Source organism: Mercurialis annua, linkage group LG7, assembly GCF_937616625.2.
Source record: "Mercurialis annua linkage group LG7, ddMerAnnu1.2, whole genome shotgun sequence".
NCBI classification, from domain to species: Eukaryota; Viridiplantae; Streptophyta; class Magnoliopsida; order Malpighiales; family Euphorbiaceae; genus Mercurialis; species Mercurialis annua.
In genome coordinates, this window is record NC_065576.1 from 18,400,490 (window position 1) to 18,472,578 (window position 72,089).

Sequence of the window (72,089 nt, forward strand, 5' to 3'; positions counted from 1 at the left end):
GTGGAATAAATTGCTGAAAAGGTGAAATGTTAGGATTTGTTTTGTTATGTTTTAAACGTTTGGATTAGTTTCGTAACGTTTTAAACGTTTGGCTTAAATTGTTAAAAAGGTTAAAAGTTTGGATTTATTTCGTAACGTTTGAAACGTTTGGCTTAAATCCCTAAAAAGGGGAAACATTTGGATATGTTTCGTAATGTTTTAGTCGTTTGGATTTGTTTTGTAAGGTTCTAAACGTTTGTATTTGTTTTCGCAACGTTTTAAACTTTTGGCTTTGATGGCTAAAAAGGTGAAACGTTAGGATTTTTTTGTAATGTTTTAAATGTTTGGATTTGTTTCATTACATTTTAATCGTTTTGTTTAAATCGCTAAAAAGGTAAAACGTTAGGATTTGTTTTGTAACGTTTTAAACGTTTGGCTTAAATCTCTAAAAAGGTAAAACGTTAGGATTTTTTCCGTAACGTTTTAAACGTTTGGCTTAAATTGCTAATAAGGTGAAACATTAGGACTTGTTTCGTAAACTTTTATACATTTTGGATTTGTTTCGTAACATTTTAAACGTTTGGATTTGTTTCGTAACGTTTTAAATGTTTGGCTTGTATCGCGAAAAAGGTGAAATGAGAGGATTTGTTTCGTAACATTTTAAACGTTTGCCTTGAATCGCTAATATGGTGAAACGTTGCGATTTGTTTCTTAAGGTTTTAAACATTTGGCTTAAATCGCTAAAAAGGTGAAACGTTTGGATTTGTTTCGTAATATTTTAAACATTTGGAGTTCTTTTGTAACGTTTTAAACATTTGGATTTCTTAACTAACGTTTGAAACGTTCGGATTTGTTTCGTAAGGTTTTAAATGTTTGGATTTGTTAGGTAACGTTATAAACGTTTGGCTTAAATCGCTAAAAAAGTGAAACGTTAGGATTTGTTTCGTAACGTTTTAAACGTTTGGCTTAAATTGCTAAAAAGGTGAAACGCTATGATTTATTTCGTAACATTTTCAAAGTTTGGATTTTGTTTCGTAAAGCTTTGATCATTTGGCTTAAATAGCTAAAAAGGTGAAACTTTAAGATTAGTTTCGTAACGTATTAAAGGTTTGGCTTAAATCGTTTGGATTTTTTTCGTAAAGTTTTAAATGTTTGGCTTAAATATCTAAAAAGGTGAAACGTTAGGATTTGTTTCGTAACATTCTAAACGTTCGGATTAGTTTCGAAATGTTTTAAAAGTTTGGCTTAAATAGCTAAAGAGGTGGAAAGTTTGGATTTGTTTCATAACTTTTAAAACATTTGGCTTAAATCGCCGAAAAGGGGAAACATTTGGATTTCTTCGTAACATTTTAAACGTTTGGATTTGTTTCGTAACATTTTAAACGTGTGGATTAAATCGCTGAAAAGGTGAAATGTTAGGATTTGTTTTGTAACGTTTTAAACGTTTGGATTAGTTTCGTAACGTCTTAAACGTTTGGCTTAAATTGTTAAAAAGGTTAAAAGTTTGGATTTATTTCGTAACGTTTGAAACGTTTGGCTTAAATCCCTAAAAAGCGGAAATAGTTGGATATGTTTCGTAACATTTTAGTCGTTTGGATTTGTTTCGTAAGGTTCTAAACGTTTGGATTTTTTTTCGCAATGTTTTAAACTTTTGGCTTAGATGGCTAAAAAGGTGAAACGTTAGGATTTTTTGTAACGTTTTAAATGTTTGGATTTGTTTCATTACATTTTAATCGTTTTGCTTAAATCGCTAAAAAGGTGAAACGTTAGGATTTGTTTCGTAACGTTTTAAACGTTTGGCTTAAATCTCTAAAAAGGTAAAACGTTAGGATTTTTTCCGTAACGTTTTAAACGTTTGGCTTAAATTGCTAATAATGTGAAACGTTAGGATTTGTTTCGAAAACTTTTATAAATTTTGGATTTGTTTCGTAACGTTTAAAACGTTTGGATTTGTTTCGTAACGTTTTAAATGTTTGGCTTGTATCGCGAAAAAGGTGAAATGAGAGGATTTGTTTCGTAACATTTTAAACGTTTGCCTTGAATCGCTAATATGGTGAAACGTTGGGATTTGTTTCTTAACGTTTTATACATTTGGCTTAAATCGCTAAAAAGGTGAAACGTTTGGATTTGTTTCGTAATATTTTAAACATTTGGAGTTCTTTCTTAAAGTTTTAAAAATTTGGATTTCTTAAGTAATGTTTGAAACGTTCGGATTTGTTTCGTAAGGTTTTAAATGTTTAGATTTGTTAGGTAACGTTTTAAGCGTTTGGCTTAAATCTCTAAAAAAGTGAAACGTTAGGATTTGTTTCGTAACGTTTTAAACGTTTGGCTTAAATTGCTAAAAAGGTGAAACGTTATGATTTGTTTCGTAACATTTTCAACGTTTGGATTTGTTTCGTAAGGCTTTGATTATTTGGCTTAAATAGCTAAAAAGGTGAAACTTTAAGATTAGTTTCGTAACGTTTTAAACGTTTGGATTTGTTTCGTGACGTTTTAAACGTTTGGCTTAAATCTCTAAAAAGGTGAAACCTTAGGATTTGTATCATAACGTTTTAAACGTTAAGATTTGTTTCGTAGCGTTTTAAACGTTTGGATTTGTTACGTAACATTTTAAACGTTTGGATTTGTTACGTAACATTTTAAACGTTTGGCTTACATCGCTAAAAAGGTTAAACGTTATGATTTGTTTCGTAACATGTTAGACGTTTGGATTAGTTTCGTAACATATTAAAGGTTTGGCTTAAATCGTTTGGATTTGTTTCGTAACGTTTAAAACGTTTTGCTTAAATCACTAAAAAGATGAAAAGTTAGGATTTTTTTCGTAACGTTTTAAATGTTTGGCTTAAATAGCTAAAAAGGTGAAACGTTAGGATTTGTTTCGTAAAATTCTAAACGTTCGGATTAGTTTCGAAACGTTTTAAAAGTTTGGCTTAAATAGCTAAAGAGGTGGAAAGTTTGGATTTGTTTCAAAACGTTTTAAACGTTTGGCTTAAATCGCCGAAAAGGGGAAACATTTGGATTTGTTCGTAACATTTTAAACGTTTGGATTTGTTTCGCAACATTTTAAACGTGTGGATTAAATCGCTGAAAAGGTGAAATGTTAGGATATGTTTTGTAACGTTTTAAACGTTTGGATTAGTTTCGTAACGTTTTAAACGTTTGGCTTAAATTGTTAAAAAGGTTAAAAGTTTGGATTTATTTCGTAACGTTTGAAACGTTTTGGATATGTTTCGTAACGTTTTAGTCGTTTGGATTTGTTTCGTAAGGTTCTAAACGTTTGGATTTGTTTTCACAACGTTTTAAACTTTTGGCTTAGATGGCTAAAAAGGTGAAACGTTAGGATTTTTTTGTAACGTTTTAAATGTTTGAATTTGTTTCATTACATTTTAATCGTTTTGCTTAAATCGCTAAAAAGGTGAAACGTTAGGATTTGTTTTGTAACGTTTTAAATCTTTGGCTTAAATCTCTAAAAAGGTAAAACGTTAGGATTTTTTCCGTAACGTTTTAAACGTTTGGCTTAAATTGCTAATAAGGTGAAACGTTAGGATTTGTTTCGTAAACTTTTATAAATTTTGGATTTGTTTCGTAACGTTTTAAACGTTTGGATTTGTTTCGTAACGTTTTAAATGTTTGGCTTGTATCGCGAAAAAGGTTAAATGAGAGGATTTGTTTCGTAACATTTTAAACGTTTGCCTTGAATCGCTAATACAGTGAAACGTTGGGATTTGTTTCTTAACGTTTTAAAAATTTGGCTTAAACTGCTAAAAAGGTGAAACGTTTGGATTTGTTTCGTAATATTTTAAACATTTGGAGTTCTTTCGTAACGTTTTAAACATTTGGATTTCTTAACTAATGTTTGAAACGTTCGGATTTATTTCGTAAGGTTTTAAATGTTTGGATTTGTTAGGTAACGTTTTAAACGTTTGGCTTAAATTGCTAAAAAAGTGAAACGTTAGGATTTGTTTCGTAACGTTTTAAACATTTGGCTTAAATTGCTAAAAAGGTGAAACGTTATGATTTGTTTCGTTACATTTTCAACGTTTGGATTTGTTTCGTAAGACTTTGATCATTTGGCTTAAATAGCTAAAAAGGTGAAACTTTAAGATTAGTTTCGTAACGTTTTAAACATTTGGATTTGTTTCGTGACATTTTAAACGTTTGGCATAAATCTCTAAAAAGGTGAAACCTTAGGATTTGTATCATAACGTTTTAAACGTTAAGATTTGTTTCGTAGCGTTTTAAACGTTTGGATTTGTTACGTAACATTTTAAACGTTTGGCTTACATTGCTAAAAAGGTTAAACGTTGTGATTTGATTCGTAACATGTTAAACGTTTGGATTAGTTTCGTAACATATTATATGTTTGGCTTAAATCGTTAAAAAGGTAAAACATTTGGATTTGTTTCGTAACGTTTGAAACGTTTTGCTTAAATCACTAAAAACATGAAAAGTTAGGATTTTTTTCGTAACGTTTTAAATATTTGGCTTAAATAGCTAAAAAGGTGAAACGTTAGGATTTGTTTCGTAACATTCTAAACGTTCGGATTAGTTTCAAAACATTTTAAGAGTTTGGCTTAAATAGCTAAACAGGTGGAAAATTTGGATTTGTTTCATAACTTTTTAAACGTTTGGCTTAAATCGCCGAAAAGGGGAAACATTTGGATTTGTTCGTAACGTTTTAAACGTTTGGATTTGTTTCGTAACATTTTAAACGTGTGGATTAAATCGCTGAAAAGGTGAAATGCTTGGATTTGTTTTGTAACGTTTTAAACGTTTGGATTAGTTTCGTAACGTTTTAAACGTTTGGCTTAAATTGTTAAAAAGGTTAAAAGTTTGGATTTATTTCGTAACGTTTGAAACGTTTGGCTTAAATCCCTAAAAAGGGGAAACATTTGGATATGTTTCGTAACGTTTTAGTCGTTTGGATTTGTTTCGTAAGGTTCTAAACGTTTGGATTTGTTTTCGCAACGTTTTAAACTTTTGGCTTAGATGGCTAAAAAGGTGAAACGTTAGGATTTTTTGTAACGTTTTAAATGTTTGGATTTGTTTCATTACATTTTATTCGTTTTGCTTAAATCGCTAAAAAGGTGAAACGTTAGGATTTGTTTCGTAACGTTTTAAACGTTTGGCTTAAATCTCGAAAAAGGTAAAACGTTAGGATTTTTTCCGTAACGTTTTAAACGTTTGGCTTAAATTGCTAATAAGGTGAAACGTTAGGATTTGTTTCGTAAACTTTTATAAATTTTGGATTTGTTTCGTAACGTTTTAAACGTTTGGATTTGTTTCGTAACGTTTTAAATGTTTGGCTTGTATCGCGAAAAAGGTTAAATGAGAGGATTTGTTTCGTAACATTTTAAACGTTTGCCTTGAATCGCTAATACGGTGAAACGTTGGGATTTGTTTCTTAACGTTTTAAAAATTTGGCTTAAACCGCTAAAAAGGTGAAACGTTTGGATTTGTTTCGTAATATTTTAAACATTTGGAGTTCTTTCGTAACGTTTTAAACATTTGGATTTCTTAACTAATGTTTGAAACGTTCGGATTTATTTCGTAAGGTTTTAAATGTTTGAATTTGTTAGGTAACGTTTTAAACGTTTGGCTTAAATCGCTAAAAAAGTGAAACGTTAGGATTTGTTTCGTAACGTTTTAAACATTTGGCTTAAATTGCTAAAAAGGTGAAACGTTATCATTTGTTTCGTTACATTTTCAACGTTTGGATTTGTTTCGTAAGACTTTGATCATTTGGCTTAAATAGCTAAAAAGGTGAAACTTTAAGATTAGTTTCGTAACGTTTTAAACATTTGGATTTGTTTCGTGACATTTTAAACGTTTGACATAAATCTCTAAAAAGGTGAAACCTTAGGATTTGTATCATAACGTTTTAAACGTTAAGATTTGTTTCGTAGCGTTTTAAACGTTTGGATTTGTTACGTAACATTTTAAACGTTTGGCTTACATTGCTAAAAAGGTTAAACGTTGTGATTTGATTCGTAACATGTTAAACGTTTGGATTAGTTTCGTAACATGTTATATGTTTGGCTTAAATCGTTAAAAAGGTAAAACGTTTGGATTTGTTTCGTAACGTTTGAAACGTTTTGCTTAAATCACTAAAAAGATGAAAAGTTAGGATTTTTTTCGTAACGTTTTAAATATTTGGCTTAAATAGCTAAAAAGGTGAAACGTTAGGATTTGATTCGTAACATTCTAAACGTTCGGATTAGTTTCAAAACATTTTAAAAGTTTGGCTTAAATAGCTAAACAGGTGGAAAATTTGGATTTGTTTCATAACTTTTTAAACGTTTGGCTTAAATCGCCGAAAAGGGGAAACATTTGGATTTGTTCGTAACGTTTTAAACGTTTGGATTTGTTTCGTAACATTTTAAACGTGTGGATTAAATCGCTGAAAAGGTGAAATGCTTGGATTTGTTTTGTAACGTTTTAAACGTTTGGATTAGTTTCGTAACGTTTTAAACGTTTGGCTTAAATTGTTAAAAAGGTTAAAAGTTTGGATTTATTTCGTAAAGTTTGAAACGTTTGGCTTAAATCCCTAAAAAGGGGAAACATTTGGATATGTTTCGTAACGTTTTAGTCGTTTGGGATTTGTTTCGTAAGGTTCTAAACGTTTGGATTTGTTTTCGCAACGTTTTAAACTTTTGGCTTAGATGGCTAAAAAGGTGAAACGTTAGGATTTTTTATAACGTTTTAAATGTTTGGATTTGTTTCATTACATTTTAATCGTTTTGCTTAAATCGCTAAAAAGGTGAAACGTTAGGATTTGTTTCGTAACGTTTTAAACGTTTGGCTTAAATCTCTAAAAAGGTAAAACGTTAGGATTTTTTCCGTAACGTTTTAAACGTTTGGCTTAAATTGCTAATAAGGTGAAACGTTAGGATTTGTTTCGTAAACTTTTATAAATTTTGGATTTGTTTCGTAACGTTTTAAACGTTTGGATTTGTTTCGTAACGTTTTAAATGTTTGGCTTGTATCGCGAAAAAGTTGAAATGAGAGGATTTGTTTCGTAACATTTTAAACGTTTGCCTTGAATCGCTAATATGGTGAAACGTTGCGATTTGTTTCTTAACGTTTTAAACATTTGCCTTAAATCGCTAAAAAGGTGAAACGTTTGGATTTGTTTCGTAATATTTTAAACATTTGGAGTTCTTTCGTAACGTTTTAAACATTTGGATTTCTTAACTAACGTTTGAAACGTTCGGATTTGTTTCGTAAGGTTTTAAATGTTTAGATTTGTTAGGTAACGTTTTAAACGTTTGGCTTAAATTGCTAAAAAAGTGAAACGTTAGGATTTGTTTCGTAACGTTTTAAATGTTTTGCTTAAATTGCTAAAAAGGTGAAACGTTATGATTTGTTTCCTAACATTTTCAAAGTTTGGATTTGTTTCGTAAGGCTTTGATCATTTGGCTTAAATAGCTAAAAAGGTGAAACTTTAAGATTAGTTTCGTAACGTTTTAAACGTTTGGATTTGTTTCGTGACGTTTTAAACGTTTGGCTTAAATCTCTAAAAAGGTGAAACCTTAGGATTTGTATCATAACGTTTTAAACGTTAAGATATGTTTCGTAGCGTTTTAAAAGTTTGGATTTGTTACGTAACATTTTAAACGTTTGGCTTACATTGCTAAAACGGTTAAACGTTATGATTTGTTTCGTAACATGTTAAACGTTTGGATTAGTTTCGTAACATATTAAAGGATTGACTTAAATCGTTAAAAAGGTAAAACGTTTGGATTTGTTTCGTAACGTTTAAAACGTTTTGCTTAAATCACTAAAAAGATGAAAAGTTAGAATTTTTTTTCGTAACATTTTAAATATTTGGCTTAAATAGCTAAAAAGGTGAAACGTTAGGATTTGATTCGTAACATTCTAAAAGTTCGGATTAGTTTCAAAACATTTTAAAAGTTTGGCTTAAATAGCTAAACAGGTGGAAAATTTGGATTTGTTTCATAACTTTTTAAACGTTTGGCTTAAATCGCCGAAAAGGGGAAACATTTGGATTTGTTCGTAACGTTTTAAACGTTTGGATTTGTTTCGTAACATTTTAAACGTGTGGATTAAATCGCTGAAAAGGTGAAATGCTTGGATTTGTTTTGTAACGTTTTAAACGTTTGGATTAGTTTCGTAACGTTTTAAACGTTTGGCTTAAATTGTTAAAAAGGTTAAAAGTTTGGATTTATTTCGAAATGTTTGAAACGTTTGGCTTAAATCCCTAAAAAGGGGAAACATTTGGATATGTTTCGTAACATTTTAGTCGTTTGGATTTGTTTCGTAAGGTTCTAAACGTTTGGATTTGTTTTCGCAACGTTTTAAACTTTTGGCTTAGATGGCTAAAAAGGTGAAACGTTAGGATTTTTTGTAACGTTTTAAATGTTTGGATTTATTTCATTACATTTTAATCGTTTTGCTTAAATCGCTAAAAAGGTGAAACGTTAGGATTTGTTTCGTAACGTTTTAAACGTTTGGCTTAAATCTCTAAAAAGGTAAAACGTTAGGATTTTTTCCGTAACGTTTTAAACGTTTGGCTTAAATTGCTAATAAGGTGAAACGTTAGGATTTGTTTCGTAAACTTTTATAAATTTTGGATTTGTTTCGTAACGTTTTAAACGTTTGGATTTGTTTCGTAACGTTTTAAATGTTTGGCTTGTATCGCGAAAAAGTTGAAATGAGAGGATTTGTTTCGTAACATTTTAAACGTTTGCCTTGAATCGCTAATATGGTGAAACGTTGCGATTTGTTTCTTAACGTTTTAAACATTTGCCTTAAATCGCTAAAAAGGTGAAACGTTTGGATTTGTTTCGTAATATTTTAAACATTTGGAGTTCTTTCGTAACGTTTTAAACATTTGGATTTCTTAACTAACGTTTGAAACGTTCGGATTTGTTTCGTAAGGTTTTAAATGTTTGGATTTGTTAGGTAACGTTATAAACGTTTGGCTTAAATCGCTAAAAAGTGAAACGTTAGGATTTGTTTCGTAACGTTTTAAACGTTTGGCTTAAATTGCTAAAAAGGTGAAACGTTATGATTTGTTTCGTAACATTTTCAAAGTTTGGATTTGTTTCGTAAGGCTTTGATCATTTGGCTTAAATAGCTAAAACGGTGAAACTTTAAGATTAGTTTCGTAACGTTTTAAACGTTTGGATTTGTTTCGTGACGTTTTAAACGTTTGGCTTAAATCTCTAAAAAGGTGAAACCTTAGGATTTGTATCATAACGTTTTAAACGTTAAGATTTGTTTCGTAGCGTTTTAAACGTTTGGATTTGTTACGTAACATTTTAAACGTTTGGCTTACATCGCTAAAAAGGTTAAACGTTATGATTTGTTTCGTAACATGTTAAACGTTTGGATTAGTTTCGTAACATATTAAAGGTTTGGCTTAAATCGTTTGGATTTGTTTCGTAACGTTTAAAACGTTTTGCTTAAATCACTTAAAAGATGAAAAGTTAGGATTTTTTTCGTAACGTTTTAAATGTTTGGCTTAAATAGCTAAAAAGGTGAAACGTTAGGATTTGTTTCGTAACATTCTAAACGTTCGGATTAGTTTCGAAACGTTTTACAAGTTTGGCTTAAATAGCTAAAGAGGTGGAAAGTTTGGATTTGTTTCATAACTTTTAAAACATTTGGCTTAAATCGCCGAAAAGGGGAAACATTTGGATTTGTTCGTAACGTTTTAAACGTTTGGATTTGTTTCGTAACATTTTAAACGTGTGGATTAAATCGCTGAAAAGGTGAAATGCTAGGATTTGTTTTGTAACGTTTTAAACGTTTTGATTAGTTTCGTAACGTTTTAAACGTTTGGTTTAAATTGTTAAAAAGGTTAAAAGTTTGGATTTATTTCGTAACGTTTGAAACGTTTGGCTTAAATCCCTAAAAAGGGGAAACATTTGGATATGTTTCGTAACGTTTTAGTCGTTTGGATTTGTTTCGTAAGGTTCTAAACGTTTGGATTTGTTTTCGCAACGTTTTAAACTTTTGGCTTAGATGGCTAAAAAGGTGAAACGTTAGGATTTTTTGTAACGTTTTAAATGTTTGGATTTGTTTCATTACATTTTAATCGTTTTGCTTAAATCGCTAAAAAGGTGAAACGTTAGGATTTGTTTCGTAACGTTTTAAACGTTTGGCTTAAATCTCTAAAAAGGTAAAACGTTAGGATTTTTTCCGTAACGTTTTAAACGTTTGGCTTAAATTGCTAATAAGGTGAAACGTTAGGATTTGTTTCGTAAACTTTTGTAAATTTTTGATTTGTTTCGTAACGTTTTAAACGTTTGGATTTGTTTCGTAACGTTTTTAATGTTTGGCTTGTATCGCGAAAAAGGTGAAATGAGAGGATTTGTTTCGTAACATTTTAAACGTTTGCCTTGAATCGCTAATATGGTGAAACGTTGCGATTTGTTTCTTAACGTTTTAAACATTTGCCTTAAATCGCTAAAAAGGTGAAACGTTTGGATTTGTTTCGTAATATTTTAAACATTTGGAGTTCTTTCGTAACGTTTTAAACATTTGGATTTCTTAACTAACGTTTGAAACGTTCGAATTTGTTTCGTAAGGTTTTAAATGTTTGGATTTGTTAGGTAACGTTATAAACGTTTGGCTTAAATCGCTAAAAAGTGAAACGTTAGGATTTGTTTCGTAACGTTTTAAACGTTTGGCTTAAATTGCTAAAAAGGTGAAACGTTATGATTTGTTTCGTAACATTTTCAAAGTTTGGATTTGTTGCGTAAGGCTTTGATCATTTGGCTTAATTAGCTAAAAAGGTGAAACTTTAAGATTAGTTTCGTAACGTTTTAAACGTTTGGATTTGTTTCGTGACGTTTTAAACGTTTGGCTTAAATCTCTAAAAAGGTGAAACCTTACGATTTGTATCATAACGTTTTAAACGTTAAGATTTGTTTCGTAGCGTTTTAAACGTTTGGATTTGTTACGTAACATTTTACACGTTTGGCTTACATCGCTAAAAAGGTTAAAAGTTATGATTTGTTTCATAACATGTTAAACGTTTGGATTAGTTTCGTAACATATTAAAGGTTAGTCTTAAATCGTTTGGATTTGTTTCGTAACGTTTAAAACGTTTTGCTTAAATCACTAAAAAGATGAAAATTTAGGATTTTTTTCGTAACGTTTTAAATGTTTGGCTTAAATAGCTAAAAAGGTGAAACTTTAGGATTTGTTTCGTAACATTCTAAACGTTCGTATTAGTTTCGAAATGTTTTAAAAGTTTGGCTTAAATAGCTAAAGAGGTGGAAAGTTTGGATTTGTTTCATAACTTTTTAAACATTTGGCTTAAATCGCCGAAAAGGGGAAACATTTGGATTTGTTCGTAACATTTTAAACGTTTGGATTTGTTTCGTAACATTTTAAACGTGTGGATTAAATCGCTGAAAAGGTGAAATGTTAGGATTTGTTTTGTAACGTTTTAAACGTTTGGATTAGTTTCGTAACGTTTTAAACGTTTGGCTTAAATTGTTAAAAAGGTTAAAAGTTTGGATTTATTTCGTAACGTTTGAAACGTTTGGCTTAAATCCCTAAAAAGGGAAAACAGTTGGATATGTTTCGTAACGTTTTAGTCGTTTGGATTTGTTTCGTAAGGTTCTAAACATTTGGATTTGTTTTCGCAACGTTTTAAACTTTTGGCTTAGATGGCTAAAAAGGTGAAACGTTAGGGTTTTTTTGTAACGTTTTAAATTTTTGGATTTGTTTCATTACATTTTAATCGTTTTGCTTAAATCGCTACAAAGGTGAAACGTTAGGATTTGTTTCGTAACGTTTTAAACGTTTGGCTTAAATCTCTAAAAAGGTAAAACGTTAGGATTTTTTCCGTAACGTTTTAAACGTTTGGCTTAAATTGCTAATAAGGTGAAACGTTAGGATTTGTTTCGTAAACTTTTATAAATTTTGGATTTGTTTCGTAACGTTTTAAACGTTTGGATTTGTTTCGTAACGTTTTAAATGTTTGGCTTGTATCGCGAAAAAGTTGAAATGAGAGGATTTGTTTCGTAACATTTTAAACGTTTGCCTTGAATCGCTAATATGGTGAAACGTTGCGATTTGTTTCTTAACGTTTTAAACATTTGCCTTAAATCGCTAAAAAGGTGAAACGTTTGGATTTGTTTCATAATATTTTAAACATTTGGAGTTCTTTCGTAACGTTTTAAACATTTGGATTTCTTAACTAACGTTTGAAACGTTCGAATTTGTTTCGTAAGGTTTTAAATGTTTAGATTTGTTAGGTAACGTTTTAAACGTTTGGCTTAAATTGCTAAAAAAGTGAAACGTTAGGATTTGTTTCGTAACGTTTTAAATGTTTTGCTTAAATTGCTAAAAAGGTGAAACGTTATGATTTGTTTCCTAACATTTTCAAAGTTTGGATTTGTTTCGTAAGGCTTTGATCATTTGGCTTAAATAGCTAAAAAGGTGAAACTTTAAGATTAGTTTCGTAACGTTTTAAACGTTTGGATTTGTTTCATGACGTTTTAAACGTTTGGCTTAAATCTCTAAAAAGGTGAAACCTTAGGATTTGTATCATAACGTTTTAAACGTTAAGATTTGTTTCGTAGCGTTTTAAACGTTTGGATTTGTTACGTAACATTTTAAACGTTTGGCTTACATTGCTAAAACGGTTAAACGTTATGATTTGTTTCGTAACATGTTAAACGTTTGGATTAGTTTCGTAACATATTAAAGGATTGACTTAAATCGTTAAAAAGGTAAAACGTTTGGATTTGTTTCGTAACGTTTAAAACGTTTTGCTTAAATCACTAAAAAGATGAAAAGTTAGAATTTTTTTTCGTAACATTTTAAATGTTTGGCTTAAATAGCTAAAAAGGTGAAACGTTAGGATTTGTTTCGTAACATTCTAAACGTTCGGATTAGTTTCGAAACGTTTTAAAAGTTTGGCTTAAATAGCTAAAGAGGTGGAAAGTTTGGATTTGTTTCATAACGTTTTAAACGTTTGGCTTAAATCGCTGAAAAGGGGAAACATTTGGATTTGTTCGTAACGTTTTAAACGATTGGATTTATTTCGTAATATTTTAAACGTGTGGATTAAATCGCTGAAAAGGTGAAATGTTAGGATTTGTTTTGTAACGTTTTAAATGTTTGGATTAGTTTCGTAACGTTTTAAACGTTTGGCTTAAATTGTTAAAAAGGTTAAAAGTTTGGATTTATTTCGTAACGTTTGAAACGTTTGGCTTAAATCCCTAAAAAGGGGAAACATTTGGATATGTTTCGTAACGTTTTAGTCGTTTGGATTTGTTTTCGCAACGTTTTAAACTTTTGGCTAAGATGGCTAAAAAGGTGAAACGTTAGGATTTTTATCACGACCCATTTTCATGAATCGCGACCGGCGCTAGGGTATGGGTATGGTTGTACCAAAACCCGTAGCTAGCTTTGCGGATAATCAATTTATAACATTTAATCAATGTACCTGCATCAAACCACATGCTCGGGGCAACCGAGACTTCAGCCTAGTCTAGCAGTACATAAAGCAATATATATTTAAAGTACGCTTATCTCAGAAAAATCTCCAACAGTATGGCAATATAATATAAATACCATAAACACTGTAGTCATGTCAAAGCTGATAAAATAATAGTTGGACCAATCCAACAAACAATAGTCTAAAATATAAATAAAAGACTAAGACAAGAATAACTGATACTACTACTGCGGTCTAAGAGTTTAAAACAGTTCGACTCTTTTATTCTGAAAATAAAATAAAAACCTCCGAGAATGAAGAAACGGAGATCGACCAACGCTCAAATCATAAACCTGGAAAATTTGGGAAAACAACGGGGTCAGATTTACTGAGTAGAGTTTATATAACCATTTACATTTATTAAGTTAAAAACCTTTAAAACGTTTAATAAAACATTTTCATTATGGATTATCAATGAAACCCTAAACCACAATTCTAAATCCATTGTCGTGTCGGTGAGACGTATCTCAATAACCGATCCCCGACTATCACTTAATAAATAGTGAGCCCAGGAGACGTATCTTCCACCGGTGCCCTCACTAAGGTGAGACGTATCTCGAACCTACCTCAATACCATAATCATTACCGGTGCGCACGCAGTCTCGATGATGCCCATCGAGTAGCACGTTCCAAATCAAATCCACAATGCCGAAAAACAGTTCGAAAGCTGTTTATACATATACATATACAAAAATATAACATTTTCTTAATAAAGAGGTAAATAGAGATATAAACTCACTGCTTGCTAAATCCACGTGATCCTGACAAGCAATCTAACTCTGGTTCGCCTCTGAAGTACGAACAGTCGACGGGTCTAAATAAAATATTAAAATCATAATTAAAATCAGACCCTAACTCTAAAGAGTACTAGAAACCACGTAGGACTAGCACAACGCAAAACCAAGTCACATTTAATAAACACTTATATTAAATGCATTCCAAATATAACCCAAGTTATAAAATACAAATCATATAAACATATTTAAAATGGTACACAAAATAATTAAATAAATCCGAGTTAAAATCCATATTAGTGAGTCAGCCGAGTTATTAAAAACTACCAAGCTTCTTCCCACTTGTTGGGCGACCACAGTCTAACCCAAATCAAAACTTTATTAAATTTATAAACCCGAGTTTATAATTTAGATACTTGATATATAATTATCTAGATTAAAATAGAATTTAATATCTTATAATTCAAGTAACCCAAGTTACAACCAAAACTTAATTATTTTAAGTCTATAAACGTTTAGGGACTAAACTGTACTTTATCCAAATAGGGACTAAACTGTACTTTAGCCAACTAAGGACTAAAAGGTACTTTAGTCAAATATAAAATCAAATAAATTTCCCATTCTTAATTTATTAATTAGAAAATCAAATTAGAAGTCCAAGAGTTATAACTTTGCTAAAAAGAATAGCTTTAGAAACTTTTAGGGACTAAATCGCCAATTAGCCAAAATAGACATTTCAACTAAAATTACCTATAATTACCCGAGTAATTATATTAATCTAAGTTATAACAATTACGTATATAAATTTTCTAATTAAAATCAAGTTATTGTCGAAACCAAAAGAAATTAACTTAAGGGATTCATTTGATTTAGGCAAAACAATTGAGTGATCAAATAAGCCTTTTCACCATCTTCTCCCTTTCAAACAAAAGAAACCCGCCATACATAACCCTTTCAAACAACCTCCATTATTAAGCTACTGCCAAGCTTTAAAAATCAAGAATTCAACTCTAAAACCTTAATCAAAAACTCAAGACTACAAATTAATACATATCATTAATCATAATCTAACAATAACTCATAAACCGTATCAATTCCTATGCTAAAAACAAACTAGAACCAAGAACATTACGGAAACTTCGGTGTATCACAACGGCAATAGAATTGTTTAATCCGAGGTCCAAATCGTGTCAAGTTTAAGCAAGGATTAACTACCAAAACCTTAAAATCGAAATCATGTAAAATTAAAAGGAAGAAGTGATCGGCAGAAAACATGTAAATCAAGAACAGTGAATAACAAAACCAAAACGATAAACTTGCGGCGATTGAAACGTTAGGATTTTTTGTAACGTTTTAAATGTTTGGATTTGTTTCATTACATTTTAATCGTTTTGCTTAAATCGCTAAAAAGGTGAAACGTTAGGATTTGTTTCGTAACGTTTTAAACGTTTGGCTTAAATCTCTAAAAAGGTAAAACGTTAGGATTTTTTCCGTAACGATTTAAACGTTTGGCTTAAATTGCTAATAATGTGAAACGTTAGGATTTGTTTCGAAAACTTTTATAAATTTTGGATTTGTTTCGTAACGTTTAAAACGTTTGGATTTGTTTCGTAACGTTTTAAATGTTTTGCTTGTATCGCGAAAAAGGTGAAATGAGAGGATTTGTTTCGTAACATTTTAAACGTTTGCCTTGAATCGCTAATATGGTGAAACGTTGGGATTTGTTTCTTAACGTTTTATACATTTGGCTTAAATCGCTAAAAAGGTGAAACGTTTGGATTTGTTTCGTAATATTTTAAACATTTGGAGTTCTTTCTTAAAGTTTTAAAAATTTGGATTTCTTAAGTAACGTTTGAAACGTTCGGATTTGTTTCGTAAGGTTTTAAATGTTTAGATTTGTTAGGTAACGTTTTAAGCGTTTGGCTTAAATCTCTAAAAAAGTGAAACGTTAGGATTTGTTTCGTAACGTTTTAAACGTTTGGCTTAAATTGCTAAAAAGGTGAAACGTTATGATTTGTTTCGTAACATTTTCAACGTTTGGATTTGTTTCGTAAGGCTTTGATTATTTGGCTTAAATAGCTAAAAAGGTGAAACTTTAAGATTAGTTTCGTAACGTTTTAAACGTTTGGATTTGTTTCGTGACGTTTTAAACGTTTGGCTTAAATCTCTAAAAAGGTGAAACCTTAGGATTTGTATCATAACGTTTTAAACGTTAAGATTTGTTTCGTAGCGTTTTAAACGTTTGGATTTGTTACGTAACATTTTAAACGTTTGGATTTGTTACGTAACATTTTAAACGTTTGGCTTACATCGCTAAAAAGGTTAAACGTTATGATTTGTTTCGTAACATGTTAGACGTTTGGATTAGTTTCGTAACATATTAAAGGTTTGGCTTAAATCGTTTGGATTTGTTTCGTAACGTTTAAAACGTTTTGCTTAAATCACTAAAAAGATGAAAAGTTAGGATTTTTTTCGTAACGTTTTAAATGTTTGGCTTAAATAGCTAAAAAGGTGAAACGTTAGGATTTGTTTCGTAACATTCTAAACGTTCGGATTAGTTTCGAAACGTTTTAAAAGTTTGGCTTAAATAGCTAAAGAGGTGGAAAGTTTGGATTTGTTTCAAAACGTTTTAAACGTTTGGCTTAAATCGCCGAAAAGGGGAAACATTTGGATTTGTTCGTAACATTTTAAACGTTTGGATTTGTTTCGCAACATTTTAAACGTGTGGATTAAATCGCTGAAAAGGTGAAATGTTAGGATATGTTTTGTAACGTTTTAAACGTTTGGATTAGTTTCGTAACGTTTTAAACGTTTGGCTTAAATTGTTAAAAAGGTTAAAAGTTTGGATTTATTTCGTAACGTTTGAAACGTTTGGCTTAAATCCCTAAAAAGGGGAAACAGTTGGATATGTTTCGTAACGTTTTAGTCGTTTGGATTTGTTTCGTAAGGTTCTAAACGTTTGGATTTGTTTTCGCAACGTTTTAAACTTTTGGCTTAGATGGCTAAAAAGGTGAAACGTTAGGATTTTTTTGTAACGTTTTAAATGTTTGAATTTGTTTCATTACATTTTAATCGTTTTGCTTAAATCGCTAAAAAGGTGAAACGTTAGGATTTGTTTTGTAACGTTTTAAATCTTTGGCTTAAATCTCTAAAAAGGTAAAACGTTAGGATTTTTTCCGTAACGTTTTAAACGTTTGGCTTAAATTGCTAATAAGGTGAAACGTTAGGATTTGTTTCGTAAACTTTTATAAATTTTGGATTTGTTTCGTAACGTTTTAAACGTTTGGATTTGTTTCGTAACGTTTTAAATGTTTGGCTTGTATCGCGAAAAAGGTTAAATGAGAGGATTTGTTTCGTAACATTTTAAACGTTTGCCTTGAATCGCTAATACAGTGAAACGTTGGGATTTGTTTCTTAACGTTTTAAAAATTTGGCTTAAAACCGCTAAAAAGGTGAAACGTTTGGATTTGTTTCGTAATATTTTAAACATTTGGAGTTCTTTCGTAACGTTTTAAACATTTGGATTTCTTAACTAATGTTTGAAACGTTCGGATTTATTTCGTAAGGTTTTAAATGTTTGGATTTGTTAGGTAACGTTTTAAACGTTTGGCTTAAATTGCTAAAAAAGTGAAACGTTAGGATTTGTTTCGTAACGTTTTAAACATTTGGCTTAAATTGCTAAAAAGGTGAAACGTTATGATTTGTTTCGTTACATTTTCAACGTTTGGATTTGTTTCGTAAGACTTTGATCATTTGGCTTAAACAGCTAAAAAGGTGAAACTTTAAGATTAGTTTCGTAACGTTTTAAACATTTGGATTTGTTTCGTGACATTTTAAACGTTTGGCATAAATCTCTAAAAAGGTGAAACCTTAGGATTTGTATCATAACGTTTTAAACGTTAAGATTTGTTTCGTAGCGTTTTAAACGTTTGGATTTGTTACGTAACATTTTAAACGTTTGGCTTACATTGCTAAAAAGGTTAAACGTTGTGATTTGATTCGTAACATGTTAAACGTTTGGATTAGTTTCGTAACATATTATATGTTTGGCTTAAATCGTTAAAAAGGTAAAACATTTGGATTTGTTTCGTAACGTTTGAAACGTTTTGCTTAAATCACTAAAAACATGAAAAGTTAGGATTTTTTTCGTAACGTTTTAAATATTTGGCTTAAATAGCTAAAAAGGTGAAACGTTAGGATTTGTTTCGTAACATTCTAAACGTTCGGATTAGTTTCAAAACATTTTAAAAGTTTGGCTTAAATAGCTAAACAGGTGGAAAATTTGGATTTGTTTCATAACTTTTTAAACGTTTGGCTTAAATCGCCGAAAAGGGGAAACATTTGGATTTGTTCGTAACGTTTTAAACGTTTGGATTTGTTTCGTAACATTTTAAACGTGTGGATTAAATCGCTGAAAAGGTGAAATGCTTGGATTTGTTTTGTAACGTTTTAAACGTTTGGATTAGTTTCGTAACGTTTTAAACGTTTGGCTTAAATTGTTAAAAAGGTTAAAAGTTTGGATTTATTTCGTAACGTTTGAAACGTTTGGCTTAAATCCCTAAAAAGGGGAAACATTTGGATATGTTTCGTAACGTTTTAGTCGTTTGGATTTGTTTCGTAAGGTTCTAAACGTTTGGATTTGTTTTCGCAACGTTTTAAACTTTTGGCTTAGATGGCTAAAAAGGTGAAACGTTAGGATTTTTTGTAACGTTTTAAATGTTTGGATTTGTTTCATTACATTTTATTCGTTTTGCTTAAATCGCTAAAAAGGTGAAACGTTAGGATTTGTTTCGTAACGTTTTAAACGTTTGGCTTAAATCTCTAAAAAGGTAAAACGTTAGGATTTTTTCCGTAACGTTTTAAACGTTTGGCTTAAATTGCTAATAAGGTGAAACGTTAGGATTTGTTTCGTAAACTTTTATAAATTTTGGATTTGTTTCGTAACGTTTTAAACGTTTGGATTTGTTTCGTAACGTTTTAAATGTTTGGCTTGTATCGCGAAAAAGGTTAAATGAGAGGATTTGTTTCGTAACATTTTAAACGTTTGCCTTGAATCGCTAATACGGTGAAACGTTGGGATTTGTTTCTTAACGTTTTAAAAATTTGGCTTAAACCGCTAAAAAGGTGAAACGTTTGGATTTGTTTCGTAATATTTTAAACATTTGGAGTTCTTTCGTAACGTTTTAAACATTTGGATTTCTTAACTAATGTTTGAAACGTTCGGATTTATTTCGTAAGGTTTTAAATGTTTGGATTTGTTAGGTAACGTTTTAAACGTTTGGCTTAAATCGCTAAAAAAGTGAAACGTTAGGATTTGTTTCGTAACATTTTAAACATTTGGCTTAAATTGCTAAAAAGGTGAAACGTTATCATTTGTTTCGTTACATTTTCAACGTTTGGATTTGTTTCGTAAGACTTTGATCATTTGGCTTAAATAGCTAAAAAGGTGAAACTTTAAGATTAGTTTCGTAACGTTTTAAACATTTGGATTTGTTTCGTGACATTTTAAACGTTTGGCATAAATCTCTAAAAAGGTGAAACCTTAGGATTTGTATCATAACGTTTTAAACGTTAAGATTTGTTTCGTAGCGTTTTAAACGTTTGGATTTGTTACGTAACATTTTAAACGTTTGGCTTACATTGCTAAAAAGGTTAAACGTTGTGATTTGATTCGTAACATGTTAAACGTTTGGATTAGTTTCGTAACATGTTATATGTTTGGCTTAAATCGTTAAAAAGGTAAAACGTTTGGATTTGTTTCGTAACGTTTGAAACGTTTTGCTTAAATCACTAAAAAGATGAAAAGTTAGGATTTTTTTCGTAACGTTTTAAATATTTGGCTTAAATAGCTAAAAAGGTGAAACGTTAGGATTTGATTCGTAACATTCTAAACGTTCGGATTAGTTTCAAAACATTTTAAAAGTTTGGCTTAAATAGCTAAACAGGTGGAAAATTTGGATTTGTTTCATAACTTTTTAAACGTTTGGCTTAAATCGCCGAAAAGGGGAAACATTTGGATTTGTTCGTAACGTTTTAAACGTTTGGATTTGTTTCGTAACATTTTAAACGTGTGGATTAAATCGCTGAAAAGGTGAAATGCTTGGATTTGTTTTGTAACGTTTTAAACGTTTGGATTAGTTTCGTAACGTTTTAAACGTTTGGCTTAAATTGTTAAAAAGGTTAAAAGTTTGGATTTATTTCGTAAAGTTTGAAACGTTTGGCTTAAATCCCTAAAAAGGGGAAACATTTGGATATGTTTCGTAACGTTTTAGTCGTTTGGATTTGTTTCGTAAGGTTCTAAACGTTTGGATTTGTTTTCGCAACGTTTTAAACTTTTGGCTTAGATGGCTAAAAAGGTGAAACGTTAGGATTTTTTATAACGTTTTAAATGTTTGGATTTGTTTCATTACATTTTAATCGTTTTGCTTAAATCGCTAAAAAGGTGAAACGTTAGGATTTGTTTCGTAACGTTTTAAACGTTTGGCTTAAATCTCTAAAAAGGTAAAACGTTAGGATTTTTTCCGTAACGTTTTAAACGTTTGGCTTAAATTGCTAATAAGGTGAAACGTTAGGATTTGTTTCGTAAACTTTTATAAATTTTGGATTTGTTTCGTAACGTTTTAAACGTTTGGATTTGTTTCGTAACGTTTTAAATGTTTGGCTTGTATCGCGAAAAAGTTGAAATGAGAGGATTTGTTTCGTAACATTTTAAACGTTTGCCTTGAATCGCTAATATGGTGAAACGTTGCGATTTGTTTCTTAACGTTTTAAACATTTGCCTTAAATCGCTAAAAAGGTGAAACGTTTGGATTTGTTTCGTAATATTTTAAACATTTGGAGTTCTTTCGTAACGTTTTAAACATTTGGATTTCTTAACTAACGTTTGAAACGTTCGGATTTGTTTCGTAAGGTTTTAAATGTTTAGATTTGTTAGGTAACGTTTTAAACGTTTGGCTTAAATTGCTAAAAAAGTGAAACGTTAGGATTTGTTTCGTAACGTTTTAAATGTTTTGCTTAAATTGCTAAAAAGGTGAAACGTTATGATTTGTTTCCTAACATTTTCAAAGTTTGGATTTGTTTCGTAAGGCTTTGATCATTTGGCTTAAATAGCTAAAAAGGTGAAACTTTAAGATTAGTTTCGTAACGTTTTAAACGTTTGGATTTGTTTCGTGACGTTTTAAACGTTTGGCTTAAATCTCTAAAAAGGTGAAACCTTAGGATTTGTATCATAACGTTTTAAACGTTAAGATTTGTTTCGTAGCGTTTTAAAAGTTTGGATTTGTTACGTAACATTTTAAACGTTTGGCTTACATTGCTAAAACGGTTAAACGTTATGATTTGTTTCGTAACATGTTAAACGTTTGGATTAGTTTCGTAACATATTAAAGGATTGACTTAAATCGTTAAAAAGGTAAAACGTTTGGATTTGTTTCGTAACGTTTAAAACGTTTTGCTTAAATCACTAAAAAGATGAAAAGTTAGAATTTTTTTTCGTAACATTTTAAATATTTGGCTTAAATAGCTAAAAAGGTGAAACGTTAGGATTTGATTCGTAACATTCTAAAAGTTCGGATTAGTTTCAAAACATTTTAAAAGTTTGGCTTAAATAGCTAAACAGGTGGAAAATTTGGATTTGTTTCATAACTTTTTAAACGTTTGGCTTAAATCGCCGAAAAGGGGAAACATTTGGATTTGTTCGTAACGTTTTAAACGTTTGGATTTGTTTCGTAACATTTTAAACGTGTGGATTAAATCGCTGAAAAGGTGAAATGCTTGGATTTGTTTTGTAACGTTTTAAACGTTTGGATTAGTTTCGTAACGTTTTAAACGTTTGGCTTAAATTGTTAAAAAGGTTAAAAGTTTGGATTTATTTCGAAATGTTTGAAACGTTTGGCTTAAATCCCTAAAAAGGGGAAACATTTGGATATGTTTCGTAACATTTTAGTCGTTTGGATTTGTTTCGTAAGGTTCTAAACGTTTGGATTTGTTTTCGCAACGTTTTAAACTTTTGGCTTAGATGGCTAAAAAGGTGAAACGTTAGGATTTTTTGTAACGTTTTAAATGTTTGGATTTGTTTCATTACATTTTAATCGTTTTGCTTAAATCGCTAAAAAGGTGAAACGTTAGGATTTGTTTCGTAACGTTTTAAACGTTTGGCTTAAATCTCTAAAAAGGTAAAACGTTAGGATTTTTTCCGTAACGTTTTAAACGTTTGGCTTAAATTGCTAATAAGGTGAAACGTTAGGATTTGTTTCGTAAACTTTTATAAATTTTGGATTTGTTTCGTAACGTTTTAAACGTTTGGATTTGTTTCGTAACGTTTTAAATGTTTGGCTTGTATCGCGAAAAAGTTGAAATGAGAGGATTTGTTTCGTAACATTTTAAACGTTTGCCTTGAATCGCTAATATGGTGAAACGTTGCGATTTGTTTCTTAACGTTTTAAACATTTGCCTTAAATCGCTAAAAAGGTGAAACGTTTGGATTTGTTTCGTAATATTTTAAACATTTGGAGTTCTTTCGTAACGTTTTAAACATTTGGATTTCTTAACTAACGTTTGAAACGTTCGGATTTGTTTCGTAAGGTTTTAAATGTTTGGATTTGTTAGGTAACGTTATAAACGTTTGGCTTAAATCGCTAAAAAGTGAAACGTTAGGATTTGTTTCGTAACGTTTTAAACGTTTGGCTTAAATTGCTAAAAAGGTGAAACGTTATGATTTGTTTCGTAACATTTTCAAAATTTGGATTTGTTTCGTAAGGCTTTGATCATTTGGCTTAAATAGCTAAAAAGGTGAAACTTTAAGATTAGTTTCGTAACGTTTTAAACGTTTGGATTTGTTTCGTGACGTTTTAAACGTTTGGCTTAAATCTCTAAAAAGGTGAAACCTTAGGATTTGTATCATAACGTTTTAAACGTTAAGATTTGTTTCGTAGCGTTTTAAACGTTTGGATTTGTTACGTAACATTTTAAACGTTTGGCTTACATCGCTAAAAAGGTTAAACGTTATGATTTGTTTCGTAACATGTTAAACGTTTGGATTAGTTTCGTAACATATTAAAGGTTTGGCTTAAATCGTTTGGATTTGTTTCGTAACGTTTAAAACGTTTTGCTTAAATCACTTAAAAGATGAAAAGTTAGGATTTTTTTCGTAACGTTTTAAATGTTTGCCTTAAATAGCTAAAAAGGTGAAACGTTAGGATTTGTTTCGTAACATTCTAAACGTTCGGATTAGTTTCGAAACGTTTTAAAAGTTTGGCTTAAATAGCTAAAGAGGTGGAAAGTTTGGATTTGTTTCATAACTTTTAAAACATTTGGCTTAAATCGCCGAAAAGGGGAAACATTTGGATTTGTTCGTAACGTTTTAAACGTTTGGATTTGTTTCGTAACATTTTAAACGTGTGGATTAAATCGCTGAAAAGGTGAAATGTTAGGATTTGTTTTGTAACGTTTTAAACGTTTTGATTAGTTTCGTAACGTTTTAAACGTTTGGTTTAAATTGTTAAAAAGGTTAAAAGTTTGGATTTATTTCGTAACGTTTGAAACGTTTGGCTTAAATCCCTAAAAAGGGGAAACATTTGGATATGTTTCGTAACGTTTTAGTCGTTTGGATTTGTTTCGTAAGGTTCTAAACGTTTGGATTTGTTTTCGCAACGTTTTAAACTTTTGGCTTAGATGGCTAAAAAGGTGAAACGTTAGGATTTTTTGTAACGTTTTAAATGTTTGGATTTGTTTCATTACATTTTAATCGTTTTGCATAAATCGCTAAAAAGGTGAAACGTTAGGATTTGTTTCGTAACGTTTTAAACGTTTGGCTTAAATCTCTAAAAAGGTAAAACGTTAGGATTTTTTCCGTAACGTTTTAAACGTTTGGCTTAAATTGCTAATAAGGTGAAACGTTAGGATTTGTTTCGTAAACTTTTGTAAATTTTTGATTTGTTTCGTAACGTTTTAAACGTTTGGATTTGTTTCGTAACGTTTTTAATGTTTGGCTTGTATCGCGAAAAAGGTGAAATGAGAGGATTTGTTTCGTAACATTTTAAACGTTTGCCTTGAATCGCTAATATGGTGAAACGTTGCGATTTGTTTCTTAACGTTTTAAACATTTGCCTTAAATCGCTAAAAAGGTTAAACGTTTGGATTTGTTTCGTAATATTTTAAACATTTGGAGTTCTTTCGTAACGTTTTAAACATTTGGATTTCTTAACTAACGTTTGAAACGTTCGAATTTGTTTCGTAAGGTTTTAAATGTTTGGATTTGTTAGGTAACGTTATAAACGTTTGGCTTAAATCGCTAAAAAGTGAAACGTTAGGATTTGTTTCGTAACGTTTTAAACGTTTGGCTTAAATTGCTAAAAAGGTGAAACGTTATGATTTGTTTCGTAACATTTTCAAAGTTTGGATTTGTTGCGTAAGGCTTTGATCATTTGGCTTAATTAGCTAAAAAGGTGAAACTTTAAGATTAGTTTCGTAACGTTTTAAACGTTTGGATTTGTTTCGTGACGTTTTAAACGTTTGGCTTAAATCTCTAAAAAGGTGAAATCTTAGGATTTGTATCATAACGTTTTAAACGTTAAGATTTGTTTCGTAGCGTTTTAAACGTTTGGATTTGTTACGTAACATTTTACACGTTTGGCTTACATCGCTAAAAAGGTTAAAAGTTATGATTTGTTTCATAACATGTTAAACGTTTGGATTAGTTTCGTAACATATTAAAGGTTAGTCTTAAATCGTTTGGATTTGTTTCGTAACGTTTAAAACGTTTTGCTTAAATCACTAAAAAGATGAAAATTTAGGATTTTTTTCGTAACGTTTTAAATGTTTGGCTTAAATAGCTAAAAAGGTGAAACATTAGGATTTGTTTCGTAACATTCTAAACGTTCGGATTAATTTCGAAATGTTTTAAAAGTTTGGCTTAAATAGCTAAAGAGGTGGAAAGTTTGGATTTGTTTCATAACTTTTTAAACATTTGGCTTAAATCGCCGAAAAGGGGAAACATTTGGATTTGTTCGTAACATTTTAAACGTTTGGATTTGTTTCGTAACATTTTAAACGTGTGGATTAAATCGCTGAAAAGGTGAAATGTTAGGATTTGTTTTGTAACGTTTTAAACGTTTGGATTAGTTTCGTAACGTTTTAAACGTTTGGCTTAAATTGTTAAAAAGGTTAAAAGTTTGGATTTATTTCGTAACGTTTGAAACGTTTGGCTTAAATCCCTAAAAAGGGAAAACAGTTGGATATGTTTCGTAACGTTTTAGTCGTTTGGATTTGTTTCGTAAGGTTCTAAACATTTGGATTTGTTTTCGCAACGTTTTAAACTTTTGGCTTAGATGGCTAAAAAGGTGAAACGTTAGGGTTTTTTTGTAACGTTTTAAATTTTTGGATTTGTTTCATTACATTTTAATCGTTTTGCTTAAATCGCTACAAAGGTGAAACATTAGGATTTGTTTCGTAACGTTTTAAACGTTTGGCTTAAATCTCTAAAAAGGTAAAACGTTAGGATTTTTTCCGTAACGTTTTAAACGTTTGGCTTAAATTGCTAATAAGGTGAAACGTTAGGATTTGTTTCGTAAACTTTTATAAATTTTGGATTTGTTTCGTAACGTTTTAAATGTTTGGCTTGTATCGCGAAAAAGTTGAAATGAGAGGATTTGTTTCGTAACATTTTAAACGTTTGCCTTGAATCGCTAATATGGTGAAACGTTGCGATTTGTTTCTTAACGTTTTAAACATTTGCCTTAAATCGCTAAAAAGGTGAAACGTTTGGATTTGTTTCGTAATATTTTAAACATTTGGAGTTCTTTCGTAACGTTTTAAACATTTGGATTTCTTAACTAACGTTTGAAACGTTAGGATTTGTTTCGTAAGGTTTTAAATGTTTAGATTTGTTAGGTAACGTTTTAAACGTTTGGCTTAAATTGCTAAAAAAGTGAAACGTTAGGATTTGTTTCGTAACGTTTTAAATGTTTTGCTTAAATTGCTAAAAAGGTGAAACGTTATGATTTGTTTCCTAACATTTTCAAAGTTTGGATTTGTTTCGTAAGGCTTTGATCATTTGGCTTAAATAGCTAAAAAGGTGAAACTTTAAGATTAGTTTCGTAACGTTTTAAACGTTTGGATTTGTTTCGTGACGTTTTAAACGTTTGGCTTAAATCTCTAAAAAGGTGAAACCTTAGGATTTGTATCATAACGTTTTAAACGTTAAGATTTGTTTCGTAGCGTTTTAAACGTTTGGATTTGTTACGTAACATTTTAAACGTTTGGCTTACATTGCTAAAACGGTTAAACGTTATGATTTGTTTCGTAACATGTTAAACGTTTGGATTAGTTTCGTAACATATTAAAGGATTGACTTAAATCGTTAAAAAGGTAAAACGTTTGGATTTGTTTCGTAACGTTTAAAACGTTTTGCTTAAATCACTAAAAAGATGAAAAGTTAGAATTTTTTTTCGTAACATTTTAAATGTTTGGCTTAAATAGCTAAAAAGGTGAAACGTTAGGATTTGTTTCGTAACATTCTAAACGTTCGGATTAGTTTCGAAACGTTTTAAAAGTTTGGCTTAAATAGCTAAAGAGGTGGAAAGTTTGGATTTGTTTCATAACGTTTTAAACGTTTGGCTTAAATCGCTGAAAAGGGGAAACATTTGGATTTGTTCGTAACGTTTTAAACGATTGGATTTATTTCGTAATATTTTAAACGTGTGGATTAAATCGCTGAAAAGGTGAAATGTTAGGATTTGTTTTGAAACGTTTTAAATGTTTGGATTAGTTTCGTAACGTTTTAAACGTTTGGCTTAAATTGTTAAAAAGGTTAAAAGTTTGGATTTATTTCGTAACGTTTGAAACGTTTGGCTTAAATCCCTAAAAAGGGGAAACATTTGGATATGTTTCGTAACGTTTTAGTCGTTTGGATTTGTTTTCGCAACGTTTTAAACTTTTGGCTAAGATGGCTAAAAAGGTGAAACGTTAGGATTTTTATCACGACCCATTTTCATGAATCGCGACCGGCGCTAGGGTATGGGTATGGTTGTACCAAAACCCGTAGCTAGCTTTGCGGATAATCAATTTATAACATTTAATCAATGTACCTGCATCAAACCACATGCTCGGGGCAAACGAGACTTCAGCCTAGTCTAGCAGTACATAAAGCAATATATATTTAAAGTACGCTTATCTCAGAAAAATCTCCAACAGTATGGCAATATAATATAAATACCATAAACACTGTAGTCATGTCAAAGCTGATAAAATAATAGTTGGACCAATCCAACAAACAATAGTCTAAAATATAAATAAAAGACTAAGACAAGAATAACTGATACTACTACTGCGGTCTAAGAGTTTAAAACAGTTCGACTCTTTTATTCTGAAAATAAAATAAAAACCTCCGAGAATGAAGAAACGCAGATCGACCAACGCTCAAATCATAAACCTGGAAAATTTGGGAAAACAACGGGGTCAGATTTACTGAGTAGAGTTTATATAACCATTTACATTTATTAAGTTTAAAACCTTTAAAACGTTTAATAAAACATTTTCATTATGGATTATCAATGAAACCCTAAACCACAATTCTAAATCCATTGTCGTGTCGGTGAGACGTATCTCAATAACCGATCCCCGACTATCACTTAATAAATAGTGAGCCCAGGAGACGTATCTTCCACCGGTGCCCTCACTAAGGTGAGACGTATCTCGAACCTACCTCAATACCATAATCATTGCCGGTGCGCACGCAGTCTCGATGATGCCCATCGAGTAGCACGTTCCAAATCAAATCCACAATGCCGAAAAACAGTTCGAAAGCTGTTTATACATATACATATACAAAAATATAACATTTTCTTAATAAAGAGGTAAATAGAGATATAAACTCACTGCTTGCTAAATCCACGTGATCCTGACAAGCAATCTAACTCTGGTTCGCCTCTGAAGTACGAACAGTCGACGGGTCTAAATAAAATATTAAAATCATAATTAAAATCAGACCCTAACTCTAAAGAGTACTAGACACCACGTAGGACTAGCACAACGCAAAACCAAGTCACATTTAATAAACACTTATATTAAATGCATTCCAAATATAACCCAAGTTATAAAATACAAATCATATAAACATATTTAAAATGGTACACAAAATAATTAAATAAATCCGAGTTAAAATCCATATTAGTGAGTCAGCCGAGTTATTAAAAACTACCAAGCTTCTTCCCACTTGTTGGGCGACCACAGTCTAACCCAAATCAAAACTTTATTAAATTTATAAACCCGAGTTTATAATTTAGATACTTGATAAATAATTATCTAGATTAAAATAGAATTTAATATCTTATAATTCAAGTAACCAAAGTTACAACCAAAACTTAATTATTTTAAGTCTATAAACGTTTAGGGACTAAACTGTACTTTAGCCAAATAGGGACTAAACTGTACTTTAGCCAACTAAGGACTAAAAGGTACTTTAGTCAAATATAAAATCAAATAAATTTCCCATTCTTAATTTATTAATTAGAAAATCAAATTAGAAGTCCAAGAGTTATAACTTTGCTAAAAAGAATAGCTTTAGAAACTTTTAGGGACTAAATCGCCAATTAGCCAAAATAGACATTTCAACTAAAATTACCTATAATTACCCGAGTAATTATATTAATCTAAGTTATAACAATTACGTATATAAATTTTCTAATTAAAATCAAGTTATTGTCCAAACCAAAAGAAATTAACTTAAGGGATTAATTTGATTTAGGCAAAACAATTGAGTGATCAAATAAAGCCTTTTCACCATCTTCTCCCTTTCAAACAAAAGAAACCCGCCATACATAACCCTTTCAAACAACCTCCATTATTAAGCTACTGCCAAGCTTTAAAAATCATGAATTCAACTCTAAAACCTTAATCAGAAACTCAAGACTACAAATTAATCCATATCATTAATCATAATCTAACAATAACTCATAAACCGTATCAATTCCTATGCTAAAAACAAACAAGAACCAAGAACATTACGGAAACTTCGGTGTATCACAACGGCAATAGAATTGTTTAATCCGAGGTCCAAATCGTGTCAAGTTTAAGCAAGGATTAACTACCAAAACCTTAAAATCGAAATCATGTAAAATTAAAAGGAAGAAGTGATCGGCAGAAAACATGTAAATCAAGAACAGTGAATAACAAAACCAAAACGATAAACTTGCGGCGATTGAAACAGGATTGATTACGTACCGTTTTGCAAAACCGAGATAGGGAAACGTAGGTACGTGAGTCTAGAACGTCTGGAATCAAACGGTTCTGATTTCGATTAAGAAACGAGTAAGAACGAATCAGAAAACCGAAAGACGTTTCAATGGAAAACTGAAATTGAAAACAACATACCACAGAATTTTCTGTCAACTTCAGGAGAGATTACGGCTAGCGATTTCTCAGCGAAATTGAAAGGGAAAGACGGCTAGGGTTTGTTTGCAGCGTGATCTAGGTTTTTCATTTATAAAACGACTTTAAATAACGAGTGGAAATAGGCCGTAAATGAGTTCGAAGTGGGCCAGACGAGAGGGTCCAAAGGGTTAATGTGAACAGGAATCCAAAACTTTCTTTCTTTCTTTTTTTTAATTAAAAAAAATAAATGGTTGAACCAATAAAATCAACCCCAATCCAAACCAACTCGAATCAAACCGCTATCATCGATGTTACTTCGAAACGACCGGAAAATTGTCGGAAATTATCGAAAAAAATAAATGTAAAATTCTACGGGATATTACATTCTCCCCAAGTAAATAAAAATTCGTCCTCGAATTTAACACGATAAGCAATTACCACCAGAACAACACGTAACACAAGTAGAAATCATTAAAGTGACAGAATCAAGATATCGTACCTAATGGGAAAAGAAAAGGATAGCGATTCCGCATATCCAACTCGGTCTCCCAAGTACACTCCTCTACAGAATGATTGCGCCAGAGAACTTTGACCATTGGAATCTCCTTGTTCCGCAATTTACGCACCTGCGGTATCAACAATCTCAACTGGCTGTTCCTCATAGGACAGCTCCTGGTTAATCTCAACACTCTGAGGCACAATCACATGCGAAGGATCGGAAATACACTTTCTCAACATAGAAACATGAAACATAGGATGTACTAACGACATGTCTGGCGGCAGAACCAGACGATATGCCACAGCTCTAATCCTCTCTGAAATATCATAAGGACCAACATACCTCGGTGCCAACTTTCCCTTGACACCAAAACGAACCACGCCTTTCATAGGCGAAACCCGAAGAAACACAAAGTCTCCCACCAGAAACTCAATGTCTTTTCTCTTTGGATCAGCATAACTCTTATGCTGACTAAAAGCTGTCTCCAACCTCCGTTTTATCAACGGTACCTTCTCTGAGGTAATCTGAATAATCTCAGCACCAAACAACTTCCGCTCGCCGACCTCTTCCCAGCAGATAGGAGATCGACACTTGCGTCCGTACAGAGCCTCATAAGGTGCCATCTCAATGCTCGCATGGTAACTGTTGTTGTAGGAAAACTCAATCAACGGCAAATGAGTATCCCAGCTACCCTGAAAATCAAGAATGCACATCCTGGGCATATCCTCCAATGTCTGAATAGTCCTCTCAGACTGACCGTCAGTCTGAGGATGAAAAGCTGTACCGAAATCCAAACGAGAACCCAAGGACTCCTGTAACGCTTTCCAGAACCTCGAAGTGAAGACAGAACCTCTGTCAGAAACAATCGAAACCGGTACACCATGCAAACTGACAATCCCGTCGATGTACAACTGAGCCAACTTAGAAGCAGGATACGAAACTTTGATCGGAAGGAAATGAGCTGACTTGGTCATACGGTCAACTATCACCCAGATGGAATCGTACCCCTGTCGAGTACGTGGTAAACTAACAACAAAGTCCATGGCAATCCGCTCCCACTTCCACTCTGGAATAGGTAATGGCTGCAGATAGCCAAAAGGTCTCTGATGTTCCAGCTTCACCTGCTGGCAAGTCAGACACTTGGAAACGTACTCTGCAACATCCTTCTTCATTCCGCTCCACCAATACGTACCCTTGAGGTCATGGTACATCTTGGTAGATCCCGGATGAACACTGTAAGCTGATCTATGCGCTTCCTCCAAAATCTGATCTCTCAAACCATCCAAATCCGGAACGCACAGTCTAGAACCAAACCCGAGAACTCCGTCAACAAAAACAAACTCGGAATTCCCATCCAGATGGATCTCATCCATTATTCGTTTCAATTGTGGATCCTGAGCTTGTAAAGCTTTAATCCTATCAATCAAAATTGGCTGCACCTGTAGCTGTGCCAACAAACTACCATTCTGAGAAACCTGAAAACCGTAGCCCGAAGCTATCAAACCATGCCACTCTCTAACCATGGGTCTACGTCCAACCTCAGAAATATGGGCCAAACTGCCCGAAGACTTGCGACTCAACGCATCGGCTACCACATAAGCCTTACCAGGATGGTACTGAATAGTACAGTCGTAGTCTTTCAGCAACTCTAGCCACCTCCTCTGTCTCAGATTCAACTCTCGCTGATCAAAGATGTACTTCAGACTCTTGTGATCAGTGAAGATATCGCAAGTCGCACCATACAAGTAGTGCCTCCAGATCTTCAGAGCAAAAACCACAGCAGCTAACTCCAAGTCATGTGTAGGATAATTCACCTCATGCTTCTTCAGCTGACGAGAAGCATAGGCGATCACCTGTCCATGTTGCATCAACACGCAACCCAAGCCAATCCGAGAAGCATCGCAGTACACAGTAAAACCCTCAATGCCAGAAGGTAACGCCAAAACAGGAGCTGTAGTCAGAATCTCCTTGAGCTTCTCGAAACTTGCCTCACACTTGTCGGTCCACTCAAACTTAACACCCTTCTGTGTCAGTTTAGTCAAAGGTGCAGATATCTGAGAGAAATCCTGCACGAACCGACAGTAGTAGCCAGCTAACCCCAGAAAACTCCTGATCTCGGTAACTGACCTCGGTCTCTGCCAATCCATAACCGCCTCTATCTTTTTCGGATCAACCTTGATCCCATCCTTCGACACCACGTGTCCTAAGAAGGTAACCTGTTCTAGCCAAAACTCGCACTTTGAGAACTTAGCATACAACTGATGCTCTCGCAAGGTCTGTAGTATAGTCCTTAAGTGATAAGCATGCTCTTCCTCACTCCGAGAATAAATCAGAATGTCGTCAATGAAGACAATGACGAACTGATCTAAAAACGGCTTGAAAACCCGATTCATCATGTCCATAAACGCTGCTGGTGCGTTAGTCAACCCAAACGACATGACCAAAAACTCAAAATGCCCATAACGCGTTCTGAAAGCAGTCTTAGGCACATCGACGTCCCGAATCCGAAGTTGATGGTACCCGGATCTCAAGTCAATCTTGGGAAAGCACTTCGCACCCTGCAACTGATCAAATAAGTCATCGATGCGAGGAAGGGGATATATGTTCTTGATGGTAGCCTTATTCAACTGCCTGTAGTCGATACAAAGCCGAAAGGAACCATCTTTCTTCTTAACAAACAGAACTGGAGCACCCCACGGAGAAGTACTCGGTCTGATGAAGCCACTGTCCAAAAGTTCTTGTAACTGCTCCTTCAACTCCTTCAGCTTAGCAGGAGCCATCCGATACGGCGGTATCAAAATAGGACCAGTTCCAGGAACAACGTCAATGCAGAACTCGATATCCCGATTAGGTGGTAATCCAGGCAACTCCTCTGGAAAAACGTCAGTGAACTCATTCACTATAGGGACAGTGTTCATACTGCCCACCTCAGCATCCATGTCTCGAACCACAGCTAAGAAAGCTTGACAACCCTTACTCATCATTCGCTTTGCCTTGATCGCAGAAATCAGATTCTTCGGTGTCTCCGCCTTTTCCCCTTGAAAAGAAAAGGGTAGATCACCTGGAATCCAAAACTCAACCGACTTCCCTCGACAGTCGATCGAAGCATAATGGCGTGCCAGCCAATCCATCCCCAAAATCACGTCAAATGAAAGAACATCCAAAACAACTAAATCAGCACGCAAGTCTCTTCCATGGATAACCACGGAACACGATGGATACACAACGTCCACCACCACACAGTCAGACAAGGGAGTAGAAACAGATAAAGTTTCACTCAGACTTGTTGGTGTTACACCCAACTTAGCAGCAAAACATGTAGACACAAAAGAATAGGTTGCACCCGCATCAAATAAAACAAGTGCATCTACGAAAGAAATCTGAAGAGTACCTTCCACCACTGCGTTAGATGCATGAGCATCCTGAGGAGTCAAGGCGAAAACTCTGGCTTGACCCTGACTCTGCTGCTGTGAACTCTGTCCGGTACCATAGCTGCTAGAACCTCTACCGCCATTGCCACGGCCTCCAAAACCACGCCCTCCAGAACCTCAGCCCCGCTGGCCACCAAAAGAAGCAGCAGGTAGAGAAAACCCTGCTGGTGCAGAGAACACTGGTCTCTGACTCTGATAGGATGGCTGAGCAACGCTAGCTGCCGACATCTGCTGCCCAGATGCCTGACACTCTCTGGCGAAGTGACCCGGCTGGCCACAAGTAAAACAACCCCCTGGTGCTAAACGAAACTCGCCTGGATGTCGACGTCTGTAGTTCTGGCAGAAAGGGAAACTAGCACCTCCGCTGTTACCGTGCCCAAAACTGCGGCTGCTACCGCTGTTGCTTGAACTGTAGGTGTACGGCTGATAACTCTTCTTGACACACCTCTTCTTGTTCTTGTACTGAGAAGGTGCCGATTGGTAGCTACCACCACCACTCTACTGTCCAGGGCCAGAAGACTTCTTGGTCTGAGAAGGACCAGAAATATCTCCAAACTGCAATAACGAGCTCTCCATATGCCGAGCACTGTCTACTACGTCTGTAAAATCTCTGCGTGTCTCGGTCAGCAAACTCACAAAATCGCGCCCTAAAATCGCACGGACCGACCCAACCTCACGAACTCTGTCGTGTACTCGGATACTGACCTATCATCCCTAATAAGTGAAAGCAACTTGTCTCTGTGACCCTCTGTCACTGAAAACGGCAAGAAGAAAGCCTTGAATCTCGCCACAAACTGAGCCCAAGAGATGGTAGCCATGTCTGCATGAACATAGCCACGAAACCAGTCACCAGCCGAACCCTTCATGGATATCTTGACTAGAACGACGGTCTGACGCTCAGTAGCCTGAAGTCGCCGAGCATTCTGCTCAACCTCCTCGAGAAAATCCAGCGCGTCTCCAGAACCGTCAAACTCAGTTGGCTTCAGCCTCATGTAAGCCAATACCAGATCCCTGTCAGCGGTTCCGACACCACCAACTACTGCACCACCAACCTGTGGTTGCTGTTGCTGAGCAATCTGACCCAAAACCGCATACTGATCCTGCAAAGCGACCTGTTTCACTTGCAGCTGAACCTGGTTGAGTTGTAACGCAGCAACTCCAGCCAAAAACGTGTTGAAGTCGAAATCGTCCAACTCAGGTTGTGCCGCACCTGGTGCTTGAGCACCCCCTGCAGCACCGCGTCCTACGCCTCTGCCTCTACCTCTGCCAGCTTGGCCTCGGCCACCACGACCTCGACCAGCTCGACCCCGACCAGCTGGGCCTCTGCCTGCTAGTCCTCTACCAGCATGAACCTCTGGTTCATTCTGATCCACCTCCATGGAGATTGCATCATCAACATCAGCATTTCGCTGAGCCGCAGCACGAGTACGAGTATTCATTCCTAAGAATGAAGAAGAAAAATTTTAAATAACACAACAAATTTCATACCCAAGCATGAAACAAAACAAGCACCAATTAAGATTTCCCGAGAAATCAACAATGATAAAAATTTATTCACCCAAGTGAAAATAACAATATAGTAAACAATAAAGCAAATAAATTCACACGATTGACTCACGACATTCCTATAAGAGTAGGCAGAAAGTTTTGAAAACAAAAGATGACGTTTCGAAGACAAGACTCGAATCCTAATTCCGCAGTAGTTCCTAGGACAATTTAACCACTTAACATGCCAAATAAAAAACACTTAACATTTAAAAGGCCTTGGTTTGAAACCAAAGCTCTGATACCAAGTTTGTCACGACCCATTTTCATGAATCGCGACCGGCGCTAGGGTATGGGTATGGTTGTACCAAAACCCGTAGCTAGCCTTGCGGATAATCAATTTATAACATTTAAACAATGTACCTGCATCAAACCACATGCTCGGGGTAACCGAGACTTCAGCCTAGTCTAGCAGTACATAAAGCAATATATATTTAAAGTACGCTTATCTCAGAAAAATCTCCAACAGTATGGCAATATAATATAAATACCATAAACACTGTAGTCATGCCAAAGCTGATAAAATAATAGTTGGACCAATCCAACAAACAATAGTCTAAAATATAAATAAAAGACTAAGACAAGAATAATTGATACTACTACTGCGGTCTAAGAGTTTAAAACAGTTCGACTCTTTTATTCTGAAAATAAAATAAAAACCTCCGAGAATGAAGAAACGGAGATCGACCAACGCTCAAATCATAAACCTGGAAAATTTGGAAAAATAACGGGGTCAGATTTACTGAGTAGAGTTTATATAACCATTTACATTTATTAAGTTAAAAACCTTTAAAACGTTTAATAAAACATTTTCATTATGGATTATCAATGAAACCCTAAACCACAATTCTAAATCCATTGTCGTGTCGGTGAGACGTATCTCAATAACCGATCCCCGACTATCACTTAATAAACAGTGAGCCCATGAGACGTATCTTCCACCGGTGCCCTCACTAAGGTGAGACGTATCTCGAACCTACCTCAATACCATAATCATTACCGGTGCGCACGCAGTCTCGATGATGCCCATCGAGTAGCACGTTCCAAATCAAATCCACAATGCCGAAAAACAGTTTGAAAGCTGTTTATACATATACATATACAAAAATATAACATTTGCTTAATAAAAAGGTAAATAGAGATATAAACTCACTGCTTGCTAAATCCACGTGATCCTGACAAGCAATCTAACTCTGGTTCGCCTCTGAAGTACGAACAGTCGACGAGTCTAAATAAAATATTAAAATCATAATTAAAATCAGACCCTAACTCTAAAGAGTACTAGACACCACGTAGGACTAGCACAACGCAAAACCAAGTCACATTTAATAAACACTTATATTAAATGCATTCCAAATATAACCCAAGTTATAAAATACAAATCATATAAACATATTTAAAATGGTACACAAAATAATTAAATAAATCCGAGTTAAAATCCATATTAGTGAGTCAGCCGAGTTATTAAAAACTACCAAGCTTCTTCCCACTTGTTGGGCGACCACAGTCTAACCCAAATCAAAACTTTATTAAATTTATAAACCCGATAATTTAGATACTTGATAAATAATTATCTATATTAAAATAAAATTTAATATCTTATAATTCAAGTAACCCAAGTTACAATCAAAACTTAATTATTTTAAGTCTATAAAAGTTTAGGGACTAAACTGTACTTTAGCCAAATAGGGACTAAACTTTTCTTTTAGCCAACTAAGGACTAAAAGGTACTTTAGTCAAATATAAAATCAAATAAATTTCCCATTCTTAATTTATTAATTTGAAAATCAAATTAGAAGTCAAGAGTTATAACTTTGCTAAAAAGAATAGCTTTAGAAACTTTTAGGGACTAAATCGCCAATTAGCCAAAATAGACATTTCAACTAAAATTACCTATAATTACCCGAGTAATTATATTAATCTAAGTTATAACAATTACGTATATAAATTTTCTAATTAAAATCAAGTTATTATAGAAACCAAAAGAAATTAACTTAAGGGATTCATTTGATTTAGGCAAAACAATTGAGTGATCAAATAAGCCTTTTCACCATCTTCTCCCTTTCAAACAAAAGAAACCCGCCATACATAACCCTTTCAAACAACCTCCATTATTAAGCTAATGCCAAGCTTTAAAAATCAAGAATTCAACTCTAAAAACTTAATCAAAAACTCAAGACTACAAATTAATCCATATCATTAATCATAATCTAACAATAACTCATAAACCGTATTAATTCCTATGCTAAAAACAAACAAGAACCAAGAACATTACGGAAACTTCGGTGTATCACAACGGCAATAGAATTGTTTAATCCGAGGTCCAAATCGTGTCAAGTTTAAGCAAGGATTAACTACCAAAACCTTAAAATCGAAATCATGTAAAATCAAAAGGAAGAAGTGATCGGCAAAAAACATGTAAATCAAGAACAGTGAATAACACAACCAAAACGATAAACTTGCGGCGATTGAAACGGGATTGATTACGTACCGTTTTGCAAAACCGAGATAGGGAAACGTAGGTACGTGAGTCTAGAACGTCTAGAATCAAACGGTTCTGATTTCGATTAAGAAACGAGTAAGAACGAATCAGAAAACCGAAAGACGTTTCAAAGGAAAACTGAAATTGAAAACAACATACCACATAATTTTCTGTCAACTTCGGGAGAGATTACGGCTAGCGATTTCTCAGCGAAATTGAAAGGGAAAGACGGCTAGGGTTTGTTTGCAGCGTGATCTAGGTTTTTCATTTAGAAAACGACTTTAAATAACGAGTGGAAATAGGCCGTAAATGAGTTCGAAGTGGGCCAGACGAGAGGGTCCAAAGGGTTAATGTGAACAGGAATCCAAAACTTTCTTTCTTTCTTTTTTTTTAATTAAAAAAAATAAATGGTTGAACCAATAAAATCAACCCCAATCCAAACCAACTCGAATCAAACCGCTATCATCGATGTTACTTCGAAACGACTGGAAAATTGTCGGAAATTATCGAAAAAAATAAATGTAAAATTTTACGGGATATTACAATTTTTTTTGTAACGTTTTAAATGTTCGGATTTGTTTCATTACGTTTTAATCGTTTAGCTTAAATCGCTAAAAAGGTGAAACGTTATGATTTGTTTCGTAACGTTTTAAACATTTGGCTTAAATCTCTAAAAAGGTAAACGCTAGGATTTGTTTCCTAACGTTTTAAACGTTTGGCTTAAATAGCTAAAAAGGTTTAAAAGTTTAGAGTTGTTTCGTAACGTTTTATAAGTTTGGCTTAAATCGATAAAAAGGGGGAAACATTTGGATTTATTTGTAACGTTTTAAACGTTTGGATTTGTTTCGTAACGTTTTGAACGTTTGGATTTGTTTAGTAATGTTTTAAATGTTCATATTTCATTCATAACGTTTTAAACATTTGGATTTGTTTCGTTCTGTTTTAAACGTTTGGATTTGGTTCGTAACGTTTTAAACGTTTGGCTTAAATCGCTAAAAAGGTAAAACGTTAGGATTTTTTTCGTAATGTTTTAAATGTTTTGCTTAAATCGCTAAAAATATGAAACGTTAGGATTTGTTTCGTTATATTTTGAACTTCTGGATTTGGTTTCGAAACATTTTAAACGTTTGGCTTAAATAACCAAAAAGATGAAACATTAAGATTTTTATAGTAACATTTTAAACGTTTGGCTTAAATCGCTAAAAAGGTGCAATTTTAGGATTTGTTTCATAACGTTTTAAACATTTGGATTAGTTAATGTTTTAAACGTTTGGCTTAAATAGCTAAAAAGATGAAAAATTTGGAATTGTTTCGTAACCTTTTAAACTTTTGGCTTAAATCGCTAAAAAGGTGAAACGTTTCGATTTGTTTCGTAACGTATTAAACATTTGGATTTGTTTAGCAACGTTTTAAATGTTCGGATTTGTATTGTAACGTTTTAAACGTTCGATTTTATTTCGTAACGTTTTAAACGTTTGGATTTGTTTCGTAACGTTTTAATTTTTTTGGCTTAAATCGCTAAAAAGGTGAATTGTTAGGATTCATTTCATAACGTTTTAAACATTTGACTTGAATCGCTAAAAAGGTGATACGTTTGGATTCGTTTCGTAACGTTTTAAACGTTTGGATTTGTTTCGTAATGTTTTAAACATTTGGCTTAAATAGATAAAAAGGTGAAACATTAAGATTTGTTTCGTAACTTTTAAACGTTTGGATTTGTTTCGTATAGTTTTAAACGTTTGGCTTATATCTCGAAAAAGGGGAAACGTTAGGACTTTTTTCGCTATGTTTTTAACGTTTGGATTTGTTTCAGAAAGTTTTAAACGTTTGGATTTGTTACGTAACAATTTAAACATTTGGCTTAAATCGATAAAAAGGTGAAACGTTGGGATTTGTTTCGTAACATTTTAAACATTTGGATTAGTTTCGTAACGTTTTAAACGTTTGGCTTAAATTGTTAAAAAGATGAAACGTATGGATTTGTTTCGTAACGTTTTAAACGTTTGGATTTGTTTTCGTAACATTTTAAAAGTTTGGCTTAAATGGCTAAAAAAGTAAAATGTTAGGATTTGTTTCATAACGTTTTAAACGTTTGAATTTGTTTCGTAACGTTTAATCGTTTTGCTTAAATCCCTAATAAGGTGAAACATTAGGATTTGTTTCGTAACATTTTAGACGTTTGGCTTAAATCTCTAAAAAGGTGAAACGTTAGGATTTGTTTCATAACGTTTTCAACGTTTGAATTAGTTTCGTAACGTTTTAAAAGTTTGGCTTAAATAGTTAAAAAGGTTAAAAGTTTGGATTAATATTGTAATGTTTTAAACATTTGGCCTAAATCGCAAAAAATGGGATACATTTTAATTTGTTTCGTAACGTTTTAAATGTTTTGATTTGTTTCGCAACGTTTTAAACGTTTGGTGTAAATCGATAATAATGAGAAATGTTAAGATTTGTTTCGTAACGTTTTAAACGTACGTATTTGATTCGTAATGTTTTAAACATTTGGATTTGTTTCGTAACATTTTAAAAGTTTGGCTTAAATCTCTAAAACGGTGAAATGTTTGGATTTTTTTCGTAACGTTTTAAACATTTGGAATTGTTTCGTAACGTTTTAAACATTTGGCTTCAATAGTTAAGAAGGTGAAACGTTAGGATTTGTTTCGTAACGTTTTAAACGTTTGGATTTGTTTTGTTACGTTTTAAATTTTTTTTATTAAATTGCTAAAATGGGAAAACGTTTGGATTTGTTTCGTAGCGTTTTGAACGTTTGGATTTGTTTCATAATGTTTTCAACGTTTGGATTTGTTTTCGTTATGTATTTAAACGTTTGGATTTTTTAAGTAACTTTTTAAACGTTCAGATTTGTTTTGTAACGTTTTAAATGTTTTGATTTGTTTCGCAACGTTTTAAAGGTTTGATTTGTTTCGTAACGTTTTAAGCGTTTGGATTTATTTCTTAACGTTTTAAACGTTTGGTTTAAATCACTAAAAAGGTGAAACGCTAGGATATCTTTCGTAACATTTTAAACGTTTGGCTTAAATCGCTAAAAAGGGGAAACGATAGGATTTGTTGTTTTAAACTTTGGATTTGTTTCGTACGTTTTAACCTCTGTCTTAAATAGCTAAAAACGTCAAACATTAGGATTCGTTTCGTAATTTACACGTGTGGCTTAAATAGCTAAAAAGATTAAATTTTTGGATTTGTTTCGTAACATTTTACACGTTTGACTTAAATCGCAAAAAAAGTTAAATTTTATGATTTGTTTCGTAACGTTTTAAATGTTTTGTTTAAATCGCTAAAAAGGTGAAATGTTAGGATTTGATTCGTAACGTATTAAACATTTGGATTTGTTTTGTAACATTTTAAACGTTTGGCTTAAATAGCTAAAAAGGTGAAACGTTAGGATTAGTTTCATTACGTTTTAAACGTTTGGATTTGTTTCATAAAGTTTTAAACGTACGAATTTGATTCGTAATGTTTTAAACATTTGGATTTGTTTCGTAACATTTTAAAAGTTTGGCTTAAATCGCGAAAAAGGTGAAACGTTAGGATTTTTTTCGTAACGTTTTAAACATTTGGATTTGTTTCGTAACATTTTAAACATTTGGCTTCAATAGTTAAAAAGGTGAAACGTTAGGATTTGTTTCGTAACGTTTTAAACGTTTGGATGTGTTTCGCTACGTTTTAAACGTTTTACTTAAATCGCTAAAAAGGGAAAAGGTTTGGATTTGTTTCGTAACGTTTTAAACGTTTGAATTTGTTTCATAAGGTTTTTGAATGTTTGGATTTGTTTCGTAACGTATTAAACGTGTGGATTTTTTAGTAACGTTTTAAACGTTCAGATTTGTTTCATAAAGTTTTAAGCGTTTTGATTTTTTTCGCACCATTTTAAACGTTTGCATTTATTTCGTAACGTTTTAAACGTTTGAATTTGTTTCTTAACGTTTTAAACGTTGGCTTAAATCGCTAAAAAGGTGAAATGTTAGGATTTCTTTCGTAACGTTTTAAACGTTTGACTTAAATCGCTAAAAAGGGGAAACAATAGGATTTGTTTCGTAATATTTTAAACTTTGGATTTGTTTCGTACCATTTTGACCGTTTGGCTTAAATAACTAAAAAGGTGAAACATTAGGATTTGTTTCGTAATTTATACGTCTGGCTTAAATATGTAAAAAGGTGAAATGTCTGGATTTGTTTTATAACGTTTTAAACGTTTAAATTTGTTTCGTAACGTTTTAAACGTTTTGCTTAAATCGATGAAAAGGTGAAACGTTAGGATTTGTTTCGTAACGTTTTAAACGTTTGGCTTAAATCGCTAAAAAGGTCAAACGTTAGGATTTGTTTCGAAACATTTTAAACGTTTGGATTAGTTTCGTAACGTTTTAAACGTTTGGATTAAATTGTTAAAAAGGTGAAACGTTTGGATTTGTTTCGTAATGCTTTAAACGTTTGGATTTGTTCTCGTAACGTTTTAAATGTTTGACTAAAATTGCTTAAAAGGTGAAACATTAGGATTTTTTCCGTAACGTTTTAAACGTTTGGTTTAAATTGCTAATAAGGTGAAACGTTAGGATTTGTTTCGTAAACTTTTATACATTTGGATTTTTTTCGTAACGTTTTAACGTTTGGCTTAAATTGCTAAAAAGGTGAAACATTTTGATTTGTTTCGTAACGTTTTAAACATTTGGATTTGTTTCGTAACGTTTTAAATGTTTGGCTTGTATCACGAAAAAGGTGAAATGATAGGATTTGTTTCGTAACATTTTAAACGTTTGCCTTGAATCGCTAATATGGTGAAACGTTGGGATTTGTTTCTTAACGTTTTAAACATTTGGCTTAAATCGCTAAAAAGGTAAAACGTTTGGATTTGTTTCGTAATATTTTAAACATTTGGAGTTCTTTCGTAACGTTTTAAACATTTGGATTTCTTAACTAACGTTTGAAACATTTAGATTTGTTTCGTAAGGTTTTATATGTTTGGATTTGTTAGGTAACGTTTTAAACATTTGGCTTAAATCGCTAAAAAGGTGAAACGTTAGGATTTGTTTCGTAACGTTTTAAACGTTTGGCTTAAATTGCTAAAAAGGTGAAACGTTATGATTTGTTTCGTTACATTTTCAACGTTTTGATTTGTTTCGTAAGGCTTTGATCATTTGTCTTAAATAGCTATAAAGGTGAAACTTTAAGATTTGTTTCGTAACGTTTTAAACGTTTGGATTTGTTTCGTGACATTTTAAATCTTTGGCTTAAATCTCTAAAAAGGTGAAACCTTAGGATTTGTATCATAACGTTTTAAACGTTAAGATTTGTTTTGTAGCGTTTTAAACGTTTGGATTTGTTAAGTAACATTTTAAACGTTTGGCTTACATCGCAAAAAAGGTTAAACGTTATGATATGTTTCGTAACATGTTAAACGTTTGGATTAGTTTCGTAACAGATTAAAGGTTTGGCTTAATTCGTTAAAAACGTAAAACGTTTGGATTTGTTTCGTAACGTTTAAAACGTTTTGCTAAATCACTAAAAAGATGAAAAGTTAGGATTTTTTTCGTAATGTTTTAAATGTTTGGCTTAAATAGCTAAAAAGGTGAAACGTTAGGATTTGTTTCGTAATATTCTAAACGTTCAGATTAGTTTCGAAACGTTTTAAAAGTTTGGCTTAAATAGCTAAAGAGATGAAAAGTTTGGATTTGTTTCATAACGTTTTAAACGTTTGGCTTAAATCACTGAAAAGGGGAAACATTTGGATTTGTTCGTAACATTTTAAACGTTTGGATTTGTTTCGTAACATTTTAACCTGTGGATTAAATCGCTGAAAAGGTGAAATGTTAGGATTTGTTTTGTAACGTTTTAAACGTTTGGATTAGTTTTGTAACGTTTTAAACATTTGGATTAAATTGTTAAAAAGGTTAAAACTTTGGATTTATTTCGTAACGTTTAAAACGTTTGGCTTAAATCCCTAAAAAGGGGAAACATTTGGATATGTTTCGTAATGTTTGAGTCGTTTGGATTTGTTTTGTAAGGTTCTAAAAGTTTGGATTTGTTTTCGCAATGTTTTAAACTTTTGGCTTAGATGGCTAAAAAGGTGAAACGTTAGGATTTGTTTGGTAACATTTTAAATGTTCGGATTTGTTTCATTATGTTTTAATCGTTTAGCTTAAATCGCTAAAAAGGTGAAACGTTATGATTTGTTTCGTAACGTTTTAAACGTTTGGCTTAAATCTCTAAAAAGGTAAACGCTAGGATTTGTTTCCTAACGTTTTAAACGTTTGGCTTAAATAGCTAAAAAGGTTTAAAAGTTTAGAGTTGTTTCGTAACGTTTTATAAGTTTGGCTTAAATCGCTAAAAAAGGGGAAACATTTGGATTTATTTTGTAATATTTTAAACGTTTGGATTTGTTTCGTAACGTTTTGAACGTTTGGATTTGTTTAGTAATGTATTAAATGTTCAGATTTCATTCATAACGTTTTAAACATTTGGATTTGTTTCGTTCTGTTTTAAACGTTTGGATTTGGTTCGTAACGTTTTAAACGTTTGGCTTAAATCGCTAAAAAGGTGATACCTTAGGATTTTTTTCGTAAAGTTTTAAATATTTAGCTTAAATCGCTAAAAATATGAAACGCTAGGATTTGTTTCGTTATATTTTGAACGTCTGGATTTGGTTTCGAAACATTTTAAACCTTTGGCTTAAATAACCAAAAAGATGAAACATTAAGATTTTTATAGTAACATTTTAAACGTTTGGCTTAAATCGCTAAAAAGGTGCAATGTTAGGTTTTGTTTCATAACGTTTTAAACATTTGGATTAGTTAATGTTTTAAACGTTTGGCTTAAATAGCTAAAAAGATGAAAAATTTGGAGTTGTTTCGTAACGTTTTAAACTTTTGGCTTAAATCGCTAAAAAGGTGAAACGTTTCGATTTGTTTCGTAATGTATTAAACATTTGGATTTGTTTAGCAACGTTTTAAATGTTCGGATTTGTATTGTAACGTTTTAAACGTTCGGTTTTATTTCGTGACGTTTTAAACGTTTGGATTTATTTCGTAACGTTTTAACTTTTTTGGCTTAAATCGCTAAAAAGGTGAATTGTTAGGATTCGTTTCATAACGTTTTAAACATTTGACTTGAATTACTAAAAAGGTGAAATGTTAGGATTCGTTTCGTAACGTTTTAAACGTTTGGATTTGTTTCGCAATGTTTTAAACATTTGGCTTAAATAGCTAAAAAGGTGAAACGTTAAGATTTGTTTTGTAACTTTTAAACGTTTGGATTTGTTTCGTATAGTTTTAAACGTTTGGCTTATATCTCGAAAAAGGGGAAACGTTAGGATTTTTATCGCTATGTTTTTAACGTTTGGATTTGTTTCCTAATGTTTTAAACGTTTGGATTTGTTACTTAAAAATTTAAACATTTGGCTTAAATCGATAAAAAGGTGAAACTTTGGGATTTGTTTCGTAACATTTTATATGTTTGGATTAGTTTCGTAACGTTTTAAACGTTTGGCTTGAATTGTTAAAAAGATGAAACGTTTGGATTTGTTTCGTAACGTTTTAAACGTTTGGATTTGTTTTCGTAACATTTTAAACGTTTGGCTTAAATGGCTAAAAAGGTAAAATGTTAGGATTTGTTTCATAACGTTTTAAACGTTTGAATTTGTTTCGTAACGTTTTAATCGTTTTGCTTAAATCGCTAAAAAGATGAAACATTAGGATTTGTTTCGTAACATTTTAGACGTTTGGCTTAAATCTCTAAAAATGTGAAACGTTAGGATTTGTTTCATAACGTTTTCAACGTTTGAATTAGTTTCATAACGTTTTAAAAGTTTGGCTTAAATATTTAAAAAGGTTAAAAGTTTGGATTTGTTTTGTAATGATTTAAACATTTGGCCTAAATCGCTAAAAATGGGAAACATTTGGATTTGTTTCGTAACGTTTTAAATGTTTTGATTTGTTTCGCAACGTTTTAAACGTTTGGTGTAAATCGATAATAAGGAGAAATGTTAAGATTTGTTTCGTAACGTTTTAAACGTACGTATTTGGTTCGTAATGTTTTAAACATTTGGATTTGTTTCGTAACATTTTAAAAGTTTGGCTTAAACCGCTAAAAAGGTGAAACGTTAGGATTTTTTTCGTAACGTTTTAAACATTTTGATTTGTTTCGTAACATTCTAAACATTTGGCTTCAATAGTTAAAAAGGTGAAACGTTAGGATTTGTTTCGTAACGTTTTAAACGTTTGGATGTGTTTCGCTACGTTTTAAACGTTTAACTTAAATCGCTAACTTTTTAAACGTTTTGCTTAAATCGATGAAAAGGTGAAACATTAGGATTTGTTTCGTAACGTTTTAAACGTTTGGCTTAAATCGCTAAAAAGGTGAAACGTTAGGATTTGTTTCGAAACATTTTAAACGTTTGGATTAGTTTCGTAACGTTTTAAACGTTTGGATTGAATTGTTAAAAAGTTGAAACGTTTGGATTTGTTTCGTAATGTTTTAAACGTTTGGATTTGTTCTCGTAACGTTTTAAACGTTTGGCTAAAATTGCTTAAAAGGGGAAACGTTAGGATTTTTTCCGTAACGTTTTAAACGTTTGGCTTAAATTGCTAATAAGGTGAAACGTTTGGATTTGTTTCGTAAAGGCTTAACCCATATAGAGTCCTTGTACTTTACATATTTTTTTCCGTAGATCCTTATACTTCATTTTTGTATTATTTGGTCCCTCTACTTACCTATTTTTGATTTTCAGGTCCTTTATGAGTTTTTTCCGGTCATTTTGTGTGGCTGGAGGAAACAAAAATTGTAAGTAGAGGGACTGGAGAAAACAAAAATTATAAGTAGAGGGACTGGAAAAAACTCACAAAGGACTTGAAAGTTAAAAATAGATAAGTAGAGGGACCAGATAATACAAAAATGAAGTATAAGGACTTACAGAAAAAAAAGTGTAAAATACAGGGACCTCTATGAGTTTGGCCTTTCGTAAACTTTTATACATTTGGATTTGTTTCGTAACGTTTTAAACGTTTGGCTTAAATTGCTAAAAAGGTGAAATATTTTGATTTGTTTCGTAATGTTTTAAACGTTTGGATTTGTTTCGTAACGTTTTAAATGTTTGGCTTGTATCGCGAAAAAGGTGAAATGAGAGGATTTGCTTCGTAACGTTTTAAACGTTTGCCTTGAATCGCTAATATGGTGAAACGTTGGGATTTGTTTCTTAACGTTTTAAACATTTGGCTTAAATCGCTAAAAAGGTGAAACGTTTGGATTTGTTTTGTAACGTTTTGAACATTTGGATTTCTTAACTAACATTTGAAACATTCGGATTTGTTTCGTAAGGTTTTAAATGTTTGGATTTGTTAGGTAACGTTTTAAACGTTTGGCTTAAATCGCTAAAAAGGTGAAGCGTTAGGATTTGTTTCGTAACGTTTTAAACGTTTGGCTTAAATTGCTAAAAAGGTGAAACGTTATGATTTGTTTCGTAAATTTTCAACGTTTGGATTTGTTTCGTAAGGCTTTGATCATTTGGCTTAAATAGCTAAAAAGGTGAAACTTTAAGATTAGTTTCGTAACGTTTTAAACGTTTGGATTTGTTTCGTGACGTTTTAAATGTTTGGCTTAAATCTCTAAAAAGGTGAAACCATAGGATTTGTATCATACCGTTTTAAACGTTAAGATTTGTTTCGTAGCGTTTTAAACGTTTGGATTTGTTACATAATATTTTAAACGTTTGGCTTACATCGCTAAAAAGGTTAAACGTTATGATTTGTTTCGTAACATGTTAAACGTTTGGATTAGTTTCGTAACACATTAAAGGTTTGGCATAAATCGTTAAAAGGGTAAAACGTTTGGATTTGTTTCGTAACGTTTAAAACGTTTTGCTTAAATCACTAAAAAGATGAAAAGATAGGATTTTTTTCGTAACGTTTTAAATGTTTGGCTTAAATAGCTAAGAAGGTGAAACGTTAGGATTTGTTTCGTAACATTCTAAACGATCGGATTAGTTTCCAAACGTTTTAAAAGTTTGGCTTAAATAACTAAAGAGGTGGAAAGTTTGGATTTGTTTCATAACGTTTTAAACGTTTGGCTTAAATCGCTGAAAAGGGGAAACATTTGGATTTGTTTGTAACGTTTTAAATGTTTGGATTTGTTTCGTAACATTTTAAACGTGTGGATTAAATCGCTGAAAAGGTGAAATGTTAGGATTTGTTTTGTAACGTTTTAAACGTTTGGATTAGTTTCGTAACGTTTTAAACGTTTGGCTTAAATTGTTAAAAAGGTTAAAAGTTTGGATTTATTTCGTAACGTTTTAAACTTTTGGTTTAAATCCCTAAAAAGGGGAAACAGTTGGATATGTTTCGTAACGTTATAGTCGTTTGGATTTGTTTCGTAAGGTTCTAAACGTTTGGATTTGTTTTCGCAAGGTTTTAAGCTTTTGGCTTAGATGGCTAAAAAGGTGAAACGTTAGGATTTGTTTTGCAACGTTTTAAATGTTTGGATTTGTTTCATTACGTTTTAATCATTTTGCTTAAATCGCTAAAAAGGTGAAACGTTAGGATTTGTTTCGTAACGTTTTAAACGTTTGGTTTAAATCTCTAAAAAGGTAAAACGCTAGGATTTGTTTCCTGATGTTTTAAACGTTTTGCTTAAATAGCTAAAAAGGTTTAAAAGTTTAGAGTTGTTTCGTAACGTTTTATACGTTTGGCTTAAATCGCTAAAAAGGGGGAAACATTTGGATTTATTTTGTAACGTTTTAAACGTTTGGATTTGTTTCGTAATGTTTTGAACGTTTGGATTTGTTTAGTAATATTTTAAATGTTCAGATTTGTTTCATAACGTTTTAGACATTTGGATTTGTTTCGTTCTGTTTTAAACGTTTGGATTTGGTTCGTAACGTTTTAAACGTTTGGCTTAAATTAAAAAGGTGAAACGTTAGGATTTTTTTCGTAATGTTTTAAACGTTTTGCTTAAATCGCTAAAAATATGAAACGCTAGGATTTGTTTCATTATATTTTAAACGTCTGGATTTGGTTTCGAAACATTTTAAACGTTTGGCTTAAATAATCAAAAAGATGAAACATTAAGATTTTTATAGTAACATTTTAAACATTTGGCTTAAATCGCTAAAAAGGTGCAATGTTAGGATTTGTTTCATAACGTTTTATATATTTGGATTAGTTAATGTTTTAAACGTGTCACGACCCATTTTCATGAATCGTGACCGGCGCTAGGGCATGGGTAATGTAGTACCAACACCCGTAGCTAGCCTTCCTTATAACATACAATTTAATTAAACCTGTAGAAAACCAATGCTCGGGGGCAACCGAGACTTCAGCCTAATTCTACCAGTTATAATATTCAACAATTATATAACATACTTATCCAATTCTGAGTCTAAAAAATGGGCATAACATAAATAATCCGGAATAATTATATAACATACTAGAGCAATATAACTAGTCGGACCTATCCGACAAACAACTGTAATAATACTATAAACATCTACTCAACTACTGCGGTCTAAGAATAAAATAGTTTGATAGTTCTACTAAAATAAATGGAACCTCCGAGGAAAAGTAAATGCGGAGATCACCAGACTCTCTCAGATCATAACCCTGGGAAAAATTGGGAAAGCAACGGGGTCAGATATACTGAGATGAGTTTATACCACTATTTACATTTATCAAGTGAAAAACCTATAAAACCGTTTAAAACATTTAATAACGATATTACGAATAATAGTTGGAACTCTAATCCACAATTCTAAATAATAAACATAATCCAATAGGCCTGGTCCCGAGAGCTGAGCTACATCGAGTTACCATTGCCCACACTTTTACCATATCCAGAGTCCCGAGAGCTGTGCTACACCGAGTTACTCTATTTGGTCCCGAGAGCTATTCTCACACCGAGTTACCACATTTCCATATATACCTTACCCAGATCATTACCGGTGCGCACGCAGTCCTAATGATGCCCATTAGGTAGCATGTTCCAACTAAGAGCCATAATATAAAAACAGTTCGCAATATACGTACGGTATATATATTTAATATTAAAATAACAATTTACTTAGTAAAGCGGTAAATAGTAAGTACAAACTCACTGCTTGCTAATCCACGTGATAACCTGGCAAGCAAACTAATCCTGATTCGTCTCCGAAGCGCGAACAATCGACGAGTCTAGACAATATAAATCAGAATTAAAACATGTCCTAACTCGAAAGAGTACTAGACAACACATATGACTAGCACAAACATCAACGAGCCAAGACAAAGCAAACACACTTACTTAATCCATAGCCAAAGCATAAACAAAAGTAGAGTAATCATACATACTGAACATAACCGAAGTCATACGATATTTAAGTCAAATTGAGTTCCCACTTTGAAAACATAATCCGGAGATCATTTCAATAACTTAGTTAAAATCATAAAACTAAGTTTAAACCAAAGTGGTGAGCTAGCCGAGTTATCACAACTGCCAAGCCTATACTCGCAAATTGGGCGACCCAAGTCTAACCCAAACCAAACATCCAACCAAAGTAAAAAAATTCGTTTAAAGTCCAGAATCATTTAAATATACCAAAGTCTCAATTTATAAAACAAGGGAACTCAAATCAAACATTAAAATCCAAGTACAGCATCATGATTATAAAGTGTTCGATAAAAGTCCCCAAAGGATAAACACAACCAAATAAGTCAAAAGTCAATATACAGCAGCCCTAGCATGCTTAATAATCATATTTGATATAAGACATGTCATATCAAAACATTTGGTATCAATCAAGCAAACCTTTCATAAATTAAGCCAATTAAGCATTCATACCACCTAGCTCAAGACAAGACCAATAGTGAAAGTCAAACCAAAACACCTTAGATCAGATTATGAACTTTCTTTAACATATAATATAAATTCAAATCACCAACACGTACCAAAAACAAATAAGATACTAACTCGAAAATTCATTTAAATCAGTAGTATATCCCATAAGTACATACAAAACAACTTAAGATCAGTTTTAAAACAAGCCAAAAACACTTAAACAATAATATTGACAATAGGCCTAATTACTTAAAAAACCCCCACCTTGAAATAATTTTTCGTTTATACCCTGACCTAGGAAAAAGTTCATTTGTACCCTTTTTTGATTTTTCGTTTTCAATTGTACCCCAAAAATTTATTTTTTGATAATTTAATTAATTATAGGATGAAAATATTAAAAATAATTAAATAGAAGGGTTATATCATCTTTTTTCTATTTGAAAAAAATACAAATAAGTTAAAAAATGAAGGATTATTTTAAGCTTTTTCTAGATAAAAAAAAGTTCAATTTAGTGCTTTAGGGTAGAGTTGAAAACAAAAAATCAAAAAAAGGGTACAAATGAACTTTTTCCTAGGTCAAGGTATAAACGAAAAAATATTACAAGATGGAGGTTTTTTAAGTAATTAAGCCTTGACAATATTGTCAAAAATTGCCTAAACAAGCCAACTGAAGCAAATAAGAATTTTCTGAATCAAATCAGGTTGCTACTAATCTAAAACCTTTAAAACACCACTTAAAACATATTAGATCAGTAAAGCATTTCAAACCCGTTTTGTATTCGTAGCGTTCAACTTCCTTAAAATTGCCATTTTCGCAAACCGTGGAGATTTTACAACCCAATTCCATTTTAATTATTATTTTCAATCAAAGATCTTTAGATCAGTAGCTATTGATATAAAAACACCCAACAACTCAAATAACTCAAATTCAATACTTGAACAAATCGTTAATCGAATCAAATTTGTACAAGTCTAGATTTCGGCAAATCGTTGATTAATTACACCAAATTGTTCTTAATTCATTTAGGATCAGATTATATTCATGAATAACTTTATAATACTTAATATACTCAGATTATACAACACCAACTAACAATCAATTGAATCCAATCATTTACAACCCTAAATCACATGTTTCTACGCATCAAACGTAACAAGTGAATCCTAAATCAAAAGGAAATGGATAAGATACCTAAGATTGATGTATGAACTGATGTATGATGAAAATAGATCAAGAATAAAGGTCTGGACTAAAACTAAGTGAAGCCACCAACACACCACCGATGAACGCGACGAAGAACGCACTTAAATCTTGCGAGAGCAACGTAAAATCACACACTTAGCGTAATGAAATGAACCCGAACGTTTTGGAATAAAGAAATATAGGTCTATAAGTGTAATAGATTGTTTTTAGGTTTTAGGGTTCGAAAAGAGGCTGATCACATTAGTTAGAGGGTCTATTTATAGACTATTGTGGGCTTTACATGGGCTTCGATTAAAGCCCACGGTTTAATATGTATATTTCGAGTTAGGGACCTCCGAATAACGATCTAACCGACCAGCTTTTAGTAATTCCTCTTACGAACAACATATCCAAAGATCAGCCCGATCCGACCGTTCAATTGTGAGATATCAACGTTTTACTAACACATGACAGTTTTGGAAAATAAGTGAATGCTGTTTTGATTAATACCCAAAAATAAATTGAATGAACATCGAACACATAAGGGCTCATGGGATACATATGAGACACTCAAAAAGACACTATCAAGGTATCAGAAGTGTTACTTCTAACGTATAACAATCCATAATCAAGTCGGAAACATAACAAGAACATGCTGAAATACAAAAGAACAAAGAATTCAAAAAAATAACTAATTTCTAACGGATAACCGAACTGACAAATCAAGTTTGAAAACACGGGGTATTACATTCTCCCCAACTAAAAAAAAAATTCTTCCTCGAATTTAAAACAAAAACAACTGAAGTTAAACATAACATAAAACTAAATAGCAAGCCAAACAAAACGTACATGACCAACGTAAGAACACATAATCATGATATGCAAAGAAATCAAGGAAAGCAAAATAAAAAATTTGCATAACAAACTCTGTCTCTTAAGAACATTCCTCAACCAAGTAAACAACCGAAACTGTAATCATATGAATTCCGTTATTCATCAAATTACGCATTTGTGTAACCACAAACTTAATAGGTTGCTCCTCGAATGATAACTCAAAACCACCACTCATATAAATCAACAAACTTAAATGGTAACAATAATCTCAATGCTAACTTTCAAACTTAAATAGAAACAATAATCTCAATGCTAACTTTCTCTTAACATAAAATGATAACATCCCTCATAGGTGAAATCAAAGGAGGAAAAACAAACTCTCCCGCATAAAACTCGACTGAAATACTAAGGATAATTAAGAACGAAATCTAAACGTCTAAAAACGTTACGAAAGAAAACCAAGTGTTTCACCTTTTTAGCGATATAAGTCAAACATTTACAAACGTTACGAAACAAAACCAAACGTTTAAAACGTTACGAAACCAATGTTACGAAACAAATCCAAATGTTTACAAACTTTACGAAACAAAACCAAATGTTTCACCTTTTTAGTGATTTAAGCCAAAACGTTTAAAAACATTATGAAACAAAACCAAATGTTTCACCTATTTAGCGATTTAAAAACGTTACGAAACAAATCCAAACGTTTCACATTTTTAGCGATTTAAGCCAAACGTTTACAAACGTTAAGAAACAAATCCAAACGTTTCACCCTTTTAGCGATTTAAGCCAAACGTTTACAAACGTTACAAAACAAAACCAAAAGTTTCACTTTTTTAGCGATTTAAGACAAACGTTTACAAACTTTACGAAACAAATCCAAATGTTTCACCTTTTTAGCTATTTAAGCCAAACGTTTACAAACGTTACGAAACAAAACCAAACGTTTCACCTTTTTAGCGATTTAAGCCAAACGTTTACAAACGTTACGAAACAAATCCAAATATTTCATTTTATTAGCGATTTAAGCCAAACGTTTACAAACGTTTTGAAACAAATCCAAACGTTTCGCCTTTTTAGTAATTTAGGCCAAACGTTTACTAACGTTAAGGAACAAAACCAAACGTTTCACATTTTTTAGCGATTTAAGCCAAGCGTTTACAAACACTACAAAATAAATCCAAACGTTTCGCCTTTTACGCGATTGAACCCAAACGTTTACAAACGTTCCGAAACAAATCCAAACGTTTCACCTTTTGTGATTTAAGCCAAACGTTTACAAACGTTACGAAACAAAACGAAACGTTTTACCTTTTTAGCGATTTAAGACAAACGTTTACAACGTTATGAATAAAAACAAAACGTTTAAAACGTTAAGAAACAAATCCATACGTTTACAAAGGTTACAAAACAAAACCAAATGTTTTACCTTTTTAGTGAATTAAGCCAAACGTTTACAAACGTTACGAAACAAAACCAAATATTTCACCTTTTTAGCGATTTAAAAACGTTACAAAACAAATCCTAACGTTTCACATTTTTAACGATTTAAGACAAACGTTTACAAACGTTACGAAACAAATCCAAACATTTCTTCTTTTTTGCGATTTAAGCGAAACGTTTACAAACGTTACGGAACAAAACCAAACGTTTCCCCTTTTTAGCGATTTAAGCCAAACGTTACAAAACAAATCCAAACGTTTCACCTTTTTAGCGATTTAAGCCAAACGTTACGAAACAAAACCAAAGATTTCACCTTTTTAGCGAATTAAGCCAAGCGATTACAAACGTTACGAAACCAATCCAAATGTTTCACCTTTTTAGCGATTTAAGCCAAACATTTACAAACGTTACGAAACAATTCCAAGTGTTTCCCCTTATTAACAATATAAGCCAAACATTTACAAACGTTACGAAAGAAATCCAAGTGTTTCACCTTTTTAGCAATTTAAGCCAAACGTTTACAAACGCTACGAAACAAATCCAAGTGTTTCACTTTTTTAGTAATTTAAGCCAAACGTTTACAAACTTTACGAAACAAATCCAAACATTTCACCTTTTTAGCGATTTAAGACGAACGTTTACAAACGATACGAAACAAAACCAAATGTTTCACCTTTTTAGCGATTTTAGCCAAACATTTTACCTTTTTAGCGATTTATTCTAAACGTTTACAAATGCTACGAAACAAATCCAAATGTTTCACCTTTTTAGCGATTGAAGCCAAAAGTTTACAAATGTTACGAAACAAATCCAAACGTTTCACATTTTTAGCCATTTAAGCCAAACGTTTACAAACGTTACTAAAAAAACCAAGCGTTTCACCTTTTTAGCAAATTAAGCCAAACGTTTACAAACGTAACGAAATAAATCCAAGTGTTTCACCTTTTTAGCAATTTAAGCCAAACGTTTACAAACGCTACGAAACAAATCCAAGTGTTTCACCTTTTTAGCAATTTAAGCCAAACGTTTACAAACGTTACGAAACAAATCCAAACGTTTCACCTTTTTAGCAATTTAAGCCAAACATTTACAAACGCTACGAAACAAATTCAAACGTTTCACTTTTTAGCAATGTAAGCCAAACGTTTACAAATATTTCTAAACAAATCCAAGCGTTTCACCTTTTTAGAAATTTAAGCCAAACGTTTACAAACGTTATGGAACAAATCCAAGCATTTTACCTTTTTAGAAATTTAAGCCAACGTTTACAAACGTTACGAAAGAATCCAAACGTTTTTCCTTTTTAGCGATTTAAGCCAAACGTTTACAAAGGTTAGGAAACAATCCAAGTGTTTCACCTTATTATCAATTTAAGCCAAACGTTTACAAACGTTACGAAACAAATCCAAGTGTTTCACCTTTTAAGCAATTTTAGCTAAACGTTTATAAACATTCCGAAACAAATCCAAGCGTTTCCCCATTTTAGAAATTTAAGCCAAACGTTTCCAAACGTTACGAAATAAATGCAAACATTTCCCCTTTTTAGCTATTTAAGCCAATCGTTTACAAACGTATGAAACAAATCCAAACGTTTCACCTTTTTAGAGATTTAAGCCAAACGTTTACAAAGGTTACGAAACAATACAAATTTTTCACCTTTTAAGAAATTTAAGCCAAACATTTACAAGCGTTACGAAACAAATCCTAGCGTTTCACCTTTATAGCAATTTAAGCCAAACCTTTACAAACGTTGAGAAACAAATCCAAGCGTTTCACCTTTTTAGCAATTTAAGCCAAACGTTTACAAACGTTACGAAACAAATCCAAACGTTTCACCTTTTTAACGATTTAAGCCAAATATTTCCAAACGTTTCACCTTTTTAGCTATTTAAGCCAAACGTTTACAAACGTTACGAAAAAAATCCAAACATTTCACATTTTTAGCAATTTAAGCCAAACCTTTACAAACGTTACGAAACAAATCCAAGTGTTTCAACTTTTTTGCAATTTAAGCCAAACATTTATAAACATTACGAAACAAATCAAACGTTTCGCCTTTTTAGTAATTGAAGCCAAACATTTATAAATGTTACGAATCAAATATAAACATTTCGAAACAAATCCAAACGTTTAAAACGTTATGAAGCAAATTTAAATGTTTAACCTTTATAGCAATTTAAGCCAAACGTTTACGAACGTTACGAAACAAAGCCAAACGTTTACAAACGTTACGAAAAAAATCCAAGTGTTTCGCCTTTATAGCAATTTCAGCCTAACGTTTACAAACGTTACGAAACAAAACCAAATGTTTCACATTTTTAGAGATTTAAGCCAAACATTTACAAATGTTACGGAACAAATCTAAGCGTTTCACCTTTCTAGTAATTTAAGCCAAACTTTAACTAACATTACGGAACAAAACCAAACGTTTCACATTTTTAGCGATTTAAGCCAAACGTTTACAAACCTACGAAACAAATCCAAACGTTTCTCCTTTTTAGCGATTGAACCCAAACATTTACAAACGTTACGAAACAAATCGAAACGTTTCAAATTTTTAGCGATTTAAGCCAAACGTTTACAAACATTACAAAAGAAAACCAAACGTTTCACCTTTTCAGCGATTTAAGCCAAACGTTTACAAACGTTACGAAACAAAACCAAATGTGTCACCTTTTTAGCGATGTAAGCCACACGTTTACAAACATTACGAAACAAAACCAAACGTTTAAAACGTTGCAAAACAAACGTTGCGAAACAAATCCAAATATTTACAAACGTTACGAAAGGAAACCAAACGTCTCACCTTTTTAGTGATCGAAGCCAAATGCTTACAAACGTTACGAAACAAAACAAACGTTTAAAACGTTGCGAAACACACGTTGCGAAACAAATCCAAATGTTTACAAACGTTACGAAAGGAAACCAAACGTCTCACCTATTTAGTGATTTAAGCCATATGTTTACAAACGTTACGAAATAAATCCAGACGTTTCACCTTTTTAGCAATTTAAGCGAAACATTTAAAAACGTTACGAAACAAATCCAAACGTTTCACCTTTTTAGCGATTTAAGCCAAACGTTTACAAACATTACGAAACAAAACCAAACGTTTCACCCTTTAGCGATTTTAAGCCAAACGTTTACAAACGTTACGAAACTAAACCAAATGTTTAAAACATTACAAAACAACACCAAACGTTTTCCCATTTCAGCGATTAAAGCCAAATGTATAAAAACGTTACGAAACAAAACCAAACGTTTGAAAACGTTACGAAACAAATTCTAACGTTTTGCATTTTTAGTGATTTAAGTTAAATGTTTACAAATGTTACGAAACAAAACCAACCGTTTCGAAACAAATTCAAACGTGTAAAACGTTACGAAACAAATCCAACCGTTTCACTTTTTTAGCGATTTAAGCCGCACGTTTACAAAGGTTACGAAACAAAACCAAATGTTTCTCCTTTTTAGCGATTTAAGCCAAACGTTTACAAACGTTACGAAACAAATCCAAACGTTTCAATTTTTTAGCGATTTAAGCAAAACGTTTACAAACATTACGAAACAAATTCAAGCGTTTCAACTTTTTAACAATTTAAGCCAAATGTTTACAAACGTTACGAAACAAAGCCAAGCGTTTCACTTTTTTTTGTAATTTAAACCAAACGTTTAAACCATACGAAACAAATCCAAGCGTTTCTCCTTTTTAGCAATTTAAGCCAAACGTTTACAAACGTTACGAAACAATTCTAAATGTTTCACCTTTTTAGCAATTTAAGCCGAACGTTTACTAACGTTAAGAAACAAATCCAAACGTTTCACCTATTTAGCAATTTAAGACGAACGTTTACAAACGTTACGAAATAAATCCAAACGTTTCACCTTTTTAGCTATTTAAGCCGAACGTTTAGAAACATTACAAAACAAAACAAAACGTTTCACCTTTTTTGTGATTTAAGCCAAACGTTTTCAAACATTACGGAACAAATCCAAACGTTTCACTTTTTTAGCGATTTAAGCCAAACGTTTACAAACGTTACGAAACAAATCCAAACTTTTCACCTTTTTAGCGATTTAAGCCAAACGTTTACAAAGGTTCGAAAAAAACCAAACATGTGACGTTTTAGCAATTTAAGCAAAACGTTTACAAATGTTACGAAACAAATCCAAACGTTTCACCTTTTTAGCTATTTAATCCAAACGTTTGCAAAGGTTATGAAATAAAACCAAACGTTTCACTTTTTTAGAGATTTAAGCCAAATGTTTACAAAGGTTACGTAACAAATCTAAAAGTGTCATCTTTTTAGCAATTTAAGCCAAACGTTTACAAACGTTACGAAACAAATACAAACGTTTCACATTTTTAGCTATTTAAGCCGAACATTTACAAACGTTACGAAACAAAACCAAACGTTTAAAACATTACGAAACAAATCCAAACTTTTCAACTATTTAGCAATTTAAGCCAAACGTTTACAAACGTTACGAAATAAATCCAAGCGTTTCATCTTTTTAGCGATTTAAGCCAAACGTTTACAAACGTTACGAAACAAATCCAAATGTTTCGCCTTTTTAGCAATTTAATCCAAACGTTTACAAACGTTACGAAACAAACCAAAACGTTTCGATTTTTTTAGCTATTTAAGCCAAACGTTACGAAACAAATCCAAGCGTTTCACCTTTTTAGAGATTTAAGCCAAACGTTTATAAACGTTACAAAACAAAACCAAACGTTTAAAACGTTACGAAACAAATCCAAACGTCCCTTATTTTTAGCGATTTACGCCAAGCCGTTACAAACGTTACGAAACACACCCAAGCGTTTGACCTTTTTAGCAGTTTAATCCAAACGTTTGCAAAAATTCCGAAACAAATCCAAACGTTTCACCTTTTTAGAAATTTAAGCCAAACGTTTACAAACGTTCCGAAACAAATTCAAGCGTTTCACCTTTTTAGCAATTTAAGCCAAGCGTTTACAAACATTACGAAACAAATCCAAACGTTTCATCTTTTTAGCGTTTAAGCCGAACGTTGACAAACGTTACGAAACAAAACCAAATATTTTGCCTTTTTATCAATTTAAGCCGAACGTTTACAAACATAACGAAACACATCCGAACGATTCATCTTTTTAGCAATTTAAGTCAAACGTTTTAATACGTTACGTAACAAGACCAAGCGTTTCACCTTCTTAGCAATTTAAGCCAAACATTTACAAATGTTACGAAACAAATCCAAGGGTTTCACCTTTTTAGCAATTTAAGCCAAACGTTTACAAACGTTACGAAACAAATCCAAGCGTTTCACCTTTTTAGCAATTTTAGCCAAGAGTTTACAAACGTTACGAAACAAATCCAAGAGTTAAAAAATGAAGGATTATTTTAAGCTTTTTCTAGATAAAAAAAAGTTCAATTTAGTGCTTTAGGGTAGAGTTGAAAACAAAAAATCGAAAAAAGGGTACAAATGAACTTTTTCCTAGGTCATGGTATAAACGAAAAAATATTACAAGATGGAGGTTTTTTAAGTAATTAAGCCTTGACAATATTGTCAAAAATTGCCTAATCAAGCCAACTGAAGCAAATAAGAATTTTCTGAATAAAATCAGGTTGCTACTAATCTAAAACCTTTAAAACACTACTTAAAACATATTAGATCAGTAAAGCATTTCAAACCCGTTTTGTATTCGTAGCGTTCAACTTCCTTAAAATTGCCATTTTCGCAAACCGTGGAGATTTTACAACCCAATTCCATTTTAATTATTATTTTCAATCAAAGATCTTTAGATCAGTAGCTATTGATATAAAAACACCCAACAACTCAAATAACTCAAATTCAATACTTGAACAAATCGTTAATCGAATCAAATTTGTACAAGTCTAGATTTCGGCAAATCGTTGATTAATTACACCAAATTGTTCTTAATTCATTTAGGATCAGATTATATTCATGAATAACTTTATAATACTTAATATACTCAGATTATACAACACCAACTAACAATCAATTGAATCCAATCATTTACAACCCTAAATCACATGTTTCTACGCATCAAACGTAACAAGTGAATCCTAAATCAAAAGGAAATGGATAAGATACCTAAGATTGATGTATGAACTGATGTATGATGAAAATAGATCAAGAATAAAGGTCTGGACTAAAACTAAGTGAAGCCACCAACACACCACCGATGAACGCGACGAAGAACGCACTTAAATCTTGCGAGAGCAACGTAAAATCACACACTTAGCGTAATGAAATGAACCCGAACGTTTTGGAATAAAGAAATATAGGTCTATAAGTGTAATAGATTGTTTTTAGGTTTTAGGGTTCGAAAAGAGGCTGATCACATTAGTTAGAGGGTCTATTTATAGACTATTGTGGGCTTTACATGGGCTTCGATTAAAGCCCACGGTTTAATATGTATATTTCGAGTTAGGGACCTCCGAATAACGATCTAACCGACCAGCTTTTAGTAATTCCTCTTACGAACAACATATCCAAAGATCAGCCCGATCCGACCGTTCAATTGTGAGATATCAACGTTTTACTAACACATGACAGTTTTGGAAAATAAGTGAATGCTGTTTTGATTAATACCCAAAAATAAATTGAATGAACATCGAACACATAAGGGCTCATGGGATACATATGAGACACTCAAAAAGACACTATCAAGGTATCAGAAGTGTTACTTCTAACGTATAACAATCCATAATCAAGTCGGAAACATAACAAGAACATGCTGAAATACAAAAGAACAAAGAATTCAAAAAAATAACTAATTTCTAACGGATAACCGAACTGACAAATCAAGTTTGAAAACACGGGGTATTACATTCTCCCCAACTAAAAAAAAAATTCGTCCTCGAATTTAAAACAAAAACAACTGAAGTTAAACATAACATAAAACTAAATAGCAAGCCAAACAAAACGTACATGACCAACGTAAGAACACATAATCATGATATGCAAAGAAATCAAGGAAAGCAAAATAAAAAATTTGCATAACAAACTCTGTCTCTTAAGAACATTCCTCAACCAAGTAAACAACCGAAACTGTAATCATATGAATTCCGTTATTCATCAAATTACGCATTTGTGTAACCACAAACTTAATAGGTTGCTCCTCGAATGATAACTCAAAACCACCACTCATATAAATCAACAAACTTAAATGGTAACAATAATCTCAATGCTAACTTTCAAACTTAAATAGAAACAATAATCTCAATGCTAACTTTCTCTTAACATAAAATGATAACATCCCTCATAGGTGAAATCAAAGGAGGAAAAACAAACTCTCCCGCATAAAACTCGACTGAAATACTAAGGATAATTAAGAACGAAATCTAAACGTCTAAAAACGTTACGAAAGAAAACCAAGTGTTTCACCTTTTTAGCGATATAAGTCAAACATTTACAAACGTTACGAAACAAAACCAAACGTTTAAAACGTTACGAAACAAATGTTACGAAACAAATCCAAATGTTTACAAACTTTACGAAACAAAACCAAATGTTTCACCTTTTTAGTGATTTAAGCCAAAACGTTTAAAAACATTATGAAACAAAACCAAATGTTTCACCTATTTAGCGATTTAAAAACGTTACGAAACAAATCCAAACGTTTCACATTTTTAGCGATTTAAGCCAAACGTTTACAAACGTTAAGAAACAAATCCAAACGTTTCACCCTTTTAGCGATTTAAGCCAAACGTTTACAAACGTTACAAAACAAAACCAAAAGTTTCACTTTTTTAGCGATTTAAGCCAAACGTTTACAAACTTTACGAAACAAATCCAAATGTTTCACCTTTTTAGCTATTTAAGCCAAACGTTTACAAACGTTACGAAACAAAACCAAACGTTTCACCTTTTTAGCGATTTAAGCCAAACGTTTACAAACGTTACGAAACAAATCCAAATATTTCATTTTATTAGCGATTTAAGCCAAACGTTTACAAACGTTTTGAAACAAATCCAAACGTTTCGCCTTTTTAGTAATTTAGGCCAAACGTTTACTAACGTTAAGGAACAAAACCAAACGTTTCACATTTTTTAGCGATTTAAGCCAAGCGTTTACAAACACTACAAAATAAATCCAAACGTTTCGCCTTTTACGCGATTGAACCCAAACGTTTACAAACGTTCCGAAACAAATCCAAACGTTTCACCTTTTGTGATTTAAGCCAAACGTTTACAAACGTTACGAAACAAAACGAAACGTTTTACCTTTTTAGCGATTTAAGACAAACGTTTACAACGTTATGAATAAAAACAAAACGTTTAAAACGTTAAGAAACAAATCCATACTTTTACAAAGGTTACAAAACAAAACCAAATGTTTTACCTTTTTAGTGAATTAAGCCAAACGTTTACAAACGTTACGAAACAAAACCAAATATTTCACCTTTTTAGCGATTTAAAAACGTTACAAAACAAATCCTAACGTTTCACATTTTTAACGATTTAAGACAAACGTTTACAAACGTTACGAAACAAATCCAAACATTTCTTCTTTTTTGCGATTTAAGCGAAACGTTTACAAACGTTACGGAACAAAACCAAACGTTTCCCCTTTTTAGCGATTTAAGCCAAACGTTACAAAACAAATCCAAACGTTTCACCTTTTTAGCGATTTAAGCCAAACGTTACGAAACAAAACCAAAGATTTCACCTTTTTAGCGAATTAAGCCAAGCGATTACAAACGTTACGAAACCAATCCAAATGTTTCACCTTTTTAGCGATTTAAGCCAAACATTTACAAACGTTACGAAACAATTCCAAGTGTTTCCCCTTATTAACAATATAAGCCAAACATTTACAAACGTTACGAAAGAAATCCAAGTGTTTCACCTTTTTAGCAATTTAAGCCAAACGTTTACAAACGCTACGAAACAAATCCAAGTGTTTCACTTTTTTAGTAATTTAAGCCAAACGTTTACAAACTTTACGAAACAAATCCAAACATTTCACCTTTTTAGCGACTTAAGACGAACGTTTACAAACGATACGAAACAAAACCAAATGTTTCACCTTTTTAGCGATTTTAGCCAAACATTTTACCTTTTTAGCGATTTATTCTAAACGTTTACAAATGCTACGAAACAAATCCAAATGTTTCACCTTTTTAGCGATTGAAGCCAAAAGTTTACAAATGTTACGAAACAAATCCAAACGTTTCACATTTTTAGCCATTTAAGCCAAACGTTTACAAACGTTACTAAAAAAACCAAGCGTTTCACCTTTTTAGCAAATTAAGCCAAACGTTTACAAACGTAACGAAATAAATCCAAGTGTTTCACCTTTTTAGCAATTTAAGCCAAACGTTTACAAACGTTACGAAACAAATCCAAGTGTTTCACCTTTTTAGCAATTTAAGCCAAACGTTTACAAACGTTACGAAACAAATCCAAACGTTTCACCTTTTTAGCAATTTAAGCCAAACATTTACAAACGCTACGAAACAAATTCAAACGTTTCACTTTTTAGCAATGTAAGCCAAACGTTTACAAATATTTCTAAACAAATCCAAGCGTTTCACCTTTTTAGAAATTTAAGCCAAACGTTTACAAACGTTATGGAACAAATCCAAGCATTTTACCTTTTTAGAAATTTAAGCCAACGTTTACAAACGTTACGAAAAAATCCAAACGTTTTTCCTTTTTAGCGATTTAAGCCAAACGTTTACAAAGGTTAGGAAACAATCCAAGTGTTTCACCTTATTATCAATTTAAGCCAAACGTTTACAAACGTTACGAAACAAATCCAAGTGTTTCACCTTTTAAGCAATTTTAGCTAAACGTTTATAAACATTCCGAAACAAATCCAAGCGTTTCCCCTTTTTAGAAATTTAAGCCAAACGTTTCCAAACGTTACGAAATAAATGCAAACATTTCCCCTTTTTAGCTATTTAAGCCAATCGTTTACAAACGTATGAAACAAATCCAAACGTTTCACCTTTTTAGAGATTTAAGCCAAACGTTTACAAAGGTTACGAAACAATACAAATTTTTCACCTTTTAAGAAATTTAAGCCAAACATTTACAAGCGTTACGAAACAAATCCTAGCGTTTCACCTTTATAGCAATTTAAGCCAAACCTTTACAAACGTTGAGAAACAAATCCAAGCGTTTCACCTTTTTAGCAATTTAAGCCAAACGTTTGCAAACGTTACGAAACAAATCCAAACGTTTCACCTTTTTAACGATTTAAGCCAAATATTTCCAAACGTTTCACCTTTTTAGCTATTTAAGCCAAACGTTTACAAACGTTACGAAAAAAATCCAAACATTTCACATTTTTAGCAATTTAAGCCAAACCTTTACAAACGTTACGAAACAAATCCAAGTGTTTCAACTTTTTTGCAATTTAAGCCAAACATTTATAAACATTACGAAACAAATCAAACGTTTCGCCTTTTTAGTAATTGAAGCCAAACATTTATAAATGTTACGAATCAAATATAAACATTTCGAAACAAATCCAAACGTTTAAAACGTTATGAAGCAAATTTAAATGTTTAACCTTTATAGCAATTTAAGCCAAACGTTTACGAACGTTACGAAACAAAGCCAAACGTTTACAAACGTTACGAAAAAAATCCAAGTATTTCGCCTTTATAGCAATTTCAGCCTAACGTTTACAAACGTTACGAAACAAAACCAAATGTTTCACATTTTTAGAGATTTAAGCCAAACATTTACAAATGTTACGGAACAAATCTAAGCGTTTCACCTTTCTAGTAATTTAAGCCAAACTTTAACTAACATTACGGAACAAAACCAAACGTTTCACATTTTTAGCGATTTAAGCCAAACGTTTACAAACCTACGAAACAAATCCAAACGTTTCTCCTTTTTAGCGATTGAACCCAAACATTTACAAACGTTACGAAACAAATCGAAACGTTTCAAATTTTTAGCGATTTAAGCCAAACGTTTACAAACATTACAAAAGAAAACCAAACGTTTCACCTTTTCAGCGATTTAAGCCAAACGTTTACAAACGTTACGAAACAAAACCAAATGTGTCACCTTTTTAGCGATGTAAGCCACACGTTTACAAACATTACGAAACAAAACCAAACGTTTAAAACGTTGCAAAACAAACGTTGCGAAACAAATCCAAATATTTACAAACGTTACGAAAGGAAACCAAACGTCTCACCTTTTTAGTGATCGAAGCCAAATGCTTACAAACGTTACGAAACAAAACAAACGTTTAAAACGTTGCGAAACACACGTTGCGAAACAAATCCAAATGTTTACAAACGTTACGAAAGGAAACCAAACGTCTCACCTATTTAGTGATTTAAGCCATATGTTTACAAACGTTACGAAATAAATCCAGACGTTTCACCTTTTTAGCAATTTAAGCGAAACATTTAAAAACGTTACGAAACAAATCCAAACGTTTCACCTTTTTAGCGATTTAAGCCAAACGTTTACAAACATTACGAAACAAAACCAAACGTTTCACCCTTTAGCGATTTTAAGCCAAACGTTTACAAACGTTACGAGACTAAACCAAATGTTTAAAACATTACAAAACAACACCAAACGTTTTCCCATTTCAGCGATTAAAGCCAAATGTATAAAAACGTTACGAAACAAAACCAAACGTTTGAAAACGTTACGAAACAAATTCTAACGTTTTGCATTTTTAGTGATTTAAGTTAAATGTTTACAAATGTTACGAAACAAAACCAACCGTTTCGAAACAAATTCAAACGTGTAAAACGTTACGAAACAAATCCAACCGTTTCACTTTTTTAGCGATTTAAGCCGCACGTTTACAAAGGTTACGAAACAAAACCAAATGTTTCTCCTTTTTAGCGATTTAAGCCAAACGTTTACAAACGTTACGAAACAAATCCAAACGTTTCAATTTTTTAGCGATTTAAGCAAAACGTTTACAAACATTACGAAACAAATTCAAGCGTTTCAACTTTTTAACAATTTAAGCCAAATGTTTACAAACGTTACGAAACAAAGCCAAGCGTTTCACTGTTTTTTGTAATTTAAACCAAACGTTTAAACCATACGAAACAAATCCAAGCGTTTCTCCTTTTTAGCAATTTAAGCCAAACGTTTACAAACGTTACGAAACAATTCTAAATGTTTCACCTTTTTAGCAATTTAAGCCGAACGTTTACTAACGTTAAGAAACAAATCCAAACGTTTCACCTATTTAGCAATTTAAGACGAACGTTTACAAACGTTACGAAATAAATCCAAACGTTTCACCTTTTTAGCTATTTAAGCCGAACGTTTAGAAACATTACAAAACAAAACAAAACGTTTCACCTTTTTTGTGATTTAAGCCAAACGTTTTCAAACATTACGGAACAAATCCAAACGTTTCACTTTTTTAGCGATTTAAGCCAAACGTTTACAAACGTTACGAAACAAATCCAAACTTTTCACCTTTTTAGCGATTTAAGCCAAACGTTTACAAAGGTTCGAAAAAAACCAAACATGTGACGTTTTAGCAATTTAAGCAAAACGTTTACAAATGTTACGAAACAAATCCAAACGTTTCACCTTTTTAGCTATTTAATCCAAACGTTTGCAAAGGTTATGAAATAAAACCAAACGTTTCACTTTTTTAGAGATTTAAGCCAAATGTTTACAAAGGTTACGTAACAAATCTAAAAGTGTCATCTTTTTAGCAATTTAAGCCAAACGTTTACAAACGTTACGAAACAAATACAAACGTTTCACATTTTTAGCTATTTAAGCCGAACATTTACAAACGTTACGAAACAAAACCAAACGTTTAAAACATTACGAAACAAATCCAAACTTTTCAACTATTTAGCAATTTAAGCCAAACGTTTACAAACGTTACGAAATAAATCCAAGCGTTTCATCTTTTTAGCGATTTAAGCCAAACGTTTACAAACGTTACGAAACAAATCCAAATGTTTCGCCTTTTTAGCAATTTAATCCAAACGTTTACAAACGTTACGAAACAAACCAAAACGTTTCGATTTTTTTAGCTATTTAAGCCAAACGTTACGAAACAAATCCAAGCGTTTCACCTTTTTAGAGATTTAAGCCAAACGTTTATAAACGTTACAAAACAAAACCAAACGTTTAAAACGTTACGAAACAAATCCAAACGTCCCTTATTTTTAGCGATTTACGCCAAGCCGTTACAAACGTTACGAAACACACCCAAGCGTTTGACCTTTTTAGCAGTTTAATCCAAACGTTTGCAAAAATTCCGAAACAAATCCAAACGTTTCACCTTTTTAGAAATTTAAGCCAAACGTTTACAAACGTTCCGAAACAAATTCAAGCGTTTCACCTTTTTAGCAATTTAAGCCAAGCGTTTACAAACATTACGAAACAAATCCAAACGTTTCATCTTTTTAGCGTTTAAGCCGAACGTTGACAAACGTTACGAAACAAAACCAAATATTTTGCCTTTTTATCAATTTAAGCCGAACGTTTACAAACATAACGAAACACATCCGAACGATTCATCTTTTTAGCAATTTAAGTCAAACGTTTTAATACGTTACGTAACAAGACCAAGCGTTTCACCTTCTTAGCAATTTAAGCCAAACATTTACAAATGTTACGAAACAAATCCAAGGGTTTCACCTTTTTAGCAATTTAAGCCAAACGTTTACAAACGTTACGAAACAAATCCAAGCGTTTCACCTTTTTAGCAATTTTAGCCAAGAGTTTACAAACGTTACGAAACAAATCCAAGAGTTAAAAAATGAAGGATTATTTTAAGCTTTTTCTAGATAAAAAAAAGTTCAATTTAGTGCTTTAGGGTAGAGTTGAAAACAAATAATCGAAAAAAGGGTACAAATGAACTTTTTCCTAGGTCATGGTATAAACGAAAAAATATTACAAGATGGAGGTTTTTTAAGTAATTAAGCCTTGACAATATTGTCAAAAATTGCCTAATCAAGCCAACTGAAGCAAATAAGAATTTTCTGAATAAAATCAGGTTGCTACTAATCTAAAACCTTTAAAACACTACTTAAAACATATTAGATCAGTAAAGCATTTCAAACCCGTTTTGTATTCGTAGCGTTCAACTTCCTTAAAATTGCCATTTTCGCAAACCGTGGAGATTTTACAACCCAATTCCATTTTAATTATTATTTTCAATCAAAGATCTTTAGATCAGTAGCTATTGATATAAAAACACCCAACAACTCAAATAACTCAAATTCAATACTTGAACAAATCGTTAATCGAATCAAATTTGTACAAGTCTAGATTTCGGCAAATCGTTGATTAATTACACCAAATTGTTCTTAATTCATTTAGGATCAGATTATATTCATGAATAACTTTATAATACTTAATATACTCAGATTATACAACACCAACTAACAATCAATTGAATCCAATCATTTACAACCCTAAATCACATGTTTCTACGCATCAAACGTAACAAGTGAATCCTAAATCAAAAGGAAATGGATAAGATACCTAAGATTGATGTATGAACTGATGTATGATGAAAATAGATCAAGAATAAAGGTCTGGACTAAAACTAAGTGAAGCCACCAACACACCACCGATGAACGCGACGAAGAACGCACTTAAATCTTGCGAGAGGAACGTAAAATCACACACTTAGCGTAATGAAATGAACCCGAACGTTTTGGAATAAAGAAATATAGGTCTATAAGTGTAATAGATTGTTTTTAGGTTTTAGGGTTCGAAAAGAGGCTGATCACATTAGTTAGAGGGTCTATTTATAGACTATTGTGGGCTTTACATGGGCTTCGATTAAAGCCCACGGTTTAATATGTATATTTCGAGTTAGGGACCTCCGAATAACGATCTAACCGACCAGATTTTAGTAATTCCTCTTACGAACAACATATCCAAAGATCAGCCCGATCCGACCGTTCAATTGTGAGATATCAACGTTTTACTAACACATGACAGTTTTGGAAAATAAGTGAATGCTGTTTTGATTAATACCCAAAAATAAATTGAATGAACATCGAACACATAAGGGCTCATGGGATACATATGAGACACTCAAAAAGACACTATCAAGGTATCAGAAGTGTTACTTCTAACGTATAACAATCAATAATCAAGTCGGAAACATAACAAGAACATGCTGAAATACAAAAGAACAAAGAATTCAAAAAAATAACTAATTTCTAACGGATAACCGAACTGACAAATCAAGTTTGAAAACACGGGGTATTACATTCTCCCCAACTAAAAAAAAAATTCGTCCTCGAATTTAAAACAAAAACAACTGAAGTTAAACATAACATAAAACTAAATAGCAAGCCAAACAAAACGTACATGACCAACGTAAGAACACATAATCATGATATGCAAAGAAATCAAGGAAAGCAAAATAAAAAATTTGCATAACAAACTCTGTCTCTTAAGAACATTCCTCAACCAAGTAAACAACCGAAACTGTAATCATATGAATTCCGTTATTCATCAAATTACGCATTTGTGTAACCACAAACTTAATAGGTTGCTCCTCGAATGATAACTCAAAACCACCACTCATATAAATCAACAAACTTAAATGGTAACAATAATCTCAATGCTAACTTTCAAACTTAAATAGAAACAATAATCTCAATGCTAACTTTCTCTTAACATAAAATGATAACATCCCTCATAGGTGAAATCAAAGGAGGAAAAACAAACTCTCCCGCATAAAACTCGACTGAAATACTAAGGATAATTAAGAACGAAATCTAAACGTCTAAAAACGTTACGAAAGAAAACCAAGTGTTTCACCTTTTTAGCGATATAAGTCAAACATTTACAAACGTTACGAAACAAAACCAAACGTTTAAAACGTTACGAAACAAATGTTACGAAACAAATCCAAATGTTTACAAACTTTACGAAACAAAACCAAATGTTTCACCTTTTTAGTGATTTAAGCCAAAACGTTTAAAAACATTATGAAACAAAACCAAATGTTTCACCTATTTAGCGATTTAAAAACGTTACGAAACAAATCCAAACGTTTCACATTTTTAGCGATTTAAGCCAAACGTTTACAAACGTTAAGAAACAAATCCAAACGTTTCACCCTTTTAGCGATTTAAGCCAAACGTTTACAAACGTTACAAAACAAAACCAAAAGTTTCACTTTTTTAGCGATTTAAGCCAAACGTTTACAAACTTTACGAAACAAATCCAAATGTTTCACCTTTTTAGCTATTTAAGCCAAACGTTTACAAACGTTACGAAACAAAACCAAACGTTTCACCTTTTTAGCGATTTAAGCCAAACGTTTACAAACGTTACGAAACAAATCCAAATATTTCATTTTATTAGCGATTTAAGCCAAACGTTTACAAACGTTTTGAAACAAATCCAAACGTTTCGCCTTTTTAGTAATTTAGGCCAAACGTTTACTAACGTTAAGGAACAAAACCAAACGTTTCACATTTTTTAGCGATTTAAGCCAAGCGTTTACAAACACTACAAAATAAATCCAAACGTTTCGCCTTTTACGCGATTGAACCCAAACGTTTACAAACGTTCCGAAACAAATCCAAACGTTTCACCTTTTGTGATTTAAGCCAAACGTTTACAAACGTTACGAAACAAAACGAAACGTTTTACCTTTTTAGCGATTTAAGACAAACGTTTACAACGTTATGAATAAAAACAAAACGTTTAAAACGTTAAGAAACAAATCCATACGTTTACAAAGGTTACAAAACAAAACCAAATGTTTTACCTTTTTAGTGAATTAAGCCAAACGTTTACAAACGTTACGAAACAAAACCAAATATTTCACCTTTTTAGCGATTTAAAAACGTTACAAAACAAATCCTAACGTTTCACATTTTTAACGATTTAAGACAAACGTTTACAAACGTTACGAAACAAATCCAAACATTTCTTCTTTTTTGCGATTTAAGCGAAACGTTTACAAACGTTACGGAACAAAACCAAACGTTTCCCCTTTTTAGCGATTTAAGCCAAACGTTACAAAACAAATCCAAACGTTTCACCTTTTTAGCGATTTAAGCCAAACGTTACGAAACAAAACCAAAGATTTCACCTTTTTAGCGAATTAAGCCAAGCGATTACAAACGTTACGAAACCAATCCAAATGTTTCACCTTTTTAGCGATTTAAGCCAAACATTTACAAACGTTACGAAACAATTCCAAGTGTTTCCCCTTATTAATAATATAAGCCAAACATTTACAAACGTTACGAAAGAAATCCAAGTGTTTCACCTTTTTAGCAATTTAAGCCAAACGTTTACAAACGCTACGAAACAAATCCAAGTGTTTCACTTTTTTAGTAATTTAAGCCAAACGTTTACAAACTTTACGAAACAAATCCAAACATTTCACCTTTTTAGCGATTTAAGACGAACGTTTACAAACGATACGAAACAAAACCAAATGTTTCACCTTTTTAGCGATTTTAGCCAAACGTTTTACCTTTTTAGCGATTTATTCTAAACGTTTACAAATGCTACGAAACAAATCCAAATGTTTCACCTTTTTAGCGATTGAAGCCAAAAGTTTACAAACGTTAGGAAACAAATCCAAACGTTTCACATTTTTAGCCATTTAAGCCAAACGTTTACAAACGTTACTAAAAAAACCAAGCGTTTCACCTTTTTAGCAAATTAAGCCAAACGTTTACAAACGTAACGAAATAAATCCAAGTGTTTCACCTTTTTAGCAATTTAAGCCAAACGTTTACAAACGTTACGAAACAAATCCAAGTGTTTCACCTTTTTAGCAATTTAAGCCAAACGTTTACAAACGTTACGAAACAAATCCAAACGTTTCACCTTTTTAGCAATTTAAGCCAAACATTTACAAACGCTACGAAACAAATTCAAACGTTTCACTTTTTAGCAATGTAAGCCAAACGTTTACAAATATTTCTAAACAAATCCAAGCGTTTCACCTTTTTAGAAATTTAAGCCAAACGTTTACAAACGTTATGGAACAAATCCAAGCATTTTACCTTTTTAGAAATTTAAGCCAACGTTTACAAACGTTACGAAAAAATCCAAACGTTTTTCCTTTTTAGCGATTTAAGCCAAACGTTTACAAAGGTTAGGAAACAATCCAAGTGTTTCACCTTATTATCAATTTAAGCCAAACGTTTACAAACGTTACGAAACAAATCCAAGTGTTTCACCTTTTAAGCAATTTTAGCTAAACGTTTATAAACATTCCGAAACAAATCCAAGCGTTTCCCCTTTTTAGAAATTTAAGCCAAACGTTTCCAAACGTTACGAAATAAATGCAAACATTTCCCCTTTTTAGCTATTTAAGCCAAT

General features: G+C 32.3%; 2 long non-coding RNA genes across 2 annotated transcripts; both read right to left on the reverse strand.

Annotated features, from left to right (window-relative positions):
- Positions 1-27,502: 27,502 nt before the first annotated feature.
- Positions 27,503-29,479, reverse strand: LOC126656839 (uncharacterized). The gene is made up of 3 exons (XR_007633286.2): positions 29,416-29,479; positions 28,072-28,146; positions 27,503-27,625 (listed from the first exon to the last, which is right to left on the reverse strand). It is a non-coding gene; the product is annotated as an uncharacterized LOC126656839 (long non-coding RNA).
- A 6,163-nt stretch (positions 29,480-35,642) lies between these two features.
- On the reverse strand, positions 35,643-37,593 carry LOC130014776 (uncharacterized). Its single transcript, XR_008789450.1, has 3 exons — positions 37,532-37,593; positions 36,194-36,268; positions 35,643-35,747 (listed from the first exon to the last, which is right to left on the reverse strand). It is a non-coding gene; the product is annotated as an uncharacterized LOC130014776 (long non-coding RNA).
- Positions 37,594-72,089: the final 34,496 nt, after the last annotated feature.